The sequence below is a fragment of the Anomaloglossus baeobatrachus genome, chromosome 6 (assembly GCF_048569485.1).
Source record: "Anomaloglossus baeobatrachus isolate aAnoBae1 chromosome 6, aAnoBae1.hap1, whole genome shotgun sequence".
In the NCBI taxonomy this organism is placed as follows: domain Eukaryota; kingdom Metazoa; phylum Chordata; class Amphibia; order Anura; family Aromobatidae; genus Anomaloglossus; species Anomaloglossus baeobatrachus.
Window position 1 is genome coordinate 137,325,710 of NC_134358.1, and position 60,948 is coordinate 137,386,657.

The 60,948-nt window shown below is 48.4% G+C and overlaps 1 protein-coding gene across 1 annotated transcript; it reads right to left on the reverse strand.

The window, feature by feature from the left end:
* Positions 1 to 28,247: 28,247 nt before the first annotated feature.
* MRPL15 (mitochondrial ribosomal protein L15) lies at positions 28,248 to 60,445 on the reverse strand. Its single transcript, XM_075316345.1, has 5 exons — positions 60,304 to 60,445; positions 57,441 to 57,598; positions 53,627 to 53,792; positions 42,388 to 42,511; positions 28,248 to 28,778 (listed from the first exon to the last, which is right to left on the reverse strand). The coding sequence occupies exons 1-5, from the start codon at positions 60,406 to 60,408 to the stop codon at positions 28,441 to 28,443; spliced, it is 891 nt and encodes a 296-aa protein (XP_075172460.1). The 5' UTR covers positions 60,409 to 60,445; the 3' UTR covers positions 28,248 to 28,440.
* Between the last annotated feature and the right edge of the window lie 503 nt (positions 60,446 to 60,948).

Below are 60,948 nucleotides of genomic sequence, written 5' to 3' on the forward strand. Positions count from 1 at the left end.
TGCATAAATCTTACAAACCAACAAGTTATGTTGCTCAGTTAAATTTTAATAAATTTTCAACATAAAAGTGTGGGTCAATTATTATTCAACCCCTAGGTTTAATATTTTGTGGAATAACCCTTGTTTGCAATTACAGCTAATAATCGTCTTTTATAAGACCTGATCAGGCCGGCACAGGTCTCTGGAGTTATCTTGGCCCACTCCTCCATGCAGATCTTCTCCAAGTTATCTAGGTTCTTTGGGTGTCTCATGTGGACTTTAATCTTGAGCTCCTTCCACAAGTTTTCAATTGGGTTAAGGTCAGGAGACTGACTAGGCCACTGCAACACCTTGATTTTTTCCCTCTTGAACCAGGCCTTGGTTACCTTGGCTGTGTGCTTTCGGTTGTTGTCTTGTTGGAAGATGAAATGACGACCCATCTTAAGATCCTTGATGGAGGAGCGGAGGTTCTTGGCCAAAATCTCCAGGTAGGCCGTGCTATCCATCTTCCCATGGATGCGGACCAGATGGCCAGGCCCCTTGGCTGAGAAACAGCCCCACAGCATGATGCTGCCACCACCATGCTTGACTGTAGGGATGGTATTCTTGGGGTCGTATGCAGTGCCATCCAGTCTCCAAACGTCACGTGTGTGGTTGGCACCAAAGATCTTGATCTTGGTCTCATTAGACCAGAGAACCTTGAACCAGTCTGTCTCAGAGTCCTCCAAGTGATCATGAGCAAACTGTAGACGAGCCTTGACATGACGCTTTGAAAGTAAAGGTACCTTACGGGCTCGTCTGGAACGGAGACCATTGCGGTGGAGTACGTTACTTATGGTATTGACTGAAACCAATGTCCCCACTGCCATGAGATCTTCCCGGAGCTCCTTCCTTGTTGTCCTTGGGTTAGCCTTGACTCTTCGGACAAGCCTGGCCTCGGCACGGGTGGAAACTTTCAAAGGCTGTCCAGGCCGTGGAAGGCTAACAGTAGTTCCATAAGCCTTCCACTTCCGGATGATGCTCCCAACAGTGGAGACAGGTAGGCCCAACTCCTTGGAAAGGGTTTTGTACCCCTTGCCAGCCTTGTGACCCTCCACGATCTTGTCTCTGATGGCCTTGGAATGCTCCTTTGTCTTTCCCATGTTGACCAAGTATGAGTGCTGTTCACAAGTTTGGGGAGGGTCTTAATTAGTCAGAAAAGGCTGGAAAAAGAGATAATTAATCCAAACATGTGAAGCTCATTGTTCTTTGTGCCTGAAATACTTCTTAATACTTTAGGGGAACCAAACAGAATTCTTGTGGTTTGAGGGGTTGAATAATAAATGACCCTCTGAATAAACTTTTCACAATTTAAAAAAAATAAATAAATAAATAACATTCTTTTTTGCTACAGTGCATTTCACACTTCCAGGCTGATCTACAGTCCAAATGTCACAATGCCAAGTTAATTCCGAATGTGTAAACCTGCTAAATCTGTAGGGGGTTGAATACTACTTGTAGGCACTGTAGGTGATATCTTTCTGATCAGTGAGGATCTGACCACTGAGACCACTTTTGAAAACAGGTCCCTGGAATACCATATCCAGAGAAGCAGTGGTCATGTGTGCGTGCCTCTGCTCCATTCACTCCATGGGATTTCCAAAAATAGTCGAGTACAGCTGTTGACTTTTTCCTTTAGACCAGTGTTTCTCAACTCCAGTCCTCAAGACCCACCAACAGATCATGTTTTTTAGGTTTTCCTCAATATTAGACAGGGAATAATTAATCCCATCACCTGTGCAACAGTAAGGAAATCCAAGAAACCTGATTGAGGGAAAACCTTAAACCATGATCTGTTGGTGGGTCTTCAGGACTGCAGTTGACAAACACTGCTTTAGACCTATACAAAATAAATAGAGTGGTAGCACTTTAGCCAAGGTAGGCCATTACTCAATTCTGACGAGGCATTTCAGAACCATTATTGAATCCTTCTGGGACCCCCACAATGAGCAAGTTTTAGGCAGGTGTCGAGGAAAAAAAAAACTGAAAAGTAAGAATGCTTTCAAAAATACAAGTACATTTAACAAAATGCAAAGTGAATGAACAAAAGAGAAATCTAATTCCAACCAATATTTGGTTTTACCATCCTTTGACTTCAAATCAGCTTCAAAAACATCAATTCTTCTATGTACTCATTTGGGAGGTTCTTCCAAATATTTTGGAGAACCAACCACTGATGTCTTTTGGATTTAGGCTTGAGCGAAACCTTTTGTAACGAGGCCCCATCATTTCTATGTATGCCCCTGCCTATAACACTTTTAAATGACCTAATACGTGTTGTGTCATTGAGGTCACATCTACATCAGCGGCTGTTTTCCAGCTTGTTTGGATGTCTAGAAACGCTGAAATGTTTATATACAGGCACGCTGAGCACTTGACAGTAGGAATCTCAGCTTTCCCTGCAATATGTAAATTCCTTCGAGAGCTGATCATAGTAATAGATATGAATGCTTTATTTCCTGTTTGTTATTTTTGATCTTTTTGTAGTAGGGAATTGGGGGCCTTTTAACCATACACAATGCAATCTGAAAGCATAATAATAATCATGCCATAACAGGAAAGTCATTTGTCTGGTAAGAACAGGATAAACCCATTGAAATGTACAGTATATTCTAAAGTACTAGTAAGATGTCTCAAGAAGACGTGTATGTTAGAAATTAATGTCTTCCGATCATTTGTATATAGCAGAATGTTTTGCTGAAATAAAGACCATAAATAACACATACTGCGAGTTACACACACATTGTATATTATATGTATTATAGTACGGTAATACCAGCAACCTCTAAGGAATACTGTGACCTTTAAGAAAAATAGTGATAAAGTTCATGAAAGTTCACAACTCATAGAACAGAAAACATAACAGTTCTTATAAAATACTAATGTATACTTATATTTTCCCAAAAAAGTAAGAGAATAACTAAAAAGTATCTAACTCTTCATGATGAAAGTGCTGTTTTAACTGCCTAGCTCATGCATTTAGAGAAGCTGCTTTGAACTGAGTTTCTACTGAAGATCTGTACTCGAATGTGAGCTTCTCTGCTCCACCCCGCACCCCAATACTCAGACAGGGAGAGAGTTTCTAAGCAATGTCTGAGTTAAGGTGGAAGGGGTCAGAAAAGGTCACATTGGAGTTTGGTTATTCACTGGGTCTACCATTCAAAACAGCTACTTTAAAGAAGTTGTCCAGTCCCAAAACTGTTTTTTTTTTCTCAAATCTTGCTAATATGTGCCTCACCACACATCTATTATGTTATTTTAGCAATATTACCTTTTATCATGCTGTAGCAGCACATCCTCGTTGCTGGCTCCAGCTCTGATAGGGTTAATCTCTCTTCTGTCTCACTAAGCAACATCGCTGCTGAGGCACGACTTTTGTGACGTAGCAGCGATGTTGCTGTGTGTGACATCCAGCAACAACCTGGCCCCTGCTGTGAGGTCGCTGGTCGTTGCTGAATGTCCTGGACCATTTTTTAGTTGTTGCTCTCCTGCTGTGAAGCACAGATCGCTGTGTGTGACAGCGACAGAGCAACAACTAAATGTGCAGTGAGCAGGAGCCGGCTTCTGCGGACGCTGGTAACCAAGGTACACATCGGGTAACCAAGAAGCCCTTTCCTTGGTTACCCAATATTTACCTTCGTTACCAGCGTCCGCCGCTCTCACTGTCAGTGCTGGCTCCCTGCACACATAGCCAGACTACACATCGGGTAATTAACCCGATGTGTACTCTGGCTAGGAGTAAAGGGAGCCAGCGCTAAGCGGTGTGCGCTGATAACCAAGGTAAATATCGGGTTGGTTACCCAATATTTACCTTAGTTACCAAGCGCAGCATCACTTCCACGCGTCGCTGCTGGCTGGGGGCTGGTCACTGGTTGCTGGCGAGATCTGCTTGTGTGACAGCTCACCAGCAACCCGTGTAGCGACGTTCCAGCGATCCCTGCCAGGTCAGGTTACTGGTGGGATCGCTGGAGCGTCGCTTAGTGTGACGGTACCTTTACTGTGTTCAATTACTACAACTTCCATGATCCTTTGTGGTGGCCTGTATCTATCACACCCACTCAGAACTCCACCTTACTGAATCATAGAGCGAGATCACATCAGCTCCAAGCTCTGCAAAACTAGGGAAGAAAGAAGCTATCATTTGTACGTTCTAATATAGTTCATAGTGTGTGTGTATAATAAATACACTGCTCTGCCCCCCTCCCGCACAGTGCTCTGCCCCTCTCCCGCACACAGCAAAGCGCAGGATACAGCGAAGCGCAGAATACAGCAAAGCACGGTATATGGAGGAGAACAAAATACAGCAGAATGCGGTATACAGCTAAGCACGGAATACAGCTGAACACAGTATACGGAGGAGCATGGAATGCGAGTGTGCGCGTGGCAGGGCATTGCGGGTGGGTGTGCATGCAGCAGAGCATTGCTGGTACAGGGTGTGCAATATGCAGCTGTTCTCGGTGACACTTTAGACATTAGGATTAGTGATGAGCGAGCATGCTTGTAACTACTCGGTACTCGCACGAGTATCGCTGTACTCGGGCTGCTCGGCGGGGACCGAGTAATCTCGCGATACTCGTGCTGTACTCGTGGTCTTCATTTCTGCATGTTGGCGCTCTTTTGAGAGCCAGCCCTCATGCAGGGATTGGCTGGCAGACCACTGCAATGCCACAGCCCTGTTAGTTGTGGAATTGCAGTGATTGGCCGGCCTGCACAGCGTGACCGAGCCTTTATACCGGCCGGCGCGCTGTGCTCTGCTCACAGCTATCCACACAGTCAGTGCAGGGAGAGTGTCGCTGATTCAGGGAAAGCTTTGCGGCCCTTTATAGCTTTTTCAGTTGCAGGGCTGCAAACAGTGTGACCAAAAGTCCTTCTCAGGACTATTCTAGTTGTATACAGGCAGGCAGGGTATAGCCAGGTCGGAGTACAGTAGCAGAGTCCTTCTCAGGACTATTGTTGCTATATACAGGCAGGGTATAGCCAGGTCTGAATACAGGCTAGTGACCAGAAGAGTCCTTGTCAGGACTATTGTACCAGTATACAGGCAGGCAGGCAGGCAGGGTAGTGGTGACCGTATACCAGCCTTCATCATATCTAGGGCTGGTGTACACAGTGTAAAACAGTCCAGATAGTGTCTGACTTGTCTGTAATTGTCGCTCCCCAAAAAAACCTGTTAGGTTCTTATTGCGTCCGTGCTTGGTTTTTAAAACCGCACGTGTGTGCCTGTTGGTGGCAGCATACAGGTGCACTTGTGTGCAATTTCCACAAACTTTGATATAACGCACAAGTAGTGAATATACACGTCAGCAGTGCACAGCATTGCAAAATGCGCAAGGGCATTGGCAAGGAACAAGGAAGTGGACGTGATGGTGGTGCAGGCAGAGGCCGAGGTCGTGGGCAAGCTCTAATTTCGCCACAACAAAGGGCCACATCTAGTCGCTCGCACGTCCTGTCCCAAATTCTTGGGGACCGCAGCAGTACACCGCTCTTGAACCAAGACCAGTGTCAACAGGTTGTTAGTTGGATAGCAGATAATGCTTCCAGTCAGATTGGCACCACCACAAAGACTCTGTCTTCCACACGGTCAAGTGTCAGTAGCCGTGATACTGCACCGCACATTTCTGAACCTGATCCTCCTTCCTACCACCAGGCTGAGTACACGTCCTCCTCGGACATTAATGATCCCACACTTGGACACTCGGAAGAGCTGTTCACGTTTCCATTCACACATTCTGGCCTCTCGCCAGCTCATATTGAAGTGGGTCATGAGGAGATCGTCTGTACAGATGGCCAAATATTTGAGCAGCCACGTTCTCACGAAGTTGGCAACGTGTCTCAACAAGTGGTGGACGATGATGAGACACAATTGTCAGGAAGTCAGGAGGAGGAGCAGGGTGCGGAAGAGGAAGACGACGTGGTGGATGATCCAGTAACTGACCCAACCTGGCAGGAGGATATGCAGAGCGAGGACAGCAGTGCACAGGGGGAGGGAGGCGTAGCATCACAACAGGCAGTAAGAAGCAGGGTGGTGGCCCCAGGCAGAAGTCAGGCAACCGTTCCCCGGAACAACACGACGACACAAGGTGCCTGTACAAATGTTAGGTCTTCCCGAGTCTGGCAGTTTTTTAAGTTGGATCCAGATGATTCAAAAAAGGCCATTTGCAACACCTGCCGTGCCAGCATCAGCAGGGGTACCAAAACTAGCAGCCTGACCACCACCAGCATGATCAGGCACATGTCAGCCAACCACCCGACTTTGTGGGAAGTACAACAGAGTCGAGGAGCAGTGCTTGCTGATGTCACTGCTACGTCTTCGCTGGTTGTGCATGCGAGCCAATCCCCTGTCCATGCTGCCTGCGAACAAGCCTCCTCCACTCCTGCACCTGCAGTTGCCTACGCAGAAAGAACACCATCATCAAGCACGTCCTTGTCCCAGCGCAGCGTTCAGTTATCCATTCAGCAAACCTTTGAACGCAGGCGCAAATACACTGCCAACACCCCACATGCCACAGTTCTAAATGCTAACATTTCGCGACTGCTTGCGCTGGAAATGTTGCCTTTTAGGCTGGTGGAGACAGAAGCATTCCGTGACCTGATGGCGGCAGCTGTCCCACGTTACTCGGTCCCCAGCCGCCACTATTTCTCCCGGTGTGCCGTCCCCGCGTTGCATAACCACGTGTCACAAAACATCACACGTGCCCTGAACAACGCTGTTTCACCCAAGGTCCACCTAACCACAGACACGTGGACAAGTGCTTGTGGGCAAGGCCGCTACATCTCGTTGACGGCACACTGGGTTAATATTGTGGAAGCTGGGACCCAGTCTGAGCGAGGGACGGAACACGTCCTTCCCACACCAAGGTTTGCAGGCCCTACCTCAGTCAGTGTTTCACCCACACTCTACAGCTCCGGAATGTCATGCTCTTCAGCCTCCTCCTCCTCCTGCGCATCCTCATCCACTGTACCCTCCACACCAGTCACAAGCTGGAAGCACTGCAGCACTGCCTCGGCGAAGCGGCAACAGGCTGTGCTGAAGCTAATCTGCATAGGTGACAAACCCCACAATGCAGAAGAGCTGTGGACAGCTCTGAAACAGCAGGCAGATCACTGGCTCACACCTCTGAACCTAAAGCCAGGAAAGGTCGTGTGTGACAATGGCCGGAACCTGGTGGCGGCTTTGAGGCGAGGCCAGCTGACACATGTTCCATGCGTGGCCCATGTGCTCAACCTCGTGGTTCAGCGGTTTCTAAAGTCATACCCAGAGCTGTCTGATCTGCTGGTAAAAGTTCGCCGCCTGTCTGCACATTTTCGAAAGTCACCTACTGCTTCAGCCGGCCTTGCCGGCTTTCAGCGCAGTTTGCATCTTCCGGCTCACAGACTGGTGTGTTATGTCCCCACGCGTTGGAATTCAACTCTGCACATGTTGGTCAGGATATGTGAGCAGAAGAGGGCAGTTGTTGAGTACCTGCATCACCTAAGCCGTCGGGAAATGGGTCAAACTCCACACATAACACCTGAGGAGTGGAGATGGATGTCAGACCTATGTACCATCCTCCAAAACTTTGAGGACTCCACCAAGATGGTGAGTGGTGATGACGCCATTATTAGCGTCACCATACCGCTACTCTGCCTTCTAAAACGGTCTCTGCTGAAAAACAAACATGATGCATTGCAGGCGGAGCGCGATGAGTTGCAGCAAGAAACAGTAGTGGGTGTGGGTGATGATAACACACAGCCCAGCCTCGTCTCATCACAACGTGCAGTGGAGGACTATGACGAGGAGGAGGATGAAGACATGGAGCAACTCTCCGGCCAAATTGAGGATATGACATGCACACCAGTCATATCCTCGGTTCAGCGTGGCTGGCCAGAGGACAGGGTAGATGAGGAGGAGGAGGAGGAGGAGGAGGAGGAGGAGGACAGCATGTTCAGTCATCTTGTTGGTCAGGCTACTGAAGTCCTGGCTGTTAAGAGTCTGGCGCACATGGCTGACTTTATGGTAAGCTGCCTGTCTCATGACCCTCGCGTTAAGAACATCTTGGCCGACAATCATTACTGGTTGGTAACACTGTTAGACCCACGCTACAAGGAGAACTTTTTGTCTCTTATTCCCGTGGAGGAGAGGTCAACCAAAATGCAGCAGTTCCGGAAGGCCATAGTCACGGAAGTAGACAAAGCATTCCCCTCACAAAACGCTAGCGGCATAGGTCATGAATCAGTGGACAACCGAGGCGTACAGCCGAGAGAGGCACAAGTCCAATCCGCCAGAGGTAGGGGAACAGTCTTTAAGATGTGGGACAGTTTTCTCAGCCCCTCACGTACCACAGCCCCTGAGGTGCGGGGTAGTGCCACAAGAAATCCTAAGTTTGCCCAGATGCTGAAGGAGTATCTTGCAGATCGAACAACTGTACTCCGACATTCCTCTGTGCCTTACAATTATTGGGTATCCAAGCTGGACACGTGGCATGAATTGGCTCTCTACGCCTTGGAAGTCCTGGCCTGCCCTGCTGCTAGCGTTTTGTCAGAGCGTGTTTTTAGTGCCGCAGGTGGAATCATTACAGATAAACGTACCCGCATGTCAACTGAAAATGCTGACAGGCTGACTCTGATCAAGATGAACAAGGGTTGGATTGGGCCAGACTTCACCACACCACCAGCAAATGAGAGCGGAATTTAAAGTTTGCCATGTACCTCCACTCACCCATGGGTACACACTTCTGGACTTTGGATAATCGCTGGACTGCTCCTCCTTCTCCTCATGCGCCACCATGATGATGACAAATTGCAATACTAAGGCCTTTGTTTCAGGTATACCCCCAGTGGTAAATTTTTTCGCCCATTCTTTGCAGAATGGACATTACAACGACAGGAGACCCGCTCCTTTGCAATGGGAACAATGTTTTGAGGCCCTCATGCACGTCTCTACCCAGGGACAACGTGGAGCCTCCCAATTTTTGGCTGCCCTGCCTAAGGGCTATACTATAATACACCCACTTCCTGACAATGGACACTTAATGTTTTGAGGCCCTCATGCACGTCTCTACCCAGGGACAACGTGGAGCCTCCCAATTTTTGGCTGCCCTGCCTAAGGGCTATACTATAATACACCCACTTCCTGACAATGGACACTTAATGTTTTGAGGCCCTCATGCACGTCTCTACCCAGGGACAACGTGGAGCCTCCCAATTTTTGGCTGCCCTGCCTAAGGGCTATACTACAATAGACCCACTTCCTTACAATGGACACTTAATGTTTTGAGGCCCTCATGCACGTCTCTACCCAGGGACAACGTGGAGCCTCCCAATTTTTGGCTGCCCTGCCTAAGGGCTATACTACAATAGACCCACTTCCTTACAATGGACACGTAATGTTTTGAGGCCCTCATGCACGTCTCTACCCAGGGACAACGTGGAGCCTCCCAATTTTTGGCTGCCCTGCCTAAGGGCTATACTATAATACACCCACTTCCTGACAATGGACACTTAATGTTTTGAGGCCCTCATGCACGTCTCTACCCAGGGACAACGTGGAGCCTCCCAATTTTTGGCTGCCCTGCCTAAGGGCTATACTACAATAGACCCACTTCCTTACAATGGACACTTAATGTTTTGAGGCCCTCATGCACGTCTCTACCCAGGGACAACGTGGAGCCTCCCAATTTTTGGCTGCCCTGCCTAAGGGCTATACTACAATAGACCCACTTCCTTACAATGGACACTTAATGTTTTGAGGCCCTCATGCACGTCTCTACCCAGGGACAACGTGGAGCCTCCCAATTTTTGGCTGCCCTGCCTAAGGGCTATACTACAATAGACCCACTTCCTTACAATGGACACTTAATGTTTTGAGGCCCTCATGCACGTCTCTATCCAGGGACAACGTGGAGCCTCCCAATTTTTGGCTGCCCTGCCTAAGGGCTATACTATAATACACCCACTTCCTGACAATGGACACTTAATGTTTTGAGGCCCTCATGCACGTCTCTACCCAGGGACAACGTGGAGCCTCCCAATTTTTGGCTGCCCTGCCTAAGGGCTATACTACAATAGACCCACTTCCTTACAATGGACACTTAATGTTTTGAGGCCCTCATGCACGTCTCTATCCAGGGACAACGTGGAGCCTCCCAATTTTTGGCTGCCCTGCCTAAGGGCTATACTACAATAGACCCACTTCCTTCCAATGGGCACTTCAGGTTTACAGGCCCTCATGCACGTCTCTATCCAGGGACAACGTGGAGCCTCCCAATTTTTGGCTGCCCTGCCTAAGGGCTATACTACAATAGACCCACTTCCTTCCAATGGGCACTTCAGGTTTACAGGCCCTCATGCACGTCTCTATCCAGGGACAACGTGGAGCCTCCCAATTTTTGGCTGCCCTGCCTAAGGGCTATACTACAATAGACTCACTTCCTTCCAATGGGCACTTCAGGTTTACAGGCCCTCATGCACGTCTCTATCCAGGGACAACGTGGAGCCTCCCAATTTTTGGCTGCCCTGCCTAAGGGCTATACTACAATAGACCCACTTCCTTCCAATGGGCACTTCAGGTTTACAGGCCCTCATGCACGTCTCTATCCAGGGACAACGTGGAGCCTCCCAATTTTTGGCTGCCCTGCCTAAGGGCTATACTATAATACACCCACTTCCTGACAATGGACACTTAATGTTTTGAGGCCCTCATGCACGTCTCTATCCAAAGACAACGTGGAGCCTCCCAATTTTTGGCTGCCCTGGCAAAGGGCTATACTAAAATAGACCCACTTCCTTACAATGGGCACTTCAGGTTTACAGGCCATCATGCACGTCTCTATCCAGGGACAATGTGGAGCCTCCCAATTTTTGGCTGCCCTGCCTAAGAGCTTTACTACAATAGACCCACTTCCTTACAATGGACACTTCAGGTTTACAGGCCCTCATGCACGTCTCTATCCAGGGACAATGTGGAGCCTCCCAATTTTTGGCTGCCCTGCCTAAGGGCTATACTACAATAGACCCACTTCCTTACAATGGACACGTAATGTTTTGAGGCCCTCATGCACGTCTCTACCCAGGGACAACGTGGAGCCTCCCAATTTTTGGCTGCCCTGCCTAAGGGCTATACTATAATACACCCACTTCCTGACAATGGACACTTAATGTTTTGAGGCCCTCATGCACGTCTCTACCCAGGGACAACGTGGAGCCTCCCAATTTTTGGCTGCCCTGCCTAAGGGCTATACTACAATAGACCCACTTCCTTACAATGGACACTTAATGTTTTGAGGCCCTCATGCACGTCTCTACCCAGGGACAACGTGGAGCCTCCCAATTTTTGGCTGCCCTGCCTAAGGGCTATACTACAATAGACCCACTTCCTTACAATGGACACTTAATGTTTTGAGGCCCTCATGCACGTCTCTATCCAGGGACAACGTGGAGCCTCCCAATTTTTGGCTGCCCTGCCTAAGGGCTATACTATAATACACCCACTTCCTGACAATGGACACTTAATGTTTTGAGGCCCTCATGCACGTCTCTACCCAGGGACAACGTGGAGCCTCCCAATTTTTGGCTGCCCTGCCTAAGGGCTATACTACAATAGACCCACTTCCTTACAATGGACACTTAATGTTTTGAGGCCCTCATGCACGTCTCTATCCAGGGACAACGTGGAGCCTCCCAATTTTTGGCTGCCCTGCCTAAGGGCTATACTACAATAGACCCACTTCCTTCCAATGGGCACTTCAGGTTTACAGGCCCTCATGCACGTCTCTATCCAGGGACAACGTGGAGCCTCCCAATTTTTGGCTGCCCTGCCTAAGGGCTATACTACAATAGACCCACTTCCTTCCAATGGGCACTTCAGGTTTACAGGCCCTCATGCACGTCTCTATCCAGGGACAACGTGGAGCCTCCCAATTTTTGGCTGCCCTGCCTAAGGGCTATACTACAATAGACTCACTTCCTTCCAATGGGCACTTCAGGTTTACAGGCCCTCATGCACGTCTCTATCCAGGGACAACGTGGAGCCTCCCAATTTTTGGCTGCCCTGCCTAAGGGCTATACTACAATAGACCCACTTCCTTCCAATGGGCACTTCAGGTTTACAGGCCCTCATGCACGTCTCTATCCAGGGACAACGTGGAGCCTCCCAATTTTTGGCTGCCCTGCCTAAGGGCTATACTATAATACACCCACTTCCTGACAATGGACACTTAATGTTTTGAGGCCCTCATGCACGTCTCTATCCAGGGACAACGTGGAGCCTCCCAATTTTTGGCTGCCCTGGCAAAGGGCTATACTGAAATAGACCCACTTCCTTACAATGGGCACTTCAGGTTTACAGGCCATCATGCACGTCTCTATCCAGGGACAATGTGGAGCCTCACAATTTTTGGCTGCCCTGCCTAAGAGCTTTACTACAATAGACCCACTTCCTTACAATGGACACTTCAGGTTTACAGGCCCTCATGCACGTCTCTATCCAGGGACAATGTGGAGCCTCCCAATTTTTGGCTGCCCTGCCTAAGGGCTATACTACAATAGGGACCCTATATAACAAGAAAAAAACAGCATAAAAACAACCTCCACTCAAAAATATCTTGCAGTGCACCTCATGTTTATTTTTCCATCTGTCCTGATTTTTGGCGGTTGGTGGCTGTTCACACTTGCCATCCAACCCCGTCCACTGGCTATTTATTCTAAGCAGCATGTGCTCGGGCCTGTCCCGCCCACAACCATGAATCAGTCATGGAGACGGTGACTGAAAAGCACAAGGTACGTGCTGTGCAGTCCTAATTTTGCATATGTGAGGCCACATGGCACACTTTAAATAAAAATATTTTAGTGTTAGGACTGCCCCAGGAGATTTGCCGTGACGTTGGCGGGGTGGCTCGAAAAATTGCAATTTTTTGCCAAAAATCTCATTTTTTCAATAGTACAGCTTGGAATGTTGGTACTGTGCACACTTTGCAATACATAATATTTTTGAGTGGAGGTTGTTTTTATGCTGTTTTTTTCTTGTTATATAGGGTCCCAGTTGGTTCTCATCTTGCAGTGCACCTCATGTTTATTTTTCCATCTGTCCTGATTTTTGGCGGTTGGTGGCTGTTCACACTTGCCATCCAACCCCGTCCACTGGCTATTTATTCTAAGCAGCATGTGCTCGGGCCTGTCCCGCCCACAACCATGAATCAGTCATGGAGACGGTGACTGAAAAGCACAAGGTACGTGCTGTGCAGTCCTAATTTTGCATATGTGAGGCCACATGGCACACTATACTACAATAGACCCACTTCCTTACAATGGGCACTTCAGGTTTACAGGCCATCATGCACGTCTGTATGCAGGGGCATTGGTGAACCTCACAATTTTGGACTGCCCTGGCAAAGGAAAATACTACAAAGACTGACTTCCTCAAAATGGGCACATTAGACTCAAGAGGCCTTCATGTACGTCTCTTCTCAGGGACATCGGAGTGCCACACAATGTTTTCACGTAAAATCTTTCATGTATTAATCTCAAAAAGTAACATACACCAGCTCTATCTCACTATTGGGTATGTGCCCTTAACATTTCCGCCATGAAAAATCATTTTGGGGTCATTTTGGAAGGTTTTCTGGTGAGTCCGTAAAAATGGCGTAAAACGCGGACAAAATTGTTCACAGCTGTGACTTTTCAGTGATAAATGCTTCAAGGGGTCTTCCCCATGCTGTTGCCATGTCATTTGAGCACTCTTCTGAGACTTTTGTGACATTTTTAGGGTTTCTCCATGCTGCCGGGGGGTCATTTCACAAAAATACTCGGGTCTCCCATAGGATAACATTGGGCTCGTTGCTCGGGCCGAGTACACGAGTATCTTGGGAGGCTCGGCCCGAGCTTTGAGCACCCGAGCTTTTTAGTACTCGCTCATCACTAATTAGGATAACTTTGCGGCCACCATCAAAATGGCTCCGTACTGTGATCCTAAACTTCATCTTTGCTTATCCTTTTGGAAACACCCAGATTGGGAGGGGGGGTGACATCACACACAGGAGAGCAGATTCCACCCACTTTAACTGCAGGTATAATATGAGCTAGTTCTACAGTAGGATTTCAGCACCTGCTCCCCCTAGTGTTTAAGAGTGGAAAATAAACTTTTAAATTTTTTTTTATATTTTGTTCAATTAAAAACAAATAATATTTAAACAAAACATTAAAACATTAATACTTTGCATTTTTTCAGTTATTGAATTTTTTTTTTTTTTACGACGCGTTCCCTTTAATGTAAGGTGTTTCAACCTGATGGTCAGGCAAAAGGGGGTATGAGGCAGCAGCTTCCTATAGCCAGTAGAGTGAGGCAGTGACGCAGGATTCTTGTTCACACCAAACAGTCTTTTATTCACACAACACAAACGTTACAGACCTGGATACTCGGAGCACAGCATGTTCACATTTATACTATCCTACAAATGTCGCAGTCGACACCTGTACCGCTGTAGGAATCTTGGATGCAGGGTCTTTTGTCCAATGCCTACTTGACTCCCGCACCTCTGCAGGAATCTCGGGTGCAGGGTCTGCTTACAGTGTCCAGGTCTCTCAATACTGGTTTGTGATACTCCACACAGCACCTGCTGCTCCAGCAGCCTGGATCCCAACTCAGACACACCCAGCAGCCTAGATCCCAACTTAGACACACCCCACTGTGCACTGCAAGATTAAATGCAATTCCCTGGACATGAGCCTGTTGCAAGACCCGGACTGGAGGGGGAGATCCATCTAATTTAGGCCCGTTTCACACGTCCGTGAAAAACACAGACGTTCTTCACTGACGTGTAAAACACGCACATGTCCCTCCGTGTGCTGTGAATCACGGCACACGTGGGTTGTCTAAGTGCAATCCGGGCTCCGATCTCCGTGGTCCGTGATTGCACATAGAGATTAACTCACCTGTGCCCGCTCCCGCTCTCCATGGTGCTGAACGCTCCTGCGGTGCAGCATCCGGCCGGCGGTGACCCCCGCAGCAGCTGCTTCCGGGTCGGCTGTGTCGTGCATCATGAATATGCGCGACAGTAATGAGCCGGCTCAGAAGCAGCAAGCTGCACGGGCTGCAGAGGTCATCGCTGGAGCCGGGTGAGTAAAAATGATTTTTATTTTAAAAGCACGTTTTTTTTATGGCACGTGTTTCACGGATCAGTGATGCCAGAAAAAAATGGACATGTCTTCGTGCGGCAATCACGGACACGCGGGTATGCCGCACGGAGACACGGTCAGTGAAAAATCACTGATGTGTGAGCAGACCCATTCATTATAATGGGTCTGTGTATGTCAGTGATTCTGGTACATAGAAAAAAAAAAGCACAAACGTCCCAGAATCACTGACGTGTGAAGGGGGCCTTACAAACACATTCTGGGGGATACATAGCGACCTCCATATATGACACCTGTCCCTGCCTCACAATGGTCACACAAAATATTGAGTTGATTTATATTTCTCTTTCATTCATTCATTTTGGTTATTGTCCACTGCTAAAAATAATTAACACATATATTTTAATTCATTCTTCTTATGCAGCATTGTTTCCACATACCCCTAAAGCTATTGAACAGTTCCGTTTTGTTTTTTTTTGTTGAAGGGAATCTGTCGCCAGGTTTTTGCCACCTAATCTGTGAGCAGCATAATGTAGGAGCATAGATCCTGATTCCAGTGATTTGTCACTTATTGAGCTGGTTAGTGTACTTTTAATAAAAACACTTTAATCAGCAGGAGATTACCATTAGAGGACTATTTAGTCTGCTGTCCGGTAGTCCAGTATATTCATGATCTCTGTATAACTGCTAGATCTGCAGCAGAGAAAACATAGTTGTTTGCTGTTATTTTGATAAAATCTCAGTAAGTGACACATCGCTGAAGTCAGGCTCTCTGTCTCTACATTATGCTGCTCTCAGATAGGGGAGCAAAAACCTGGTGACAGATTCCCTTTAAGGCGTGGCAGCCTTATCTATTGGGGTAACCTTTTGAGATTTTAAAAATACCCCCTGATGTCTGCTATTGCTGTTTAGCTCTATTGACAATGTACATGAGCCGCAGTAAGAGGCAAAGCCAAAAGGGCCTGTCCAGACGAACATAGCGTATATACCGCGCTCCAAACACACAGATCTATCATAACCAGTGTGTGATTGCATATTAATAGTGTTGAGCGAGTATGCTTGTCACTACTCGGTACTCGCACGAGTATCACTGTACTCGGGCTACTCGGCGGGTACCGAGTAATTTCGCGATACTCGTGCTGTACTCGTGGTCTTCATGTTGGCGCTCTTTTGAGAGCCAGCCCTCATGCAGGGATTGGCTGGCAGACCGCACTGCCACAGCCCTGTTACTTGTGGAATTGCAGTGATTGGCCGGCCCTCACAGAATGACCGTGCCTTTAGCCCGACACTTCCCCGCTCGGCTACGGCCCCTCCCGCACTCCACTCCGCGTGTATATATATATGCACGCTTACACACACACGCACGTTTTTTTTTTTAATTTACAGTTTTATGGTTTCTACATGCTGCCGGTGGTCATTTCACAAAAATACTCGGGTCTCCCATAGGATAACATTGGGCTCGGTGCTCGGGCCGAGTACATGAGTATCTTGGGATGCTCGGCCCGAGCCCCGAGCACCCGAGCTTTTTAGTACTCGCTCATCAGTACATATTAACCATTTTCCACATGGACCAATGGTCAACGTGGGGGAAAAAAAATTCCAGCATGCACTACTTTGGTCTGTTTTACAAACTAGAACAATGCATGCAATGTACAAGCAATTAATGCAATATGGACGAGCACATAGAGCCAGTCCCATCTGCACTTTGTGGACTGCCTCGTTTTCCAATACGGCTGACTGAACAAAGCCTAAAGCCTCCTTCACACATCCGGGTCTCCAGTACGTGTTGGGTCCGTTTCCTCACGTGCCGGAGACACGGGCACACGTAGACCTATTAACATCAATGGGTCTGCGCTCACGTGCGTGTTTTGCCATGGACGGTGTGTACGTGTGAAGCATACGTGTGCCCGTGTGCTCCACACGTAGACATGTCCGTTTTTCTCCGGCATCACGGGTGTCACACAGACAGCACACGGATCGCACGGATGTCATCCATGTAACACACACCGGAGAAAACACACGTGCCTGTGAAATAAAAAGAATTTCTATACTGACCTTCTCCAGCTCTGCAGTCTCTGCCGCTGCTGTCACTTGCTTCTGACCCCTGCTCATTATGCTCATTGCATATTCACTCCACTGCGGGCCGGAAGCAGCAGCAGTGGGGAGTCGGCAGGACCAGAGACTGTGAATCAGCACCATGGACAGCAACGCCAGGGACAGGGGAGCAGAAAGTTCCCGTTCTCCGTGTGTTATCATGGATAACACCCGGAGAACACACGTGTGCCATAAACACAGCTCACCGAGGGCAAAACGCACCTCGACACGTCCGTGAAAAGCGTGCGTGATTTTTCTAAACCAGAGAACCTCTTTAATAAGCCCCTCTTATCAATAGGAGAACATAATCATATTTTGAAATTCAATCAGATTTCACTCATTTGTTTGCATCACGTTCCTGAAGGAAAAAGTGATGTGGGATCAAGACTTTCCCCAAAAAATTGTTTAAATTTATGAAATGCAAAATCTCCTGTAGTTTTCTGGGGCAAGAATAACCGGATCTAGAGGAACGTGGCTGTTTTGGCTCAAAACGTATGTAAGCCCAGGAATATCAACACCAGGATACAGCTGTCTTTTTACTAAATACATGTTCACTGAGCAAATCCTACCCAATCACGACACGTCACCAGACATCTGTTTCCTGTTTTCATTCCTTCCCCGTCCTACTACTATTGTGCTTTCCTTTCACCTGTAGGGACCTTTGGAGACTGGCAACAAATACTCATGTTCCCTCTGGAATGCACTATTTGTAGATGGTGGCATATTTAACTCTTTGTAAGAAAGGCAGCAGAATATCGGATACATATTTATTAACTCTCGTAGCTCTGGCCGCACTCTCTTGGATGTTGAACAAGTTGTCCTTTTGACACTGGTTAATTAGGGTTATCCTCAACAAGTGACCTATTCTGTGTGGCCATGTTTGATGACTAGTGCTGGAAACGGCTGTTTTAGATCAAAGCTAGGCGTTCAGTATGAATGGGGTTTACTACTCTCGCTGCGCATAGATTCATAACAACTGGTATAAAGTTTGCTCATAAGTCTGATCTAAAGTAGCACAGATCATTGTGATGTTATTCACATAGGTACAAGGCACTCTCAAGGGTCAATTTTCATATAATTTATTCCAAAATAGTTTTAAACATGTGACGTTTCAGCCACTAGGTGGCCTTCATCAGACAACTGGTATCGTAAACTGGCCAAAATTGGAGTGTTAAGGCAACGGTATCCACCGCTATGCAGCATAGCGGTGGATACCGTTGCCTTGACAATCGAATTTTGGCCAGTTTACGATACCAGCTGTCTGATGAAGGCCACCTAGTGGCTGAAACGTCACATGTTTAAAACTATTTTGGAATAAATTACTGTATATGAAAATTAACCCTTGAGAGTGCCTTGTACCTATGTGATTGACTTACGGTTTGGAAACCAACAAGTGCACCTCGATATACCTCCACTATATTGGCTGTGCCTTATCCATTTACAAACATTGTGATGTTATGACCAATATAAAAGCGATTTTATTTTCTTACATGCATTAGGGCTCATGCGCACGTACCTGCTGCATATTCTGCAGCGATTTGACAGCACATGTGCGCTTCAAATCGCTGCAGAAACACTACGTAATGGATGCAGTTTTTGTGTACAAAAAAAGCCGATTTCCTGCGCTATGGCTGCTGCCCCCACCATAGACAGAGTGGGAGCTGCATCCAAAGCGCACAAAATAATTGACATGCTCATTTTATGAACGCACGGATTGGGGTCAAAATTTTGGTATGCAAATCGCTGCGTTCATAAAAGCATCGTGCACACGTATCATGCACAATCTACATAGATTGTGCAGGGGACGCAGGACGCATGCATTTACGCTGCAGTGCAATACGCAGCATAATTGCACGCAAATACGCAACGTGCGCACGAGCCCTTACACAAGTCACATAACACAAAAGGCAATAAAAGTAAAGCTGGTGTCAGACATCCGTTTTTAACACTAATGTCACACGTACCCATGTTATTCTATACTGATACTCACACGGCTGTGTTTTCAGACGAACTGTGTGACCCCTCGTGGCCCCGCATTCACACACAGAGACATGTCCATTTTTTCTCGGGCAGCACGGGTGTCACATGGTTCGCACACTGATGTGATCCGTTTGACATCAGTGTGACATGTACCGTAGAAAGCACGCGTCTTTGAAATAAAAAGATTTTCTATATTTACCTGTATCCCGTTATGCTGTCTTCGGCTCTACTGCCTCTCGCTCATTATACTCACTGAATATTCACTGCACTGAAGCAGGAGCAGCACTGGGGACTTCAGTGCCGGGGACAGGTGAGAATCCAGCAGTGTGTGTGTGTTTAGACATGTGTGTGTCTGTGTTCAGTGTATACATGCATGTGCGCTATGTGCGTGTCTGTGCTCAGTGTATCCTGGTGTGTGTGTGTGTGTGTGTGTGTGTGTGTGTCTGGAAGCCAGATCATCGCGGGGATTCAGAGTTCCCAATGAACTCTGATGAACCGTGAAGTCACCGTCCTGACACCCGCTGTAGCGGGGTTGTCATCAGGAAGTCATCAGAGTTCATTGGGAACTCCAATGACCTCCTGGATCACTGAACAGACACTTTTTTTCTAGTTGAATAAACACCTGTTCCGTGATACTGTCCTCGGCGGTGCTGTACCCAGTGCTGTCATCTTGATGCTCCTGCATCCAGCTCCTCAGTTGAGTGAATATTCAGTGAGTATAATGAGCAGGGGTCAGGAGCGGGAGGCAGCATCGCTGGATACAGGTGAATATAGAAAATCTTTTTATTTAAAAAGACACGTGTTTTCTCCGGAACGTGTGACATGTATGCAAACACGGATGTCACGCGTATGACCATAGCCATGCGTGTGCCTTGTACCTGATTAAACATGGACGTCTGAAACCGGCCTTGGGGAAATTCTTTATTCCATAAAACAGTTTCAGACATGGACATATAGATACTACTTTTGGCTGTAACAAATGTTCGTTCAGATTGCAAGATTGTATATTTTATAGGGTATAAAAGAGTAAAGATTAGCAGGATGAGGAAACTGGGGAAACAAAAAAAAAAAAAAACGTGGAGGTAAGAAAAAAATGGTTATACGCAAGGATTGGATAGTGAAAGCACTCCTATATACCAGAACTAGCTTATTAGAAGATAAGTCCTAAACGCCACATATTTGTTCAATTTTTATGTCAGAAGCAATATTCAGGCAATTCATCTCTTCTTAGTAGTGTAGAAGTAGTTTTAAGAGCCCTGATGAAGCTGCTTGATGCGGCGATACACGAGGACACAGCTGTACTGGGTTTAGCTTAATTATTTCAGGACTAGCTTGTCTCATCTCCTCATCTCTATTTCTTGGTTTCTTCCACCTATATATTTACAGAATGTATAATAAATTGTTGTCATATATTCTTTTATTTCTTGTTATTTTGGTATCCTTTCAAGGATTTTGGAAACCTTTCAAAATGTTATATAGCTCCTGAGTCTTTATCTTAGTTTTTGTAACCTTACACTTTGTATTCAATTTTATACAATTATTATTATTATTATTTATTATTATAGCGCCATTTATTCCATTGATTTTGCGTTTTTATTTGTTGATATTACTGGCGTTGCTTTATGCACAGTACTGATGGTGTATTATTTTGTACTTGGTAGTACACATGTTAAGATCCATTCAAACCATCACTAAATACATTGTAATAAATGGAATATGTCACAAATAGTAATGGGCGGATCTGGACTATAATAGTCTGAATCCGCGCAGTTTCAAAAGTACCCGGGTGCCGGACCGGGCCTGGAATTCCAGGTCTTTGGTCCAGACAGTCACTCAAGAAATTTAAAAAAAAATAAAAATAAAAGGAAAAATAAAGAAAATAAGAATGAAGCGAGAGTTTCATGATTACAGAGGCTCCATCGTGGCTGTACACTGCTCCCACGGCCTCTCCTTCACTTCCCTGGCCGCTCATTAGACTCATCCATATGCACTGCTTTCCCCACCTACCAGCCGGCCTAGCATCTGTGATTGGTTGCAGTCAGATGCACCCCCAGCCTGTGTGACAGCATCTGCCTGCAACCATCACAGGCGATGTCATCAGTTCAGTATCGTGGTATAAAAAAAAAATAAAATATTTGGTGTAGGGTTCCTCCGTATTATGACACCCAGCACAGATAAAGCCCAAGGCTACAGGCTGCAGCCTCCAGCTGTCCACTTATCTTGGCTGTGTATCAAAATAAGAGGAACCACATGTGGCTTTTTTTTATTATTTAAATAAGTAATTTATAAAACAGACATGCAGTCCCCCCCAATTTTGATATGCAGCCAAGATAAAGCCCAACAGCTGAGGCTGGTATTCTCAGACAGGGGAGGTCCATGCTTTTTGGACCACCCTAGCCTAAAACTAGCAGCATGCAGCCACCCAGGATTGTCGTATCCATTAGGTGCTTTACCCGGCTTTTCCCTATTGCCCTGGTGCGGTGGCAATCGGGATAATGAGGGGTTAATCGCAGTTCACAGCTACTACTAAGCCCTATTTGTAATGGGAGGCATCCATGAGACACCGTCATTACTAACCTGTAAGTGATCCCCGAAAGTGAACTGCTTATGGCTGGCTATATGTGGGCGGAGACAAACTGCCAATCAGTGACTTGATTCGGGGTTCGGGATAAGCTCGAGCCCGTGGAGCTAGGCTCATTTGCTGCCGGCGAACCGAGCCTCGACAGAACCGCTCATCTCTATCTAGCAGTTCTCTAGCAGCTTTGTACAACCCCGCCCACACTGCTGATTGGCAGATTTCTGCCCATGTAGAGCGTACACAAAAAGCTGCCAATTAATGGTGAGGGTGGAGTTGTAAAGAGCCATGATTATGGAGGGCTACCTGATAGTACCTAATTGCTTCAGCATTGCAGAAGGGATACAATGGCAGCTGGAGACTTCGGTCCATTTGCAAATCAAACAATGAAAAGAACTAGTGATGGCACTTTCCTCATCAAGCGCTCTTAAGTGTCCAGTTTTGGTCCTTTCGCCATACAATGTGACTTACAATTATTCGGTGTCCTATTCGTGGGCTTCAAGCCACAGTCTATATTCATACCAATGGGAAACAGAACAAGACTCTCAAAGGAATGTGTTATAAAACGTGACTCTCAGGCAAAACCCAGAATAAATGAGTGAATCTAATGTACTGTAGAACACTGGAGCGACCAAAAAAGGCCACTTAAGAGTTTGGTGAGCGAATTTCCAACACTAATATTTCCATTATCTGCACTATAAAAGGCCAACACAATTTTTTAGATAATGTATCGTTCATGTTTTATTTTATCTAAACAATGCTAACAGAGTAACTGCTCGTGGATCATTTTTTATCCAGTGTCATGGGGGACATAGTCCTCCAGAACAGGATTTTATATTCCAGCAGGGTCAAAATAGAAGGTTTATATACAGAAGTACAAATGGAATTCATAGGGCCTACAGCTGATGTGTTTGCTTACAGCAGGGGTGGGGAACCTCAGGCCCGCGGGCCGTATGCGGCCCGCGACGACTTTTTATATGGCCCCTGGGCACATTGCTGGTGACTACTCCCGCGGCAGCCACGATCATGTCGGCTGCCGGCCCTTTAAATCACACATTGTGGTGCGCATAGCATAGGCTCTCAGCACAGTGGCCTGTACCAGTGTTCTTCCGACGTACTTTGTGGGCGGGATAAACGTGAGACACGCTCACGCTGTGTGCTCCTGTCCCACAGAAGAAGAGGAGCAGCTTTACCGGATTCCCTGCTGTATGTGCTATCTTACTCCTGTCTCCCTGCTTTTCATGCCTCACCGGGCTGTGCGAGTCCTGCCTCCCCGTGCTGTGTGACTCATGCCTCCTTGCTGTGCATGCCTCACCATGCTGAGTTAATCCTGCCTCCCTGCTGTGCATGTCTCCTCGTGGTGTGCAAGTCCTGCCTCCCTGCTGTGCATGCCTCCCCGGGCTGTGTGACTCATGCCTCCCTGGGCTGTGTGAATCATGCCTCCTTGCTGTGCATGGCTCACCATGCTGAGTGTATCCTGCCTTCCCTGGCTGTGTGACTCATGCCTCCCTGCTGTGCATGTCTCCTCGTGCTGTGCAAGTCCTGCCTCTCTGCTGTGCATGTCTCCCGGGCTGTGTGACTCCTGCCTCCCTGCTGTGCATGTCTCCTCGTGGTGTGCAAGTCCTGCCTCCCTGCTGTGCATGCCTCCCCGGGCTGTGTGACTCCTGCCTCCCTGCTGTGCATGCCTCCCCGGGCTGTGTGACTCCTGCCTCCCTGCTGTGCATATCTCCTCGTGGTGTGCGAGTCCTGCCTCCCTGCTGTGCATGCCTCCCCGGGCTGTGTGACTCCTGCCTCCCTGCTGTGCATGCCTCCCCGGGCTGTGTGACTCCTGCCTCCCTGCTGTGCATATCTCCTCGTGGTGTGCGAGTCCTGCCTCCCTGCTGTGCATGCCTCCCTGGGCTGTGTGAATCATGCCTCCTTGCTGTGCATGCCTCACCATGCTGAGTGTATCCTGCCTTCCCTGGCTGTGTGACTCATGCCTCCCTGCTGTGCAGGTCTCCTCGTGCTGTGCAAGTCCTGCCTCTCTGCTGTGCATGTCTCCCGGGCTGTGTGACTCATGCCTTCCAGTGCTGTGTGAGCCCTAATTCTTGTGCTGTGTGACTCATACCTCTCCCTCCCTGCTGTGCATTTCTCCTGGTGCTGTGCAAGTCCTGCCTCCCTGCTGTGCATGCCTCCCCGGGCTGTGTGACTCCTGCCTCCCTGCTGTGCATGTCTCCTCCTGCTGTGTGACTCATGTCTCCTGTGCTGTGCAAGTCCTGCCTCCCTGCTGTGCATGTCTCCTCCTGCTGTGTGACTCATGTCTCCTGTGCTGTGCAAGTCCTGCCTCCCTGCTGTGCATGCCTCCCCGGGCTGTGTGAGCCCTGATTCTTGTGCTGTGTGACTCATACCTCTCCCTCCCTGCTGTGCATGTCTCCTGGTGCTGTGCAAGTCCTGCCTCCCTGGGCTGTGTGACTTATGGCTTCCTGCAGTTTATGCCTCTCAGTGCTGTGTAACTCCTACCACCCCAGTGCTGTCTGTGTGTCCCCCCAGTGCAGTCCCAGCCCCTCCTGTGATGTGTATATACGCCCCCAGCCCCTCCTGTGATGTGTATATACGCACCCAGCCCCTCCTGTGATGTGTATATACGCCCCCAGCCCCTCCTGTGATGTGTATATACGCCCCCAGCCCCTCCTGTGATGTGTATATACGCCCCCAGCCCCTCCTGTGATGTGTATATACGCCCCCAGCCCCTCCTGTGATGTGTATATACGCCCCCAGCCCCTCCTGTGATGTGTATATACGCCCCCAGCCCCTCCTGTGATGTGTATATACGCCCCCAGCCCCTCCTGTGATGTGTATATACGCCCCCAGCCCCTCCTGTGATGTGTATATACGCCCCCAGCCCCTCCTGTGATGTGTATATACGCCCCCAGCCCCTCCTGTGATGTGTATATACGCCCCCAGCCCCTCCTGTGATGTGTATATATGCCCCCAGCCCCTCCTGTGATGTGTATATACGCCCCCAGCCCCTCCTGTGATGTGTATATACGTCCCCAGCCCCTCCTGTGATGTGTATATACGCCCCCAGCCCCTCCTGTGATGTGTTTATACGCCCCCAGCCCCTCCTGTGATGTTTATATACGTCCCCAGCCCCTCCTGTGATGTGTATATACGCCCCCAGCCCCTCCTGTGATGTTTATGATTTACCCATTTGTTAACTGCGCTCCCGACTGAGACAAACCTGGAAAAGCAGTTGTGAGAAGCAGCATGTTCAATATCGCCGAATATCACAGCCACAACAAAGAAAAGCAGCTCTAGCCACCATAGTTGGGGTGTAGGGGTGAGTTAAATTGTTTGACCAAATATATTAGGGTAAATTTCAAGCTGTTAATTTTTTGCGGCCCCCGAAGGTTGGTAGAAATTTCCAAATGGCCCCCGGCAGAAAAAAGGCTCCCCACCCCTGGCTTACAGGGTTGGTATGATGAGAATCAGCAGAATGTTTTCCACCATTAGACTATGTGCGAACGTTGCGTAGTGTCCATGCTGAAAAATGTGTAGCGATTGGGCAGTGCATGTGCGCTTCAAATCGCTGCAGAAACACTGAGTAATGGATGCAGTGTGTCTGCAGAATAGATGCAGATTTCATGCGCTCGGGTTGCTACCTTTCCTATAGACAGAGCGGGAGCAACATCCAAAGCACACAAAATAAGTGACATGTTGCTTTTTTTTTTTGAGCAATTTGGATCAAAATTTCAGCATGCAAATCGCTGCGCTCTCAAATGTAACATGCGAATGGATTATGCACAATCTTCATAGATTGTGCTGGGGACGCAGGACGCATGCGTTTACACTGCAGTGCAATATGCAGTGTAAACGCATGAAATTATACAACATGTGCACATAGCCTTAGGCTGGCTTCACATGCTTGGACCATGGAAGTGTGAAAACAGCATTAAGCCATGTTCAGACGGGCATTTTGGAAAAAAAGGCAGTAGTATTTGCAAATTGCAGATGTAACTGGCTCTGTGTGCTGGGGCCCATGGTAGACGGGTCCCAAAGCTGCCTTTACATTGTATACATTAAAACAGACAAAAGTACTGGATGCTGTGATTCTAAGTGCACCATCAGTCCATGTTGAAAATGAGCCATGTGCACCATCACATTTGCAACAACAATTCTGTGTGACCCATGGACCGATCATACACTCATCCGAGCCCTTCGGTGGCAGACTTCACACAAATGTTAAATGTCTAAACACATATAGGAGACTTGTTGCAAAAATCTCTTTTTATATGAATTGGACATGTAGAAATCCTCACAAGATGTTCAGCGACCAGTTATCCGTACGAATTTACCCAAAAAAGAAAAAAAAATGTCCTTTCTGACTCCACATGGCAGTCAGATTAAATCAGTCACACAAGATTGCGTTATATTTGCACGAATGCTGGAAGACGTCTTAAAACAAAATACCTAAAAATCTTTCTTGAATGTACTGCGCAAGTTGGAAGCAAGTGTCGGGGTGAAAAAAAAAAAAAATATGTATTTGAAGCTACGGTTGCCGGATACTTAGGGTTTTTTCTCCAAGTGCCAGTTTGAGCCTGCCCCAAACCCGGCAGATAACGGCTGATACAAATAACCAGGATCTGCCTCTAACAGCTGATGATGGAGCAAAGCTGTCTAATGATAACCTGTCAAATGGCACAGTCAATCTAAGCAGCATTAACAGTGCAACCAGTATGGGGTGTGTCATCCTATGCGTCCATTGGCTGTACTGTGACAGTACCACACGGAGCCGATGGGTTACTATGACACTAGGGGGTCTGTTGAAGTAGTCCACGCCCGTCATCATGGAGGTGCATTGATATCCAGCCTGTTTCCGAGCTTCAAAGGATTGTTACTATATACAGTATTGCTGTATATAGCACATGGAGAAGATCGCAGGTTCAAGTTCCTTTAAAGAACTAACAAATACAGTAAAAAAAAAAAAAAAAAAAAAAAAAATCAAATCATCCTTTACTTCATGGAAAAAAAAAAAATAGATATAACAAATATATTTTCAAACAACATACACTGACGAGCAAAAGGGTAACAATGTTTTGAACATTTGACTTTCCGTCTCCATATATCACCATCCACTACAGCTTTGAGAGTAAAGGGCGCTTTACACGCAGCGATATCGCTGGTGAAAGCACCCGCCCCCGTCGTTTGTGCGTCACGGGCAAAATCGCTGCCCGTGGCGCACAATATTGCTAATACCCGTCATGCATACTTACCTTCCTAGCGACGTCGCTGTGGCTGGCAAACAGCCTCTTTTCTAAGGGGGCGGTTCGTGTGGCATCACAGCAACGTCACACGGCAGCCGTCCAATAGAAGCAGAGGGGCGGAGAGCAGCCGCATGAAAGTCACGCCCACATCATTGCCGGAGGACGCAGGTATGGTGATCGCCATTCCTGGGATGTCACACGTAGTGATGTGTGCTGCCTCAGGAATGATGAACAACCTGCGTCCAAAAGCAGCAAAGATATTTTGGAAATGGACGACGTGTCAACAATCAACGATTTGGTGAGTATTTTGCATCGTTAGCGGTCGCTCGTAGGTGTCACACGCAACAACGTCGCTAACGAGGCCGGATGTGCGGCACGAATTCCATGACCCCAACGACATCTCGTTAGCGACCTCGTTGCGTGTAACGGGGCCTTAAGACTGCATTAATTTTACAATCACCTTGGTTATCTCATACATAAATTTGACTTGCAACTATTTAGCATATGATTATGTCGTGTGAATTTATTACCCACCAAACACTAAGGTAAAAAAAACCTCACCAAATACTCAATGTGTGCATGTGGCCGCAGAATGTTATTAAGGCTCAAGTTAGGGAGATGAGAAATTGAGTAAAACATAACCATACAACTATTTTCTCCTCACACAACTCCATTCTTTAGTATCCCTGCTCCCCTAACAAAATATTCCTAGCTCGACACTAAAGAACACACTTATAATTTCACACCACACACCCACACAAAAAAAATTAAAAAAAATGACTCCCCTCTAAAAGACCTATCTAATCTTGTCTACCGTTCCCTCAAGTGGCTTCTCGGAGAAATGTTCTCCGTCTGGTTTGTATTTCTGGCCCATCGTATGTCCTAATCCCCCTTCTCCTAGACACTTTTTAATTTATATTTTATCATTTACATTTATCGTTTCCTTTTTTATTTTTGGTCTCCTTAACTTTAATCATTTCTCAATTTCCCCTTGAACTTCCCTATTTTTCACCATCCCCCTGAACATGCCCATATGTAATCAGCATCCATTGTGGGCTGTTAAAATCCCATCGGTTATATATTGCACATGTTTTTTTTCCTGATTACCATCATTTGTGAAGTATTGGTTTTCTCCAGCCGCGCAGCCCACCAAATGTGTTTCATCCAACTGGATACTAAGTGCAAAAATGTCATATTAGGGAACCTGTAGAAAACATCAGACATGTGAATCTTTTTTATGGGAACCATGAGGCTCCAAAATATTTATTTCTAATTGAAATATTGTATTCACATTGTAAAAAAAAAGAAAAATGTAAGAGTTGTGATCATCTGCCATGGATCGGTGCACCCCAGTATATAACCACCACTCGTCGCCTCTATTAGATGCCACGTGGGTCAGTACGGCACAATATTAGAGAGCACCTAAGAGCTGTAGTAAGTGAGTAAGCGCTCATCTGTGGGTTTCAAGATCTTCTTTTCCTTCATGTTCACCACCCAGCCAGGAGAAAGGCCAAAGAAGATCTGACGAGGGTCCTTACGTGTACACAACATGTCATACAGTTCATCTTTGGTAATGTCAGGGAGTACATAGCCATATTTCTGAGCGAGACGTTTCCTGGCCTCAACCACTTCAGCTGGATCTGACAAATACCCGCGGTTTTCTGCACAAGTGTAATATTTTACCAAGTCTTCTGGTGGGAGCATCCGTTTGGGAATTGGCTTTCCGCGCAGAAAAAATGGTACTGGTTTGCACAGAACTTCTGTAAATAAAATAATGGGGAAAAAGGATTACACAGTAAATGATATAGAGCACTAGAGTGCAGCATTAGCACAGACTAAATAATCCAACGTTCGGATAAAAAGCAACTAAAACCGTGTTGTAAGGTCAGACCAAATCATCCGTGTAGCTACACGTCAGCAGTCTAAAGCGGGCTTTACACGCTACGATCTCGCTAGCGAGATCGCAAGCGATCGTACCTGCCCCCGTCGGTTGTGAGACAAGGGCATAATCGCTGCCCGTGTCGCACAACCTCGCTTACCCCCGTCACACGCACTTACCTGCCCTACGACGTTGCTCTGGCCGGCGAATCGCCTCCTTTCTAAGGGGGCGGGGCGGGTCGAGCGGCACACAGCGGCCGGCCAATAGAAGCGGAGGGGCAGAGATGAGCGGGACGTAACATCCCGCCCACCTTCTTCCTTCCGCATTGCCGATGGAGGCAGGTAAGGAGATGTTCGTCGTTCCTGCGGCGTCACACACAGAGATGTGTGCTGCCGCAGGAATGACGAATAATATCGCTAATGAGAGGAAAACGATTTTTTTGTTTTAGGACGACCTCTCTGCGGCAAACTATTTTGGCCGCTTTTGCGATCGTTTAAGTTCGCTCATAAGTGTCACACACTGCGATATCATTAATGATGCCGGATGTGCGTCACAAACACCGTGACCCTGACAATAATTCATTAACGATATCGTAGCGTGTAAAGCCCTCTTTAGGCCACAATGTGGAGATAATGGAGCAGGCGCCAGACTCTACTCAATAGTCAGACACAGCTGATACCACTACCCCTTTTTCATGTATAAACACATGGGAGCCTTTATTATGAGCGATTTGGATGTCATGACCACTAGATGAGTATTTTATAAGGAATAATAATGTTAGATAACTAGATGAAGGTGGCCTCCATCACAGATATTCCCCACCTGCACTGCTTCTATGGGAGAACGTGTTGCATCCATGAATATGTGATATGCACAGGTACAAAATGAGTCCCTGTGAAATTAGCGACTTTACCACTACACCTCTGCATAATTTTGCATCCCTGGTGTAGGGCTTTGGTATATTAAATTAAAAACAACCATAAAAGGACGGACAACTCTATTAAAAGGAAATCAAACCTCATTAACCCCTTCACGACCGGCCGATTTTACGCTTTCCGTTTTTTTTTTCGCCATTTTTTGTGACAGACGTAACTTTTATTTTTCCGTCAATATGGTCATGTGAGGTGTGAGGCAAATCCCGGGATATGAAGATGAATTATGACTTCCAGTCATAATCGCTCATCACTCCCTGTCAGTGCCCCCCTCCCTTCTTGTCCTCAATGTCCAGCATCTGTGAAGGTGTCACATCCCATGGCCATCTCCTATGATATGGAAATTAGGTGATGTGGGAACAATGGACACAGGATGACTCCCTGCCGTGACCCTGTGGTAGGAGCTGCTATCTAATTAGCAAGCTTGGAAGTATCCAGACAGAACGACTCCAGTAAAAAATGGTTCATATCTCGCAAGCCATATTTCCGATAAATATGGCAACCATAAAAATGGTGTCTCCGCATGCGGACGATGCTGGCACACCCTTTTTATGGGAGCGGGAGCTTGGGAAATACCCCAGGCGTGATATCAGCCAATGGGGAACTAGTAGACAAGTCATGAGTCCTCTCATTCTGTAGCTAAATTCATAACTGTCACAATGAGAGCATTGGCGTCCGCCTACGACGCTCCCGGGCCAAGTTATGGCCATATTCCATGTTGTGGATTTTGTCCATAACTCCAGCCAGGGGTGGAGCAGTGCTCCCTCTGAGGTCACGAAGGTAGGAGGGGACCTGGATTTGCCCAGGTTGATAACCCTACTTCGGCCATTTTCCAGTGTTCTTTCGCTGGGGGTCACGTGCAGGAAACATCTGTGGGAGTTCCTAGAAACCTGGTCTACAGCGCCCCCCTGTGGCCAGACGCACAAGGTAACTGATTGAATTGCATACCTGTTTGTAAACCATGCTTTATCTGTAACTGTACTCTGACATATGTATATTCTGTAGATTCCCTATTGTATATATTGTAGTTTCTAGTGTGCTTTAGGCTGATTAAATTATATAATTAATCTTGGGCTGTTCTGTTATCTCGATCTTGAATCCCACGTCTGTGTGTTCGGCTAATAGTTACCGTGAAGCGGTTGGTGGCAGCGAGTTGTGCCAAGGATTATTGTGGGGAGGCCAGTGAGATTCGGGGAGGTTTTATATATTCCGCCCGCGGAGGTCGGGGGAATATATACCCTACTCTCACCGGGGACCCTTCAATAATCGGCATAAGTAGTATAGCGGCCTCCTTGCTTATTGTTGGGCAATTCCATAATTGGCCTGACTATAAGAGGGGCGCTAGAGAGCGCGTCACGTGCTCTGTCTGTCGGTCGGGAGGTATAAAGGAGGGGTGACCCCCACTTGTTACCCCCCGATTGTGACGTACTGGTAGCCAGCGCGGGGGATTTCTGAGTGACCCCCCCGGTGGTTTGTGACATATTGGTGGCATAGCGGTGGGATCGAGATAATAGTGTGTGTGAGTGTGAGACCCATACTCCCAGACACTAAAGACTGCCTGCAGCAGCTGTGGCTGCTGGGGTCTTCAGACTAGCTCAACACTAGAGTGTCAGAGTGCAGATACTGTAAGGTGTGTGGAGGCATCAGGTGTCAGTTCTGTGTCAGTGACCAAAAGTCTGCAAGAATGGCTGAGAGCACCAGGAGCAAAGCCAAAGGAATGGCCGATGCTAAGGCCAGAGACGATGAGGAGGTTGTCCACGAGTCCTCCAGGAGCCAGACGCCAGAGAACAGCTCTGCAGAGGACATCGCACAACCTGGCACTGCTGGACAAAATGAGGAGGAGCTCGCCCAAGGGTCCTCAACGAGCCAGATGCCAGCCCTCCGCTCTGAAATGGACAGTGAATCACCTGGCTCTGCAGCGTGCCGCAGATCACCACTTGCCAATCCCTCCGGCCTGAGAGGTGCAGAGGCCCTCCTTCAAGCTGCCTTGGCCAGGCTTATGGCTGGAGACCGGGATACCTACGAGATACTCATGGCCGAGCGTGGGCGACAGGCAGCGCGTGACGCTGAGGCTGCGGAGCGGCAAGCAGCGCGTGACGCTGAGGCTGCGGAACGGCAAGCAGCGCGTGAGGCTGCGGAGCGGCAGGCAGCGCGTGAAGAGCGAGAGCGAGAGCGACAGGCAGACCGTGACTACCAGCTGCAGCTAGCTCAGCTCCGGCCCTCATCAGCCACATGTGACCTTCAAAACACCAAACTTCCAAAGGTCCGTGTTGAGGACTTCCCAGTGCTGGAGAAGGATGGAGACTTGGACTCTTTCCTGACTGCTTTTGAACGGACTTGCTTGCAGCACCATCTGGACAAGGATCAGTGGGCCAAATACCTGACCCCCCGTTTAAGGGGTAAGGCCCTGGAAATCCTTGGGGACTTGCCTGCTGAGGCAGATCAGGGCTACGACACCATCAAGCGGGCCCTGATCCAACAGTACAACCTCACTCCAGAGTCCTACCGCAAGAAGTTCCGGAGCCTACAGAAGGGACCAAAGGACTCCTGGGCTGACCACAGGCGGGCACTTGCCCGAGCTGCCGACCACTGGACCCAAGGCCTGCAGCTTTCCACCGGACCGGAGATCCTGGACTTGTTCATCACGGAGCAACTCTTGTGGAACTGCCCTGAGGATCTCCGCCAGTTCATCCGAGACCAGAAGCCAAAGGGGTCCACGGCTACAGCTGCCCTGGCCGATGACTACACCAACAATCGGGCTCCTGAGGCCAGGAGAGCAGCCACCAGCAGCACCTGGAGAGGGGGTAAGATGAATTCTGCGACTGCCCCACCTGCCCCTAGACTGCAGGGGGTGTCCCCCTCAACTCCCCTCTCCAGGCCCGTGGCAGAGCCAAGACGGTGCCACCAGTGCAACCTACCTGGACACTTCAAGGCCATGTGCCCTCAGCGTCCCAAGGCCCCGGCTCCGTCCCCGTCCCAAGGGCCGCCCAAGGTGTATTGTGTGGGTGGGGGTGGTGGTAGGTCCCTGGACAGCTTCCAACCTGTCACCGTCGGCCGGTCTGTGACCATAGGACTGCGAGACAGCGCCTCGGAGGTGACTCTGGTGCGGCCTGAGATGGTGTCCCCCCAAGACTTGATCCCGGGAAAAACCCTCGCTGTCTCCGGGATTGGAGGCATTGACCCGGCGCTGCCTGTTGCTGACATTTATGTGGACTGGGGCGCAGGGCGAGGGGTGAGGGAGGTGGGGGTAACTGATCGGATCCCTGCAAACGTGCTACTTGGGACAGATTTGGGGCAGATAACCTCCCAGTTTGGGCCCCCCCCAAGGGCTGAACCTTCAGCCCGTACTGACATGACTCCTAACAATGTTAATGTGTTATCTATGAATGATGTAAGGGAGGAGGGAGTGAACTCTGATATTTCTGCTTGCATAGACACCATAGACACACACTCAGCTGCAGCTGTGACAGGGGAGGGGGTCAGAGAAAGGTGTGACAATGCCTCTACAAGTAACCAGCCAGTGAGCTGGGATCTGTTGCCCTCTGCAGGGATAAGCAGAGAGCAGGGTGCTGCAGGGGGAGGACCAGTGTGTGGGGTGGGGGCTACCACAGCAAATGTGGGGTCCCCAGAGATTTCACAGCGGGGTTCTGTTGCTGCAGGAGGGGAACAGGCAGGTGAGATTGGGGCCGGTCCAGGAGCGGAAGTGCTCCCAGGTAAGATCTCGGTGCATGGTTCCCCCACAACCGGGGTGTCAGGAAGCCAGGTAGGTCTGCCTGAACCGGCGACTTGGTCAGGAACGGAGGAGGAGCAGGCACGACCCACGGTCGCAGCGGCTGTGGCCGCTGTCACCCGCAGTGGGAGTGCTGGAAGCCAAGGGGCCTCCCGGAGGTCCGATAGCTCTTCCCCTTCTGACCAAGTGGCAGCCGAGTCAGGTGGAGGCCAGGACACAGGTCCCGGGGTACTGACCGAAGATGTGACAGTCTCGTCGATTCTGGCCACATCTAGTCAGGGGTTTCAGGCAGCGTTAGAAGCTGACGACAGCCTGAAAGCTCTAAAGGAGCAGGCGGCACAGCCTCCCTCGGACTCGGACCCGTAGCGAGTGGTCTGGGACCAAGGACGGCTGTACCGGGCCACGGTCCAGCAGGGTTCACCGGAGGCGTGGCCCAGGGACCGACAGTTGGTGGTACCCTATCCGTTCCGGACGGAGTTGTTGCAGATCGCACATGAGATTCCGATGGCCGGACACCTAGGGATCGCTAAGACCAAGGCCAGGTTAAACCAGCATTTCTACTGGCCAAAAATGGGGGCCGATGTGGCTGCCTACTGCCGTTCGTGTGAAACCTGTCAGAGAGTGGGGAAGGCGGGGCCACGCCCCAAAGCCCCACTGGTATCTCTGCCCATCATCGATGAGCCTTTCAGGAGGGTGGCTGTGGATCTGGTCGGCCCGCTGGCCATCCCCAGCAGCTCCGGGAAACGCTTCATACTGACGGTAGTGGACTATGCCACCCGGTACCCAGAAGCAGTGGCCTTGTCGTCCATTCGGGCTGACAAGGTGGCCACCGCATTGCTGGAGATTTTCTCCCGAGTGGGTTTTCCCCAGGAAATGCTCACTGACCGGGGGACCCAATTCATGTCCCAGCTGATGGAGGCCCTCTGTAAGCAAGTCCAGGTGCGACATCTGGTGGCCAGCCCGTACCATCCACAGACTAATGGCCTGTGCGAGCGGTTTAATGGCACCTTAAAGCAGATGCTTAAGATGTTGGTCGACTCCCATGGGCGTGACTGGGAGCGGTATCTCCCACACCTGTTATTTGCTTACCGGGAGGTTCCACAGGCCTCAACAGGATTCTCACCGTTTGAGCTCCTGTACGGGCGACGTGTGCGGGGCCCCCTGGCTCTGGTGAAAGAGGCTTGGGAAGGGGATTTGGCCACCCCTGGAGTGTCGGTTATCGAGTATGTCATGCGCTTCCGGGACAAAATGCAGGCCTTGACGCAACTGGTACACGACAATATGGCTCAAGCCCAGGCCGATCAGAAGCGTTGGTACGACCAGAACGCTTGTGAGAGGACCTACCAAGTGGGTCAAAAGGTGTGGGTACTGGTCCCCGTACCACAGGACAAGCTTCAGGCAGCCTGGGAAGGCCCATACCTCGTGTACCAGCAGCTCAACCCTGTGACGTACCTGGTCACCCTGGACCCTGCCCGTGGAAGGCGGAAGCCCTTCCATGTGAACATGATGAAGGCACATCATGAGCGGGAGGCGTGTGCGCTCCCCGTGTGCAACCTGCCCGAGGAGGGAGAAGCGGAAACCCTCTTGGATATGCTAGCCCAGGTTAGGGCCGGCGGATCCATTGAGGATGTGGAGGTTGGCCACCAGCTCTTGGAGGACCAACGGTCCCAGCTGTGGGCCACCCTCCTCCCCTTCCGGGGGTTGTTTACCAACCAGCCCGGAAGGACTGACTTGGCTGTCCATCACGTGGACACTGGGGATCATCCCCCGATCCGGCGTTCAGCATATCGGGTCTCCCTGGAGGTGCAGCAACACATGCGCCAGGAGATTGACGAGATGCTGAAGCTGGGGGTGATCCAGGCATCCAACAGCGCTTGGGCCTCGCCTGTAGTCCTCGTCCCTAAGAAGGACCGAACCACTCGGTTCTGCGTGGACTACAGGGGGCTCAATGCTGTCACGGTCGCCGATGCGTACCCAATGCCACGCATCGATGACCTGCTCGATCAGTTGGCCGGGGCTCAGTACCTGACCATCATGGACCTGAGCCGGGGATATTGGCAGATCCCCCTGACTCGCAAGGCCAGGGAACGCTCTGCCTTTATTACCCCATTTGGACTATACGAGTCCACGGTGATGCCATTCGGGATGAGGAATGCCCCTGCCACTTTCCAGCGGATGGTCAACACCCTGCTCAAGGGACTTGAAGGGTACGCGGCCGCGTACCTAGATGACATTGCCGTCTTCAGTCCCACCTGGGAGGACCACCTAGAGCATCTAGCACAGGTGCTCAGGCGGATCCACCGGGCAGGTTTGACCATCAAGCCAGGAAAGTGTCAGCTGGCCATGAGCGAGGTCCAGTACCTCGGTCACCGGGTAGGCGGGAGAACACTGAAGCCCGAGCCTGAGAAAGTGGAGGCCATCGCATCCTGGCCCACCCCCAGGACCAAGAAGCAGGTGATGTCCTTCTTGGGGACCGCTGGGTACTATAGGAGGTTTGTTCCACGCTATAGTAGCCTGGCAAAGCCCTTGACGGACCTCACCAAGAAGAAGCTGCCCTCTGCAGTCGATTGGACAATGGACTGCGAGACAGCCTTCCAGGCCCTAAAGGACGCCCTGTCCAGCCCGCCCGTGCTACAGGCAGCCGACTTCACGCGGCCGTTTGTAGTACAGACCGACGCCAGTGACTTCGGCCTCGGTGCGGTGCTCAGCCAGGTGGACTCTGCGAGCCAAGAGCACCCAGTCTTGTACCTGAGCAGGAAGCTGTTACCAAGGGAAGTGGCCTATTCCACGATGGAGAAGGAGTGCCTGGCCATAGTGTGGGCCCTGCAGCGTCTGCAACCCTATCTATACGGGCGCCACTTCATCGTGGAGACGGACCACAATCCCCTCAGCTGGTTGCACACCGTCTCTGGGACGAATGGGCGATTGTTGCGATGGAGCCTTGCGCTCCAGCAATACAACTTCACCATTCGCCACAAAAGGGGCCGTGACCACGGTAACGCAGACGGGCTGTCCCGACAAGGAGAGGTCGCGGACGGGCGCACGGGGGAACACCGGAGTGTGCTGCCCCCTAGCGCCCTCAAAAGGGGGGAGGTGTGAGGCAAATCCCGGGATATGAAGATGAATTATGACTTCCAGTCATAATCGCTCATCACTCCCTGGCAGTGCCCCCCTCCCTTCTTGTCCTCAATGTCCAGCATCTGTGAAGGTGTCACATCCCATGGCCATCTCCTATGATATGGAAATTAGGTGATGTGGGAACAATGGACACAGGATGACTCCCTGCCGTGACCCTGTGGTAGGAGCTGCTATCTAATTAGCAAGCTTGGAAGTATCCAGACAGAACGACTCCAGTAAAAAATGGTTCATATCTCGCAAGCCATATTTCCGATAAATATGGCAACCATAAAAATGGTGTCTCCGCATGCGGACGATGCTGGCACACCCTTTTTATGGGAGCGGGAGCTTGGGAAATACCCCAGGCGTGATATCAGCCAATGGGGAACTAGTAGACAAGTCATGAGTCCTCTCATTCTGTAGCTAAATTCATAACTGTCACAATGAGAGCATTGGCGTCCGCCTACGACGCTCCCGGGCCAAGTTATGGCCATATTCCATGTTGTGGATTTTGTCCATAACTCCAGCCAGGGGTGGAGCAGTGCTCCCTCTGAGGTCACGAAGGTAGGAGGGGACCTGGATTTGCCCAGGTTGATAACCCTACTTCGGCCATTTTCCAGTGTTCTTTCGCTGGGGGTCACGTGCAGGAAACATCTGTGGGAGTTCCTAGAAACCTGGTCTACAGCGCCCCCCTGTGGCCAGACGCACAAGGTAACTGATTGAATTGCATACCTGTTTGTAAACCATGCTTTATCTGTAACTGTACTCTGACATATGTATATTCTGTAGATTCCCTATTGTATATATTGTAGTTTCTAGTGTGCTTTAGGCTGATTAAATTATATAATTAATCTTGGGCTGTTCTGTTATCTCGATCTTGAATCCCACGTCTGTGTGTTCGGCTAATAGTTACCGTGAAGCGGTTGGTGGCAGCGAGTTGTGCCAAGGATTATTGTGGGGAGGCCAGTGAGATTCGGGGAGGTTTTATATATTCCGCCCGCGGAGGTCGGGGGAATATATACCCTACTCTCACCGGGGACCCTTCAATAATCGGCATAAGTAGTATAGCGGCCTCCTTGCTTATTGTTGGGCAATTCCATAATTGGCCTGACTATAAGAGGGGCGCTAGAGAGCGCGTCACGTGCTCTGTCTGTCGGTCGGGAGGTATAAAGGAGGGGTGACCCCCACTTGTTACCCCCCGATTGTGACGTACTGGTAGCCAGCGCAGGGGATTTCTGAGTGACCCCCCCGGTGGTTTGTGACATGAGGGCTCATTTTTTGCGGAACGAACTGTACTTTTAAATGAAACCATCAGTTTTACCATATAGTGTACTAGAAAACGGCAAAAAAATTCCAAATGCTGAAAAATTGTAAAAAAAAGTGCGATAGCACTATGGTTTTTAAGATATTTTATTCACTGTCTTCACTATATGGTAAAACTGATGTGTGGGTGTGAGGCCTCAGGTCAGTGCGAGTTCGTAGACACCAAACATGTATAGGTTTACTTTTATATAAGGGGTAAAAAAAAAAAAAAAAAAAAAATCGGACGTTTGTCCGAAAAAAGTGCTGCACGTTTTACGCCATATTCCGTGACCCGTAGCGTTCTCATTTTTCGGGATCTATGGCTCAATGACTGCTTATTTTTTGCGTCTCGAGCTGACGTTTTTAACGGTACCATTTTTGCGCAGATGCTACGTTTTGATTGCCTCTTATTGCATTTTGCGCAAAAGTTGTGGCAACAAAAAAACATCGTTTTGGCGTTTGGAATTTTTTTGCCGCTACGCCGTATACTGATCAGATTAATTGATTTTATATTTTGATAGATCGGGCGTTTATGAACGCAGCGATACCAAATGTGTGTATATTTTTTATTTTTTTAACCCTTTAGTTTTCAATGGGGCGAATGGGGGGTGATTTGAACTTTTAAATTTTTTTGTTTTTTTTTTAAATTTATTTTTTTTTATTTTACTAGTCCCCCTAGGGGGCTATTGCGATCAGCATTCCGATCGCTCTGCAGTATCTGCTGATCACAGCTACAAGGCTGTAAACAGCAGATACGCTCTCTTTCTCTGTTGCTGTGAATCTGGCACAGCGAAAGTGAAAGCAAGTCAGGTGTAGTACAGGAGTCATCACATGACCCTGTGCTACCATGACAACTATCGGGAGTCACGTGATCGCGTCACGTGACTTCCAGTATCTGGCGGTAAGGAAATGTTTACCGCGATCGCGCTTATAATGGCGCTGTCACATATTGACAGTGCCATATAAGGGGTTAAACGGCACGAGCAGATAACGATTCTGCTCGTGCCTAGCAGGCACACATCTCAGCTGTGAAAATCAGCTGAGATGTGTGCAGATCGCAGCATGATGCTGCCGGCAGACCGCGGGCAGTAACATTATGACCGCAAGGACGTAATTTTACGGCCCGCGGTCGTTAAGGGGTTAAAGAGCCTGATTTGTAATGTAAAAGTAAAGACATGGCTGTGATGGTGCTGTAACACTGATTACATTGAAAATGTTAGTGATTAAATCCACTTTCTGGTTCCCCTTTAATAACCAGTTGATGTTTTCTGTTGGTTACAATTCAGTGCACAGGGGACAGAGTGTACACTGGGTCTTCTCCTCCCGGTCTGTGATTCCCTAGCAATTCCGCCTGGTGATTAAAAGGGCCATCAAGTAATCGACAACCATTTCCCAATCAGTATATTTCCACCAACTAAAAACAAAAAATTACACCTCCCCTCCCGCAATGTCGGCACTGTCTCTCTTGGGGCCCTGTGACAATGGGCGCAGAGATCACACGACAATCATTTTCACCTCTTTCACACAAATCTAGAAGAAGTGAGAGAGCAGCCATAATTCTGACTTCCTCCAGGAGTCAATTATGTCCAAATGAGGGGATAGTGAAAAGGCGCTGGAGTCTGCGGGAAGACAATGCCACCATCACTGGAATGGCGCCAGCAACAGAGGTGAGTAAAGGTAATTTTTCTTGCGGGAAACATACTAATTGAGAAGGGTTTGCCAATTACTTAATCTACTCTGACAACCCATTTAGTCACCAGGCAGAAGGGCTGTGGAATCACAGACAGGGAGGAGAAGACCCAGTGTACAGTGCAGACTCTGAAAAGAAATCTAATTAGCAAAAAACTTCAAATGGCGATTAGAGAACACAAAACAGAATTCGTCAACAAAGTTACCAATTTAATCTGTATTACAGTGCTATGTCTTTACTTCACATTATAATATCATACTGACAGGCTTGCTTTCAAAAGCTACAATACAGCAAAAATATGGGGTGCCACAGTGGCTCAGTTGTTAGCACTGTAGCACTCAAGTCCAGGGTTCAAATCCCACCCGACACGTTTGCGTGGGTTTCCTCCAGGTACTCCAGCTTTTACCCCAAAGACATACTGATAGGTAATTTACATTGTGGGCCCCAAAGGGAAAAGTATTAGGAAGTCTGTACAATGCTGAGGAATTATTAGGCTACATGCGCACGCTGCGTTTCTGCTGCGTTTTTGGCTGCAGTTTTGTTGTCAGAACTTTGACATTTGACATCCCTGCAAAGTCTATGAGAAGTCAGATTTCCTATGTGCACATTGCAGTTTGTCAGCATTTTGTCAAAAGTTTGTGACAAAAAAAAAAAAAAATGCAGCATATTATATTGTCACAAAAACGTAGCAAAAACGCAGGTTGTGAAAAACGCACCGAAAACGCACCTACAATTACAAGCGTTTTTTGTGACATTTCCATGCTCTCTCTGACAAGGTGCAGTTTTGGCTGCAGTTTTGGCTGCAGTTTGTGAACACAAAAACATGCAGCGTGCGCATGTAGCCTTAGGCTGCTTTTACACTACTTTTTTTTTTAACATGCGTCATGAACGTTTTTTGCTGTAAAAGTGGATCCTGTTTTTACAAAGAATAATGCATGCAAACGCAAGTGTTATTTTGCAGGATCCTGCCACTTGAAGTTTATGGGCGGGCATTGAAGTCATGTGATCGGGAGTGAGGGGAACTAAACGCGAGACTGGGAGCCGGCATCTGACAGCTGCAGACGCTGGTAACCAAGGTAACCATCGGGTAACTAAGTGAAGTGCTTGCTTGGATACCCGATATTTACTTTGGTTACGAGCGTCCGTAGCTGCTAGGAGCCGGGCTGCCTGCTCCCTGCACACGTAACAAAGGTAAACATCGGGTAACTAAGCGAAGCGCTTTGCTTGGTTACCCGATATTTACCTTGGTTACGAGCGTCCGCAGCTCTCAGGCGGGGGAGAGCGGGAGGGGGAGAGAGAAACTGATTACGCCAGGCTGGTTTCTGGGCATACTCAGTAGAGCAAGCAGGATCCTGTCTATCAGCATGCCAGCGTTCACATGCGTTTGCATGCAGTATAGTCAGCATCCAGTGAAAAACAGTATTTGGACACAGCTCAAAAACGCTACAAGTAGCGTTTTTGAAAAAAGTTAAACTGCAAGTCGCTGGATCCTCACTATAACGCACACAAACGCAGGTGAACGCATGTTGACGCGAGTCCATTGCAAATGCATTGAAATGAAAACGCATTTGCACTGGATCTGTTTTTTGCGTTAAAAAAAGTTCATGACGCATGTTAAAAAAACGTAGTGTGAAAGCAGCCTTAGTGTTATACAAGTAAAATTTTTTTAAAAATTAAATGGTTTTCAACTTTTTTTTAAATTGGCCACTGATTGGTTGCAGCATTAGACTCGGTTTGAGACACACACAAACAATCTGTCTCAGTTTGGAAGAAATGTGAAACCTGCAAACAATCAAAGACCACTGATGTTACGTGGCCTCTCCTGTCAACAGAAGAAATCAGTAGACCAGGAAACACTGGCCACAGTCAGTGGTGCTGTGCCACGGTAGAGATCTGAGAGCTACGAAGAAGTTATTTTTGTGTATTTATACCCACAAGTGCCCATTTGTAATATAAAAAAGGTAGTCAAGAAGGACTTTAAACTGTGAATACTTGCCAATTTATTCCACTCTGAGCAATGTGGTCACAATTCTCCGTCCTGGCCTTCCGTTCATATTTGCTGCAATTGTTACAGTCTGTGACCGCTGCAGCCAGTCACTGGCCTGCACCATACAAGGTCATTGAGGCCAGGCTGCAGACGTCAGGTGGGGCGTCCGAGCTGTAACCACTGCAGCCCATGTAAAGAGAAGACCAGAGTGGAGAACGGAGCGCAGCGGCACTATGGAGGGGAGAAAAAGGGGGCAATGCATATTTACTTATTTTAGCTGTACTGACGCCAGTGTGCAGCTTTATAAATTACCGTGGGGACAAACTCCATAAAAAGGGAAACTGCCACCTGATTCATGATGTAAAAACCACTAGCGGCATACTACAGCATATCACAAAAAATATACTTTAAAGATCTGTAGCTGGAGAGGAGAGTAGCCCGCTCCTTACCAGTTTTTCCAACTGCACCCTAGATCACTGACTCTCGACAGACCCGTCAATCATGTCTAGCAATGATGAGAGGGGCAGAGTTGGAGCATTTCAGAGAAAGGTATACCTGGATGCAATGGTGCAGCCTCGCAGAAATGATGCAGTTTGGGCAGTGTGGACCAGGTGACCCTTTCAATAAATTGATACCATGTGGATATCACTAAATGTTGTAATATTGACCAAAAGACTTCAGAACATAAAAAGGGGAATCCCAAGAGACAAAGACAATACGTGTTTTACTTACCAAGGCTTCGCGGATCATAAAATCCAGTTGTTATAACACCTCCGTTCTTTTCTATAGCTGCAATTGCCAGCTCTGATGCCCACTGGACTTCAATGTTTAGCTTAGCGCAAAACAAGTTAGCCCCCTGCAATGTAACAACATGAATGTTTCATTATTACATGGATTAGTGCAGTTTGCTCAGTAAAAGGGCATTTCCATCACCAGGATGGCCATCACTCTGGGAGCCCAGTGATCCTGGGAAAGAAATGCAAGCAGCACTGCCCTGTGAATAGGAGGTGAACGGAAACTGGGGTACAGCCCCTACAGGGTATATAGAGCCAGGACCCGGGGACCGCCCCTACAGGGTATATAGAGCCAGGACCCGGGGACCGCCCCTACAGGGTATATAGAGCCAGGACCCGGGGACCGCCCCTACAGGGTATAGAGCCAGGACCCGGGGACAGCCCCTACAGCGTATAGAGCCAGGACCCAGGGACAGCCCCTACAGGGTAGAGAGAAGGTTCCTGTTTATGGGTCACATCTGATCGCTGCCAGAGCTCAAAACAGCCGGGCCCCCCCACACTCATCTAATATTGATCCCTATCCTGAGGATACCAGAACCTTAGAAAAACCACTTAGAAGCAGAGATCTCCTGACAAGAAGGTGCCAGGCTGTAGATGTGATTGCACTCGGGCAGACATCAATCCAGGACCAGCACGTAACATCTTACCATAAGGACCATGGTCATTATAAAAAGATGTGCAGAATACACTTGTCTCCACCTAGTGGCAGTATTTGTGCGCCTTCGATAAGCCATACAGACAGCACGGTGAAAAGCGGCTTCATCTAACACCTCGAAAAGACAAGGGTTACTCGTCCATTTGGAGGAAGACGGGTTCAATCTCCAATGGAGGAAAGGCTTCTTTACTATGTGAAGTATTAACTCCTTGGAAGACGCAGCCAATTTGTGTGCTTTCATTTTTTCTTCCCCTTATTAAATAGCCATAACTTAGGTTTTTGTGAGATGTGTTGCAGTTTTGAAGGACACTCATTTTACCGATTCCGCTAATGATTTTTGGATTTTATATTTACGGTATGAAATGCGCAGTAGAAAAGGACTCATCATCGTCAGTTCGATTACAGAGTTAGTAAACAGGTAATGCTCTTTACTACTTTATTGGCTTTAAAATATTCTGAAATAAAAAAAATAAAAAATTGGGTGGTTACATGGCCATTTTTCAAGACCCATAATGTTTTTAGATTACCGTCAATGAAGCAAAGGGAGGGCTTGTTTTTTGGATAGTGAGCTGACATTTATATTTATAGGGTACATGCCATGTTTTGATCATTTCATTTTATTGCATTACTTTGGTGACAGATAAAACAATCCTGCCTTTAATTTTTCCACTTCCATGTGATTAGTGATCGGGTCAATTAATGTAACACTATGATAGATCAGACTTTTCTGGACACAGCGATAACAAATATGTACATTTTCTTAATTTTTATATATTTTATTGTTCGTTTGGAAAAAAGGGAAGTCATTCAATTTTTTTAAGATTTTCAACAGCTTATTGTATTTTTTACTTTATTGGTCCTCTTACAAGACTTGAACATGCGAATATCTGATCGTACAGCAATTCTGCAGCAGTGCTGTAAATAGTAAAAATCAATGTCTCCCATGACGTCTACCACAGGAGAGATCAGAGGACTGACACGGGGGTGTCACCGGCCCCCAAATATCGCAGTAAACAGTCAACTCCCTGCAACTGCGTTACAGGATCACAGATGAGCGCCTGAACTAACGTCTGGGATGGATTGTGGCGCCTACACGTCGCTGTCAGTGATTGACAGTGGCATATAAAAAGGTTAACCTCAACAATCAGAGTGCTTGCCCAGTCAGATGCCCACTGCAAAGTCTGCTATGCTCCAGCATGTATATACAAGTGCATCTCAATAAATTAGAATATCATCCAAAAGTTAATTTATTTCAGTAATTCAATATAAAAAGGGAAACCCATATTATATAGAGTCACTACACACAGAGGGATCTATTTTAAGTGTTTATTTCTGTTAATGTTGATGATTATGGCTTACAGCTAATGAAAACCCAAAAGTCATTACCTCAGAAAATTAGATTATATAAGATCAACTGAAAAAATTATTTTAAATTCAGAAATGTTGGCGCCTACTGAAAAGTCTGTACAGTAAATGCACTCAATACTTGGTCAGGGCTCCTTTTACATGAATTACTGCATCAATGCGGCGTGGCATGGAGGCGATCAGCCTGTGGCACTGCTGAGGAGTTATGGAAGCCCAGGTTGCTTTGGCAGTCTTCAGCTCATCTGCATTATTGGGTCTTCCTCTTGACAATATGCTATAGATTCTCTATGAGATTTAGGTCAGGCGAATTTGTTGGACAATGAAGCACAGTGATACTGTGATTACATAGCAGGTATTGATACTTTTGGCAGTGTGGACAGGTGCCAAGTCCTGCTGGAAAATTAAATTTCCATCTCCAAAAAGCTTGTCAGCAGAGGGAAGCATGAAGTGCTCTAAAATTTCCTGGTAGACGGCTGCGCTCACTTCGGTCTTGATAAGACACAGTGGACCTACACCAGCAGATGACATGGCTCCCCAAACCATCACTGATTGTGGAAACTTCACACTAGACATCAAGCAGCTTGGATTGTGGCCTCTCCACTCTTCCTCCAGACTCTGGGACCGCGATTTCCAAATGAAATGCAAAATTTACTTTCATCTGAAAACAACACCTTGGACCACTGAGCAACAGTCCAGTTCTTTTTCTCCTTGGCCCAGGTAAGACGCTTCTGGCGTTGTCTATTGGTCATGAGTGGCTTGATACAAAGAATGTGACACTTGTGGCCCATCTCCTCAATACCTCTGCGTGTGGTGGCTCTTGAAGCACTGACTCCAGCAGCAGTCCACTCCTTGTGAATCTTCCCCAAATTTTTGAATGTCTTTTTCTCAACAATCCTATCAAGGCTGCGGTTATCCCGGTTGCTTGTGCACCTTTTTCTACCACTCTTTTTCCTTCCACTCAACTTTCCATTAATATGCTTGGATATAGCACTCTGAACAGCCAGCTTCTTTAGCAATGATCTTTTGTGCCTTACCCTCCTTGTAGAGTGTGTCAATGACTGCCTTCTGGACATCTGTCAAGTCAGCAGTCTTCCCCATGATTGTGTAGCCTACTTAACCAAACTAAGGGACCACTTTAAATGCTTAGGAAGCCTTTGCAGGTGTTTTGTAGTAATTATTCTAATTTTCTGAGATAATGACTTTTGGGTTTTATTGGCTGTAAGCCATAATCATAATCAACATCAACATTAACAGTAATAAACACTTGAAATATATCACTGTTTGTAATGACTATATATGTTTCCCTTTTTGTATTGAAGCAATGAAATAAAAAATAAATGTATTATAATTTATTGAGATGCACTTTTATATTGCAGAGCATCAAGGGGTTAATCTGTGGAATAGTTACTTCTGGAACCATTGATGGTTTCAATAAAAGACATTGATTTTTTTAAAGAAAAAAAGAGAATTTTGTTTACTTACCGTAAATTCTTTTTCTTATAGTTCCGACATGGGAGACCCAAACCATGGGTGTATAGCTTCTGCCTCCGGAGGACACACAAAGTACTACACTCAAACGTGTAGCTCCTCCCTCCGGGCTATATACACCCCCTGGATGACAATCTACCCAGTTCAGTGCAAAAGCTGAAGGAGGACATCCACCCATAAGTAGAGATAGAGTAAAACTCGGAAAGACCGGAACTCTGTCTACTAACAACAGCCGGTGAAACACACGGAACAAAAAACTGCCAACAGGCAACAGGGAGGGTGCTGGGTCTCCCATGTCGGAACTATAAGAAAAAGAATTTACGGTAAGTAAACAAAATTCTCTTTTTCTTCATCGTTCCTTATGGGAGACCCAAACCATGGGACGTTCCAAAGCAGTCCATGGGTGGGAAATAAACCAAACTGAGAAGTAGGCAAAACCTAACTTCACAAATGGGCGACAGCCGCCTGAAGAATGCGTCTGCCCAAGCTCGCATCTGCCGAAGCATGAGCATGCACTTTGTAGTGCTTCGAAAAAGTGTGCAGACTGGACCACGTGGCAGCCTGACAAACCTGCTGAGCCGTAGCCTGGTGCCTGAAAGCCCAGGAGGCACCGACAGCTCTGGTCGAGTGCGCCTTAATCCCTGGCGGAGGAGGCACCTGAGAACACTGGTAGGCATCGGTGATAGCCGACCTGATCCAACGAGCTAGGGTCGGTTTAGAAGCAGCGAGACCCTTGCGCTGACCAGTGGTTAGCACAAAAAGTGAGGTGCACCGCCTAAAAACGGCGGTGCGTGACACATAGATTCGGAGCGCCCGCACCAAATCTAAGGAATGCAACGCCTTCTCAAAGCGATGCACAGGGGCCGGACAAAGAGAAGGCAATGAAATGTCCTGGTTAAGGTGGAAAGGAGACACCACCTTAGGGAGAAAGTCCGGAGTCGGACGAAGAACCACCTTGTCTTGGTGAAACACCAAGAAGGGGGATTCCGAAGAGAGCGCAGCCAAATCAGAAACTCTCCTGAGAGAAGTTATGGCTACTAGAAAAACAACTTTCTGTGAAAGTCTAAACAAAGGAACCTCCCTGAGAGGCTCAAAGGGGGGTTTCTGTAAGGCCGTGAGGACCAGATTAAGGTCCCAGGGATCCAAGGGCCGCCGGTAATGAGGAATGATGTGAGATGCGCCCTGCATGAAGGTGCGCACCTGAGCCAGTCGGGCGATACGCCGCTGGAACAATACCGACAGAGCCGACACCTGTCCCTTGAGGGAATTGAGGGACAGTCCTAGCTGTAGACCGGACTGTAGAAAAGACAGGATGGTCGGCAAGGAGAACGGCCAAGGAGCATGGTCGGAAGAGCGACACCAGGACAGGAAAATCCTCCAAGTCCTGTGGTAAATCTTGGCCGAGGAAGACTTCCGAGCCTGAGTCATAGTGGAGATGACCTCAGAGGGAATGCCTGAAGCTGTCAGGATCCAGGACTCAAGAGCCACGCCGTCAATCTGAGAGCCGCAGAATTCTGGCGGAAGAACGGACCTTGAGAGAGAAGGTCTGGGCGGTCCGGGAGATGCCACGGCACCCCTACGGACAGACGGAGCAGGTCTGGGTACCAAGCTCGCCTGGGCCAGTCCGGAGCAATGATTATGACTCGACGGCCCTCCATTCTGATCTTGCGCAGAACTTTGGGCAAGAGAGCTAGAGGGGGAAACACATAGGCCAGACGGAACTGAGACCAATCTTGAACCAGTGCGTCCGCTGCGAAGGCTTGAGGATCGTGTGAGCGAGCCACGTAAACCGGAACCTTGTTGTTGTGCCGGGATGCCATTAGATCCACTTCCGGAGTGCCCCACTTGCGGCAGATTGATCTGAACACTGACGGATGCAGGGCCCACTCGCCGCTGTCCACGGTTTGACGGCTGAGATAATCGGCCTCCCAGTTTTCCACGCCTGGGATGTGGACTGCAGATATGGCGGACTTGGAGTCCTCCGTCCACTGGAGGATTCGTTGAACCTCCAACATCGCCAGACGGCTGTGAGTCCCGCCCTGGTGATTGATGTAGGCAACCGCTGTCGCGTTGTCCGACTGAACTCGAATGTGCCTGCCCGCCAACAGGTGGTGAAAGGCTAGGAGAGCTAGAAACACAGCTCTGATCTCCAGCACATTGATCGAGAGGGCTGATTCGGACGGAGTCCAAGTGCCCTGTGCTCGGTGATGGAGAAATACTGCTCCCCAACCGGAGAGGCTGGCATCCGTGGTGAGGATCACCCAGGACGGAGTCAGGAAGGAGCGTCCCTGTGACAGAGAGAGGGGCCGAAGCCACCACTGAAGGGAGCTCCTGATCTGTGACGACAGAGCCACCAGCCTGTGCAAGGAAGAGATTCGCTTGTCCCAACAGCGGAGAATGTCCAGCTGCAGGGGACGCAGATGGAACTGGGCAAAGGGAACCGCTTCCATTGACGCCACCATCTGACCCAGCACCTGCATGAGGTGTCTGATGGAATGACGGCGGTGCCTCAGCAGAGAGCGCACCGCCAGACGAAGGGACTGCTTTTTGACTAAGGGCAACTTGACAAGTGCCGGCAGAGTCTCGAATTGCATCCCTAGGTACATAAGCACCTGGGTCGGGGTCAGAGTGGACTTGGGCAGGTTGACAAGCCACCCGAACTGAACGAGCGTGGCGAGAGTGAGTGAGACACTCCGCTAGCAGTCTGCACTGGATGAGGCCTTGACTAGAAGGTCGTCCAGGTAAGGAATCACTGCCAACCCCTGGAGGTGCAGAACCGCGACCACTGCTGCCATGACCTTGGTGAATACTCGAGGGGCCGTGGCTAAGCCGAAGGGGAGAGCCACGAATTGGAAATGTTCCTCTCCGATTGCAAAGCGTAGCCAACGCTGGTGTGAAACCGCAATAGGCACATGCAGATAGGCATCTCTGATGTCGATGGATGCCAGAAAATCTCCTTGGGTCATTGAGGCAATGACCGATCTCAGAGATTCCATGCGAAAGTGCCGCACCTGAACATGCTTGTTGAGAAGCTTGAGATCCAGGATGGGCCGGAAGGAACCGTCCTTCTTGGGGACTAGAAAGAGGTTTGAGTAGAAACCGCTGAACCGTTCCCGGGCGGGAACCGGAACAATTACACCGTTGGCCTGCAGGGATGCCACGGCCTGAGAGAAGGCGGCGGCTTTGGAGCAGGGGGGGGTGGACAGAAAAAATCTGTTTGGCGGGCTGGAAGAAAATTCTATCCTGTAGCCGTGGGAGATGATATCCCGCACCCACTGATCGGAGACGTGTTGAAACCACACGTCGCCAAAGTGGGAGAGCCTGCCACCGACCAAGGACGTTGCTGGCACAGCCAGATAGTCAAGAGGAGGCTGCCTTAGTGGCAGCGGCTCCTCCGGTCTTTTGAGGACGCGGCTTCGCGCGCCAGTTGGGTTTACGATCCTTGGCTGCGGTAGTGGACGAGGTCGAGGGCTTAGAGGATGACCAGTTAGAGGAACGAAAGGAACGAAACCTCGATTGGTTCCTGCCCTGGACAGGTTTTTTGATTTTAGTTTGTGGCAAGGAAGTACTCTTCCCGCCAGTAGCTTCCTTAATTATTTCATCCAGTTGTTCACCAAACAGCCGGGACCCAGCAAAAGGGAGACTCGCAAGGTACTTCTTAGAGGAAGTGTCTGCTTTCCACTCTCGAAGCCATAAGATCCTGCGGATCGCGAGGGAGTTAGCGGTGGCCACCGCCGTGCGGTGAGAAGCCTCCAGGATGGCAGACATGGCGTAGGATGCAAAAGCCGAAGCTTGAGAAGTTAAGGCATCCATCTCAGGAATAGAGTCCCTGGTGAGGGAATGTATCTCCGCCAGAGAGGCAGAGACTGCCTGAAGAGCCCACACTGCCGCAAAAGACGGGGAGAACGAGGCTCCTGCCGCCTCATATACAGACTTGGCCAGAAGGTCAACCTGGCGGTCAGTGGGATCCTTAAGAGAAGTGCCATCAGCCACAGCTACGACTGTGCGGGCTGAGATTCTGGACACCGGAGGGTCTACCTTTGGGGACTGGGCCCATTCCTTAACCACCTCTGGTGGAAAAGGAAAACGGTCATCAGAACTACGCTTCGGAAAACGTTTGTCAGGACAGGCCCTGAGCTTGGTAACAGTGGTCTGAAAACTGGAGTGGTTAAAAAACATACTCCTAGCTCTCTTAGGTGAGGTAAACTGGTGTATCTCTACCAGAGAGGCTTGTTCCTCTGACTCTGGTGGGTTGAGGTTCAGTACGGAGTTAATGGACACAATCAAGTCACTAACATCCGCATCACCCTCAGACAAGTCAATGGGGTACATAGAGGTAGCGTCTGAGCCCACAGTAAACGAATCCTCCTCGCCCTGCACCTCGGCACGTGAATCAGAGCTGTGGGAAGAGGAAGGAGAAGGGTCCCTGCGTCTCCGTTTAGGGGGACGGGGTCCTAGGACATGCTCTGAGAGCTCTGCAGAGCTCGGAGCAGCAGAGGCACCCTGAGAAGAGGGCTGATGCATGGTCAGCAGTGTCTGGGACAGCTGCCCCATGGAGTCTGCAAAAGACTGGGAAATAGCTTTTGAAAAGGATGCTACCCAAGCCGGGGGTTCAGCCACCGGGGCCGGAGCAGCCGGAGGGACCCCTGAGGAGGCTCCAGGCTGAGACACAACCATGTTAGCACAGGCATCACAATGTGGGTATGTGCTTGGCTCTGGCAGAATGAGCTTACATGCAGTGCATATAGCGTACATGTTTGCAGCCTTGCTCCGGGTGACAGACATGCTGCTGAGGTGGAAGCTCTGCAGTAAGAATACACTCCTGTAGAATGTCCTGAGAGTGTATAATAAAGCCCACAACCAGAGGTTGTGGCTTACCAGACCGCTCTCTGTGTGCCCTCCGGATTCCACAGCTCGGACCCCCAGTAAAGCGTCAGCCTTCCTAGAAAGCAGCAGGTTCAGCAGCCAGCGCCGATCAGTGTGATAAACGCTGAGAAAATGGCGCTGGGAGGAGGAGGGGGGGCGGAGATTAGCCCAAGAGCGGGAAACCGGAGGGCTAAGGAGAGATGCAGGGGAGGGAAACATCTCCTCAGAGAGGAGTGTCCTCCCCTCTGCTGGATGGCCGGTGGGCGGCGCCACTCTATTCCCCTGCCTGAATGACGTGCAGAGGTGAAACCGAAACTAGGCCCAAACAGAAGCCGGGGCCTAGATTTTAACATGCGGCCGGCGAGCAGGCACCTTCGGCGCGGTTCTCAGGGGAAACCCCCAGAACCGGCCGGAATTTACAGTAAAGATAAAAAACATACTTTCCCCCTAATAAAAGTACCCGGGACCCCTGAAAAGAAGGGAATTTTGTTTACTTACCGTAAATTCCTTTTCTTCTAGCTCCTATTGGGAGACCCAGCCAATTGTCTGGGTCTCCCAATGGAGCGACAAAGAAGAAGGGAATTTTGTTTACTTACCGTAAATTCCTTTTCTTCTAGCTCCTATTGGGAGACCCAGACAATTGGCTGGGTCTCCCAATGGAGCGACAAAGAAACGTCTCAATACTTAGCTTTTGAGACGCAGGGCCAGTCCCTGAGGGGGGGTTAAACGCTCCTTCCAGCAGGAACCAGACAGGGCTGCGGATGGAGACCGGTCTCCTGCAAGCAGAGAGGACCGAGACGGCTCCCACTTCAAACCAGAGCCTCTCAGAGGATGTGAAGGAGCGCGGCATGTGAAGGCTCCAGCCTTGTAAAGTCAACCTTAACAGCACCGCCGACACAGTGGGGTGAGAAGGGACATGCCGGGAGTCCAGACTGGACCCGCTTTTCTTCCAAATCTTTAAAATAAAAATAAAAATGAAAAAAAAAAAAAAATCAGAGAATGCATGTGTGTGACCTCCTGAAACACAAAGCATTGAACTGGGTAGATTGTCATCCAGGGGGTGTATATAGCCCGGAGGGAGGAGCTACACGCTTGAGTGTAGTACTTTGTGTGTCCTCCGGAGGCAGAAGCTATACACCCATGGTTTGGGTCTCCCATAAGGAACGATGAAGAAATAATTATATAATGGCCGGCATCATGTATTGTGGTTGTACATGTGCCCCAATCCCTGTATTGTTTCCCATTCCTTGGATGAACATTTGTCTTTTTTGAACTGTGTTAATTGTTACTACATAAAAATCCAAAGTACAGCACAGGCTAGTGACTTACTCATGACTTCCAAGCAAGCACAGGTGCTCAGTGCAGAGGTGGCCATGGGGGGGGGGGCGTGAAGGGTGCTGTCTCCACACACACAGAAGATGCCGGCTACATTACATAACTGGATCTGTGTCCGCATTGAGATGCCACTGCCAATGACTGATAAACGATATCATTATTGCTGGACGTGCGCCAGACTCCATCATCCCTCCGCGACATGCCACATTAAGGCTCAAGAAAGATCAGGTCGCTGCCTTAGGCTGAGCTTCAAAGGAGACTGCAATTTATACTGTGGAATTACAGGGTGTAGTAGGAGTGATTGATAGGATCAAGTCCACTAAGGGGACTATCAAGGTAAAAGTAAAATAAGTTTGAAAGACAATAAAAAAAGTCAAATAAACATAAGTTATATCGCTGCATCTGTAAAAGTCTGATATACCAAAATATTAAATTCACCTGTACAGTAAGTGCTTAAGATGGACAAATAAAATTTAAAAAAAAGTGTCAGATATGTGCATTTTAGTTACCATTAGTGATGAGAGCACTACCATGCTCGAGTGCTCAGTACTCGTAACTAGTGACTGGTGAGCACTGCCATGCTCGGGGGCTCAGTACTCATAACTAGTGATTGGTGAGCACAACATGCTCAAGTGCTCAGTACTCCTAACTAGTAATGAGCGGGCACTCGTAAGGAGCAGTTGGACGCTCAGATGGGTGCGACTCAAGAACCCGAGTAAAATGGAAGTCACTTGGGGACTCGAGCATTTTTCCAGAAGTCCCCCAGTCATTATGAGCACCCGAGCATGGTAGTGCTCACCCATCACTAGTCACCATACCACCTTAAAAGTAAAATGCGAGAAAAATGTTATGTAGACCTCAAAACAATAAGAAAAGATTCCTCGCATAGCTTCACATACAGAAAAATAAAAACATGGGTGTCGGAGAATGGAGGACAAATCATCATGTGGCCATGTCAACTGGGAAAAAAAAAGAAAGTTATGGCTCTTTAATAGGAGAAAGAATTAACAAGAGCATAAACAATAAAAATTGGTCCTTTAGGAAGTTAACAAAGGTGGCTTTGGAGGACCCAAATATCTTGACAGGCAATGGCGACATCTGCTTGCTGGTTCACATGCTGAACCCATGGTGAACAGACCTTCATCAGGTGAAGACTAAAGTTCCCACCAGTTGCTGATTAATGTGAGGCAAGACCAAGTGCTGTCATTGGGGTGCATGATGCGGAGAAGAGGTGGATCTAGGGGTCAGAAAACCCCTTACACTACCTCGAGATTTGCTATGGTAAGACGTCACTAATGCTGCAGAGAGAAGGAAGAATTACAGGTCATGGCTGACACCGTGTGCAGACCACAGAAGCCTCCGCCCTGGTGATGTATAGGTACAAGTGCACTTATACCTATATCTAAGAAATCATAATTCATTTATGTCTAAAGGAAAAAGTAAAATACAGTTTCCTCAGTGGCTTTACCTCTTCTACAAGCTGCACGCCGTAATCTCTCTTTAGTGGCTGGATGGTGACTCCTCGGGCATTCACAAGTTGTGTCAAGTCAACCGCCTGTGAAGGATCCACCCTCCCAAGATCGATGAGGTACTGTAACTTCTTCAAACTCAGTGGTTGATACTGGCGCCGAAAACTAGAAGGAAAACAAATCCACCGGTCAGGACACACTCACATAAAAGTGTCATCATTAGAGGGGCCATCAAGGATAGATTTATTTTTAGAGCAGGAAATTATCTAAGATAAGAAAAAAACCAATAGCTTACTGTTTAATCATCCAGTCCCAATTATTGCTCCTGGTTTCTTATTAGCTGTTTCAATGATGTGTAGCACATCCAAGCGACCACTGCAGCCAGTCACTGGCCTCAGCGGTGATACACATACACATGGCACAAGACCACTGATTTCAGCAGATGTGTGAGACATGATCACACAGACCACATAAGCACAGACCATTGGAGATAGAGCGGTGGGAGAAATTAAAGGTAGAAATCTTTTTTACTCTATAACAAACCTCGAAAATAATAAATGAATAAATATTTGACAAACTCAAACACTTAGGGGTACTTTGCACGTTGCAACATCGCTACTGCGATATCGTCGGGGTCAAATCGAAAGTGACGTACATCCGGCGCCGGTAACGACGTCGCAAAGTGTAAAGCCTAGGAGAGAAGATGAACGAGCGTGAAACAGTCAAAAAACGGTGATCTGTGTCACGTCGGTCATTTTCATAATGTTGGTGCGTCCGCAGGTACGATGTTTGTTGTTCCTGCAGCTCCACACATCGCTGTGTGTGAAGCCGCAGGAGCGAGGAACATCTCCTTACCTGCGCCCGCCGTCCACCGGCAATGCGGAAGGGAGAAGGTGGGCGGGATGTTTACATCCCGCTCATCTCCGCCCCTCCGCTTCTATTGGCCGGCCGATTAGCGACATCGTGGTGATGCCGAACGCACCGCCTCCTTGAAGGAGGGATTCTTCGGCAGTCACAGTGACGTCGCCGACCAGGTAAGTGCGTGTGAAGCTGCTGTAGCGATAATGTTCGCTATGGCAGCTATCACAAGAGATACCATGTGCGACAGGGGCGGGGACTATTGTGCTCGGCATCGCTAATATGGGCTAGCGATGTTGCAGGTGCAAAGTACCCCTTAGAGGCAGTTTTTCCACTGTACAATTGATCTGCATATGTGAACAGCGCTCTATGCAAGCCACTAGTGTGCAGTTTTATCATCTAGCAATCGCCCTCCTCCATTCCATGGAGGTGTGTGTGTGATCTGCTTCTCCTGCACCTGTGACGCTTCCACTTTAGTGGGGGTTTAGCTGTATCCTGCTAGAGTACTAGTTTTTGGCCAGGGCGATGTACACACTTCAGCCCATCTTGCTGTAAGTAATACTTAATTTTTGGAGGATATTTTCCTCTTTTTGTTGCTATGTTTACAGACTGTACAATTGACCAAAACCAAGAGGGCCGGAATGTCACGCAAGTTCTCTCTTTAGGGGACCACTGAAGGCTAAACTCTATTCTGTGATACGATAGTCATCTTGGCCATGCTCGGTTTTTATAGTATGAAGGGAGAAGCTCTGCTACAACCATGTAATATGTTGGTGCTCAGAAAAAATGTAAAACAATGATATTTTTGGCATGCATAGGAAAAAAATATTTCAATATGATATTGAAGAATATTTTATTTTCATATTCTGCAAAAGGAGTCAACCAAAATGCCAACGTTTCGGCTCACATCTGAGCCTTTTTCAAGGCATATATATCAAGAGGCAGAATATGGGCTTAAGATAGCAAATACCAGAGGATGGGATGAGGTAGGGGTAAGTCATAGGAGACCAGGGTGAATGGGTGATAGTGCCTGGAATGACAGCAGGCTGGGTGCAAATGGAACTGTGTCCGGTGAGCTGGCTGTCTTACCCTTGCCTCATCCCATCCTCTAGTATTTGCTATCCTAAGCCCATATTCTGCCTCTTGATATATATGCCTTGAAAAAGGCTCAAATGTGAGCCGAAAACGTTGGCATTTTGGTTGACTCCTTTTGTAGAATATGAAAATAAAATATTCTTCAATATCACATTGAAATAATTTTTCCTATGCGTGCCAGAAATATCAGTATTATGCTCGTTTTTTAGGCTGTAATCTTATCAGTTTTAGCATGGCTCCTTTATCATCATGGCGCTCCTGATGGGAGACCTCCTTTATTAGCGCCCAACAATAGTGCACTAGAGATGGGATTTCTCAGTGACTTCTTAAAGGGAACCTGTCATCAGATTTTGTGACTATAAGCAGCGGCCACCACCACTGGGCTCTTATACAGTGTGTCCACCGCCATTAACTTGAGTACGGCGGCAGCTATAGGCATAGAACTGGTGTCTAGGTATAGCAAAGTAGCCATGCGCTACGCAATGAAACCACCTATAGCGCCACAACGGAGTTAGCATTTTTATCTTGAAAACGGAACGAGAGAGAAAAAAAAGTGAATTAAGAAATTGTAGGGCATCATCAATTCAATATGAATCGACACCTTGCATACAGAAATGCTATGATATGAAACCCATGACCCCCCCCAAAACATTGAATGCTGGTCACGCATATGGCGCTCATTTAACTTTGATGCTCAAAGTGGCCACCATCAGCTGCAATGCACATCTGAACTCTGGACAGCATACTGTATCTTGCTGCATGTTGGAGGGGTGGCATACCCTGCTGTTTGATGTGACCTCACAGACAGAAGTCCAATGGGGTCAGGTCAGGTGAGCGTGGAGGCCACTCCACACAGCCACCATACCCAATGACTTGTAGGAAGGTCTCCATGAGGTATCGCTTCACGTCTGCAGCCTTGTGAGTTTTACATGTTCTTATCATAGCATTTCTGTATACAAGGTGTCGATTCCTATTGAATTGATGATGCCCTACAACTTTGTAATTCACTTTTTTTCTCTATCTCATTCCGTTTTCAAGATAAAAATGCTAACTCCATTGTTTTCCACCAGGTGGCGCTATAGGTGGTTTCATTGCGTAGCGCATGGCTACTTTACTATAACCTAGACATCACTTCTATGCCTATAGCTGCCGCCGTTTTCAAGCTAATGGTGGTGGACACACTGTATAAGAGCCCAGTGGTGGTGGCCGCTGCTTATAGTCGGTGGACATCATATGAGTGGACACACTGTATACAGCATTCTAACATACTGTATATAAGAGCCCAGGCCGCTGTGTAGAACATAAAAAACACTTTATAATACTCACCTAAATGGTCGGTCCGGTGCAGACTGGTCAAATGGGCGGCTCCGTTCTCCAGGTGTGGAGCCTCCTCTTTCGGCCATCTTTATCCTTTTTCTGAAGCCTGGGTGCATGACGTGTCCTACATCATACACACGCGCCGGAATTGAGGTCCTGCGCAGGCGCACTACAATACTTTGATCTGCCCTGCTCACCAGCTTCAGAAGAAGGAGGACAAAGATGGCCACACCTGGAGAACAGAGCCACCCATTTGACCAGTCTGCACCGGACCAACCGTTTAGGTATTATAAAGTCATTTTTACGTTCTACACAGCGGCCTGGGCTCTTATATACAGCATGTTAGAATGCTGTATATAAGAGCCCACTGGTGGTTGCCGCAGCTTATAGGCCCCAAATCTGGTGACAGGTTCCCTTCCACCATAGGCACCAGGGAGCCCCAATGTATGGCCTCCCCCAACTATGATGCAGTGAAGGAGGCACATGTCCACTGGTTCTAAGGATGCCCAACGGTGGTAATTTCCAGGATCGGATTGTACTGACCTGTGCCCCTCATTGAATCCATATTTAGGGATGACCAGGTAAAAAGGTGTCTGACCTCCTTCAAATCCTAGGCGCGGTCGGTTACCCCTTTGCCTCTGTCCTTTATGGCCCCTGCCACTTCTATTTCCACCATGTCTGCCGCGTCCTCGTTTTTTTTCCTACAATAGAATAAAATGACATCCAGAAAAATAAGGTAAATTGGACCCATGCGTCAGTTTAATGTAGTCAGCGAGCACCTGAGATTGCAGCACAGATTGTGATTAGTGCGATTTATACAAATCCTACCATACGACACCAACATGCCAAATATCCTCCCGACATATGCCTTCAATGTGCTCTGCAGTGAGGTGACCTTCTCCCTATGAGTTCTCAGTATACCATTGTCATATGTACTGATCTCTAAAATATAAGTCTTAAAGCATCACTTCAGCAGGGTTTTTGTTTTCTTTTATGTCATTACTGGAGTGGCGCTTCTAATCTAAGTTTCCTTCTCGCTCATACTCACCTTTTCAACGTCTTCATCTTTTTTCAGCGTTGGTCTAAAGCGATTTGTGATGTTCCAGCAGCTCCAGTGTTTTTTTAAGCACGCTAGAGGTCACAACTCAATACGAGTCTATGAGATCCTCGTTCTGGCTCTCATAGACTTGCATTGAATGCTTATGACTGAACTGACGTCCTGCCAGACAGAATTTGTTGTCACAAGATGGCACCGCTGTGCAGGAGTGGTGTCAGTAAAATGTGAAGACACTGATGGGCGAGTATAAAGCTGGAAGAAGGGAACTAGATTAAAAAGCACCGCACTAGCAGTGTAAAAAAAAAAAAATACAGGAGCAGAGCTTTAAAAGGAAACCTGTCACTAGATTCATGTTGTTCGAACTACAAGCAGCATCAGAGTCCGGTAGCAGCGCTTTAGAGAAAATGGTTTTGAAAAGCCAGACGGGAGAGACCTGTCAATCACCTGGAGCAGGGCAGAGAGAAGGCAGACTAGGCAGGTCTACGGTGGCCGCCTATACAAACTATGCCTTCTCTGCAGCATTTCCTAGAAAAAAAAAAGACTGCAATCCCACAGCCCGGCTCTGATCCCCGCGGCTCAGGGTTCGGGCAGCATGAATTTAGGAACAAGTTCTCTTTTAAGAGGTTTCCAGGTTCTTAATACTGATGGCCCATCTTTACCCGATGGGTGGGATTCACCATCGATCAGCTGTTAGAAGGGGCATTCTCGGGTGTAGTGTGACCCCCCTCAAAGAAAAAAAAAAAAAAGCAAACCCACCAATGCTCTGTTTATGGCTGGCTGTATGTGGATGGAGACCAGAACAGGACAATCATTGACTCTCCATAATGCTCATTACTCGCGTTGAGCATGAGCGGGGTATTCTGCGCTGCTGCGATAGGATGATATTGTGCAGAGGTGTAGAAACAGTGGGTTATTCCAGCAACGCGATTCAGTCTTGATTGTCAAACTTTGTGTGGCTAAAATCCTCAGGAAGAGGTCGGAGAGTGAAACGCGCTGATGGAATAACCCTCTGTTTCTACAATCCTGCAGGAGATTCTATTACAGCAGCGCAGAATAGCCCATTCTATTCCTTCTTGTGCAGTTTGACCCGAGGATCTTCACGGGACTATCCCCCCCCTCCCCCGAGGTGAGCAGAAACCATATATCCCTCTCATCCTGGATAAGACCCCCAGCAATGTTTCTTTTCACTTAGTTGCATAAAGAACAGTCAGAACAGCTGATCATTGGGGACCAATTGCCAAGAACCCTAAAGCGTAGGAGAATCCCCATCTGACACTATGCCGCCCCCGCCCCCCCCCCCCCCCCCCCGGCCTGAAACTCGTACCGTCCGCCTAGAAATCTCAGCCCTCTGGACTCTCTAGGACATGTCAGACTCTTCCTACGAGGGAAGGAATGCTTTAAAGGGAACCTGTCAGGTGCAATATGCAACCGAACCACGAGCAGATCTAGGTGCATATTTCTTAACCCTGCATCTAGTAGCATAAAGGGATCTTTAGATACAGTATCTCTAAAGATCCTTTATGATATGCTAATGAGGCCAGGGACTAGTCGCAGGGAGGGCGCAAGTTCCTGCGCTCATTCTGCCCTCTTAGCATGGTAGTACACTCACAGGGGCACGATAACATGCTATTCCATGCCCATTGCCCCGCGTCGTCATTGTCAGTGACGTGCGTACCTGTGTCTGTAGTCACCACATCAGAACACTGGGCAGTGCGCATGATCGGAACTCCCCGGCACTTCCAGTAATGTGCACTAGACCTCTCTGAGGCCGGGACGTGTGCACCTGGCTTCATAGTGCACGACTGGAAGTGGGGGTAGTTCTGATCATGTGCACTGCCCAGCGTTCTGATGTGACTACAGACACAGGTACGCACGTCACTGACAATGACGACGCGGGGCAATGGGCATTGAATAGCATGTTATCGTGCCCCTGTGAGCGTACTACCATGCTAAGAGGGCGGATTAGTCGGAGGATATAACGCCCTTGCGACTAGTCCCTGGCCTCATTAGCATATCATAACAGATCTTTAGAAATGCTTTTTCTAAAGATCTCTTTATCTATGCATGTGTATACAGGGACGGTTAGGCAGGGATTAGCAATATACACCCAGAACTGCTCGTGGTACTGGGCGCATATTACACCTGACAGGTTCAGTTTAAAGGGCATTTCCATTATTCACGGCCCTTATGACTCCCAGACGCTGGGGGGTCTCCGGCCCCTTTCTGCACATAGCCGGGGTCACACACTGCTCCTCATACATGTGCTGATCAGCAGCAGACATTGCGCCGGAGTCCTGCAGACACGTGACAGCTCCGGCCGCAGCACAATGGCGGCACAGCACACCTTACCCTCTGCCTGGCCCCAGGATTTGGCCTCAGATTCGCCAGTGACACCCGCGGGAGGGTTTTCAGCAGCTCCCCCGCCTTCTTGCCGCTGCTGCCGGAGGCCGCCATGTCTACATGCTGAAGGACAGGGGAGGTTGGAATCACGTGACGCCCACTGTCCTGTAAACGCGCAGGATTCAATTCAATGCTTTACTGCCTTGACGTAAAAAGGTGCATTGGGATCCGCCATGTTTGTTGAGGGCAGAAGGTTCGTTGTTGTAATCACTATAATCGATGATACATCACAATAATTGTGAGACAAAATCAAAACACGTAGCTAGGAATGGCAGACCCGTCCTTCAGATAGATCTGTGCCAAATAGAGGATGAACATAGAAACATGGTTCACTCATATAACTATAGATGTATTTAATACTAAAGGGGCACTCCAGCCACACACACTGATCGGTGCAGCTGGATTGATCCAGAGATAAGGCTCTTGTTTTTGGGTAGAAGACCCCTTTAATTGAAGCACAGACAATGAAATATTCACAGCTTAAGGAGTGGCAGGTCCCCTTATATCCCCAGAGGTCCCAAATAACAGACACCTAAAAGGGCACCCAGCACACAAAGCACCAGAAATGGCAGCCACAGAGGGCCCCAAATAGGT

Bases quoted from the DNA above. Each gene is read 5' to 3' on its own strand.
- MRPL15 (XM_075316345.1), bottom strand. From the start codon at position 60,408: ATGGCGGCCTCCGGCAGCAGCGGCAAGAAGGCGGGGGAGCTGCTGAAA. The intron at 57,599-60,303 runs GTAAGGTGTGCT...ATTCTATTGTAG, and splicing joins ATCCTGGGGCCAGGCAGAGG to GAAAAAAAACGAGGACGCGG. The intron at 53,793-57,440 runs GTCAGTACAATC...TTTTCCTTCTAG, and splicing joins GGATTCAATGAGGGGCACAG to TTTTCGGCGCCAGTATCAAC.